This window comes from Malus sylvestris, chromosome 15, assembly GCF_916048215.2.
Source record: "Malus sylvestris chromosome 15, drMalSylv7.2, whole genome shotgun sequence".
NCBI classification, from domain to species: domain Eukaryota; kingdom Viridiplantae; phylum Streptophyta; class Magnoliopsida; order Rosales; family Rosaceae; genus Malus; species Malus sylvestris.
The window spans coordinates 20,286,160-20,357,477 of NC_062274.1; the positions used below are offsets into that span (position 1 = coordinate 20,286,160).

The 71,318-nt window shown below is 39.7% G+C and overlaps 6 protein-coding genes and 1 pseudogene across 11 annotated transcripts in view; 4 read left to right on the forward strand and 3 right to left on the reverse strand.

Annotated features, from left to right (window-relative positions):
• Positions 1-12,171: 12,171 nt before the first annotated feature.
• LOC126603590 (GDP-mannose 4,6 dehydratase 1) lies at positions 12,172-13,564 on the forward strand. Its single transcript, XM_050270497.1, has one exon. It carries the CDS (start codon positions 12,252-12,254, stop codon positions 13,368-13,370), a length of 1,119 nt encoding a protein of 372 aa, XP_050126454.1. The 5' UTR covers positions 12,172-12,251; the 3' UTR covers positions 13,371-13,564.
• Positions 13,565-13,644: 80 nt separating this feature from the next.
• Positions 13,645-15,836, reverse strand: LOC126603591 (uncharacterized). Its single transcript, XM_050270498.1, has 6 exons — positions 15,672-15,836; positions 15,490-15,573; positions 15,251-15,335; positions 14,925-15,013; positions 14,170-14,281; positions 13,645-13,981 (listed from the first exon to the last, which is right to left on the reverse strand). Exons 1-6 carry the CDS (start codon positions 15,705-15,707, stop codon positions 13,746-13,748), a joined length of 642 nt encoding a protein of 213 aa, XP_050126455.1. The 5' UTR covers positions 15,708-15,836; the 3' UTR covers positions 13,645-13,745.
• Positions 15,837-16,709: 873 nt separating this feature from the next.
• On the forward strand, positions 16,710-21,586 carry LOC126603879 (heterogeneous nuclear ribonucleoprotein Q-like). 3 transcript variants are annotated; one of them, XM_050270883.1, is made up of 10 exons: positions 16,711-17,135; positions 17,393-18,561; positions 18,633-18,722; positions 18,839-19,303; positions 19,639-19,756; positions 19,847-20,284; positions 20,382-20,475; positions 20,583-20,635; positions 20,716-20,800; positions 20,893-21,586. In XM_050270883.1, exons 1-6 carry the CDS (start codon positions 16,913-16,915, stop codon positions 19,978-19,980), a joined length of 2,199 nt encoding a protein of 732 aa, XP_050126840.1. In that variant the 5' UTR covers positions 16,711-16,912; the 3' UTR covers positions 19,981-20,284; positions 20,382-20,475; positions 20,583-20,635; positions 20,716-20,800; positions 20,893-21,586. The 3 variants fall into 3 exon arrangements, with proteins under 3 accessions (XP_050126842.1, XP_050126840.1, XP_050126841.1); XM_050270885.1 differs by lacking the exon at positions 19,639-19,756 and having other exon boundaries at positions 16,710-17,135; XM_050270884.1 differs by lacking the exons at positions 20,382-20,475; positions 20,583-20,635.
• A 2,178-nt stretch (positions 21,587-23,764) lies between these two features.
• On the forward strand, positions 23,765-24,767 carry LOC126603881 (histone H1-like). The gene is made up of 2 exons (XM_050270886.1): positions 23,765-24,040; positions 24,182-24,767. Exons 1-2 carry the CDS (start codon positions 23,852-23,854, stop codon positions 24,563-24,565), a joined length of 573 nt encoding a protein of 190 aa, XP_050126843.1. The 5' UTR covers positions 23,765-23,851; the 3' UTR covers positions 24,566-24,767.
• An 11,502-nt stretch (positions 24,768-36,269) lies between these two features.
• Positions 36,270-39,105, reverse strand: LOC126605258 (uncharacterized). Its single transcript, XM_050272629.1, has 3 exons — positions 39,070-39,105; positions 37,556-37,821; positions 36,270-37,143 (listed from the first exon to the last, which is right to left on the reverse strand). The coding sequence occupies exons 2-3, from the start codon at positions 37,658-37,660 to the stop codon at positions 36,802-36,804; spliced, it is 447 nt and encodes a 148-aa protein (XP_050128586.1). The 5' UTR covers positions 37,661-37,821; positions 39,070-39,105; the 3' UTR covers positions 36,270-36,801.
• A 12,905-nt stretch (positions 39,106-52,010) lies between these two features.
• Positions 52,011-52,332, forward strand: LOC126605840 (protein NOI4-like; annotated as a pseudogene).
• A 16,450-nt stretch (positions 52,333-68,782) lies between these two features.
• LOC126601735 (NAC domain-containing protein 37-like) overlaps positions 68,783-71,318 on the reverse strand; it is a 5,023-nt gene continuing 2,487 nt past the window's right edge. For 3 of the 4 annotated variants that reach the window (XM_050268491.1, XM_050268494.1, XM_050268492.1), the window contains exons 3-4: positions 70,810-71,081; positions 68,783-69,650 (exon numbers count right to left, since the gene is read on the reverse strand). In XM_050268491.1, the coding sequence (XP_050124448.1) occupies positions 69,051-69,650; positions 70,810-71,081 (872 nt within the window). In that variant the 3' untranslated portion in view covers positions 68,783-69,050. Of the gene's footprint in view, positions 69,651-70,805; positions 71,082-71,318 lie in introns of all 4 variants that reach the window. The other variant, XM_050268495.1, reaches the window with a different exon arrangement.

A 71,318-nucleotide genomic window follows, 5' to 3' on the forward strand; every position in this document is an offset into this window, starting at 1 on the left:
GCAAGTATACTTCGCCTCCCTTCGGCCGGCCATAGCTGAATTCTCACCAACAGAGGCGCTTGGACCTCAACTGGCCTCTCGACCGACACCTCCCCATCAAGCCGAAGAGGTATTTCGGTACCTCTTCGCTCTCGACGACTTCTCCAACGACGAGTTCCTAATATGTCGTCGTCGAGACTATCCTTCCTCCATCAGGCTGCCTACCTCCCCATGGAGCGCGGAGGAGGACGCCGATCTTCGTCAGACCTGGGGGTCGTTTGTGCTTGCTCGCGACCTCCCTCTCGGCTGTGATGGGAAACGGTCAGGTTGGGAAGTATATCATCCGAACTTCCTTGCCCGACAGCTCGGCTACCTTCAGGGCTGCCCTATCCCCCTTCTCTCCTCCCGAACGGTCCTAAGCCGTGGACGCGAACCTCGTTCCTCCGAGAAGGAGTGTAGAACCGCCGTGAGGGAATTCCAAGAGCACTGCCAAAAATTCCGGCTTCGACCAGCCACCCCAGAAACTCATTGCACCGACACCTTCGGTGAGTGGTGGGAAAATTACACCCAAGAGTTCTTTAGTGCGCCGGTCGAAGATGTGGTGAGCAGACTCTTCGGCGACCGACCTAAGAAGGCCTCGGCCCCTCATACTCAAGGTACCTGTTCCATTTTCCTCCTTTCCATCAACCTTGCATATTGATTTGCCTCACTGAATTGTCTTTTATTTTTTTTAGGTAATCGGCCTTTGAGAAAGATGGAGGCAGTTGCCGCTGCTACGGCCGGGAAAAAATCGGTCGTGGCCCAAAAGGATAAACCCGCTGGTAGGGCCGTGCTGATCAAACGGCCTCGCCAAGAGGTCGGGCCTTCCCCGCCTGCCAAGCGGGTCAAACAACTGGCGAAGAAAGGTGCACGGGAGATCCACGTTATCTCCAGCCACACGACGACTCCCAGTGCTTCCCCTTCTCCCGCCGCCGGCCATTCTGGGGTCAAGAAACAGCCGGCTTCGGCCATAGAGACGGCCTGCCTCTGTGGCCGGCGAATCAGTTGTACCTCCTTCTGTCGAGAAGGCACCTGTCTCACAACAGGCGGTTCCTACGACCGAGGGAACCTCTCCCAAGAATCCAAAGCCCACGGTCTTCGTGTTGGAAGAGAGTGAGGGGAGCGACGAGGTCCCGCTGGCGCGTCGTCCTCATACTCGTCAACAACCTCCTCCAGTATCCGAGATGGCATTCAAACCGGCCCCTCCTCGGTTAACCGTGGCAAGCGCGCGGTCGAGGAACCGACTGCGGTGGCCGAACCTCTCGTTCCTTCTCAGGACCAGGACGTCCCTGCCTCCACTGAAGCAGCTGCGCCAGTCGGCCCATCGGCAGCCGACCGTGGCAAACGGCTGCTCGAGGAACCCGAGGCCACGGCGGAATCGCCGGTCCATCCTCAAGACCAAGGCTTCCACATTCCTCCACAGGAGGTTACCTCGGCTTTTGTAAGTACCTTCAATTTTCCTCCTGATTGCTTTTCTGCTTTAGAATTCTAAACAAGGAAAAACTAAATGTCAGGTGCCTGTACATTCTTTTCACCGTCAATTCTATGCGCCGAATGGCGTTATCTATATTTCCTGGCCGCCTCAGTGGCCATCAAACGTAGATAACCTCCATCGGCCGCGTGAAGTGAGAAGCAATCTGAGACACTGGGCTCGGCCATTGAGTTCTTTAGGTTCGAGCAACGACCCTGGGGACATGGCCGAGGTCTCCTCTCGGCAGGTTAAAAACGACACCTTCTTGCTATTCTTGTCATGACTTCCTTTAAGCTTAACCTTGTTTATTCGTGCAGGCTTCATGGGAGGTTGAATTCAAAGCTCTCCTCTCTAGCACGACTGCAGAGTCCGGCCCTTCGGCCGCTCCGACTAAGGCTGCCGATCCAAGCGCCCTAGCCCAGTTGCGAGAAGTCATGTCACTCTCACCATCGCAAGTACTTGAGCGCAAAGGTCTTGATCTGCTCGGCGTGTGTCTGAACGACCTTGGAGCCGACGGTCGCCTAAGTGGATATGCCATTGTTTGGGCATCGTCTGCCTTGGAGCGCGTTCGGGAGACATTTAGCATCTTCCAGACTGCTCTGAAGGCCGAACAGGACCTGCAAGCCGCCACGGCCGTTCAAGACACTCTCCGTCCGAAGATTGACGATCTACGGGCAAAAGGAGAAGCGTTAGCCGAGCTCGACCGTCAGATGGCCGAACTAGCAAAACGCCGGTCGGTCATTGCTTCTGAGCTTGCGAGGGACTTCGAGTCAAGCGGGAAGGATCGCCTAACTGAGTATGCGGCGGCCAAAAAACGGGTCGAGCGCCTGAGGCTGGACAAAAAGAATCGGCAAGCCGAAGTCATTATGGCCGACGTGCGGTGGTTGGAGTTGAAAGCTCTGCTCAGCACTCTTCTTCCCTCGTCTCCTTGAATGTATTTGACCTACTCATTTTTGTAATACCTATCAATTTTAATGGAATGATTTTTTCTACAACAAATTTTTTATTCATGCATTTCCCATGTGACCGGATAGTATTTCTTCAAGAACTTCCCATTAATCGGTAATTTGTGAACTATTCCAGTCCTGTCTTTAAGATGATACGCCCCTTTGCCGTATACCTTATGCACAATGAACGGCCCTTCCCAATTCGGCGACCATTTGCCGAACCTAGGATCTTTTATTCCTACGGGCAACACCGTTTGCCACACCAATTCACCTTCGCCGAATGTTTTCTGTCGTACCTTTTGATTATAGGCTCGCTCGGCAATCTGTTTCTGTGCCACCAGTAAGTTATAAGCGTCAAGTCGCGCCTCTTCCAAATCTTCTAGTTCCTGTCTCATGGACTGATTATATTCGGCGCTAAACAAACTACTTTGTTCAATTAATCGCAATGAATTTATGCTCAACTCGACTGGTAACACCGCATCGTGTCCATAAGTCAATGCGTATGGGGTTGTTGCAGTCGCCGATCGGGGCGACGTTCGGTATGCCCATAACGCCTCGTTCAACTTCAAATGCCACATGCCAGGCCTTTCTTTTATTATTTTTTCGAGGATGCCAATCAACACTTTATTACTTGCCTCGGCCTGCCCATTCGCCTGTGGATAATACGGTGTGGACTGTTCCAACCGAATTTTCAAATTGGCCGTGTATTCCTTAAACCTTTCGGCTGTGAAGATTGTTCCATTGTCGGTTATGATCGTTTCTGGCACACCGAACCGGGTCACAATGTGTTCCTCCACGAAATCGCAACCTTCTTTAGATGTTAACTCGGCATATGATTTTGCTTCGACCCACTTAGTAAAGTAATCAGTTGCGACTATTATCCATGCATGCTTAGCAGCTCCAGAAGTCGGCGTGATTTTGCCGATTACGTCCATGGCCCATCCTCTAAACGGCCACGGCTTAATGACCGAATGTAGCGATTCGGCCGGGACCCTTTGTATAGGCCCATGGATTTGGCACTGCACGCATCATCGTGCAAACTCGATACAATCTTTCAGTATTCTCGGCCAAAAATAACCGTGTCGTCGGAGTAGCCATCGCATTTTCCGTCCAGACTGTTGAGCTCCGCATACCCCTTCATGAACCTCTGCGATCGCTCGAGCACTCTCTTGGGGGCCGAGGCATAGCAATAACAAACCATCTTCGCCCTTTCGGTACAACTCGTTCTGGTACGTGACATAGTTCGTGGCGTGAGTCCGTGTCCTGCGACTATGTTTTCCGTTAGGATTGTCCAGGTACTGCATAATGGGCTTTCTCCAATCATCTGGTACTACCTCGGCAGCGCAAATTTCTATAGAGTCCTGCCGATCTAACAACGAAGGCAAGGACATGACCCTGGTGCGTATCACATTGTCTCGACGGAGGATTTGCTGATCAACCAAGGCCGGGTATAATTGTTGTAATATTGGTATCTCCCGGCCTAGCTTGCCCCCCAAGAGTTGTGCACCGGAGGCGATTTGAGCCAACTCGTCTGCGTCGGTATTATGAACCCGAGAAACATGCTCGAATGTAATACCGTCAAAGGACTCGGCCAAATAGCTGGCGACCATGTGGTAAGGCGCCAGAGTACAACTCATGCAGCGAAAAGACCCATTAATTTGGTTAATCACTAGTTCAGAATCCCCGAGGACGAGGACACGAGTGGCATGTAGGTCAAGAAGTAGGCCTAGACCAATGACCAGAGCCTCGTATTCGGCCTGATTATTGGTGCAGTCGAAATCCAACTTGAGCGAAAAATACCAACGATCGCTGTGAGGAGATTGAATGACGATGCCTGCGCCGGCCGAGGACGAAGTACTGGAACCATCGAAATACATCGTCCAATAGTTGTCGCGGGTCACCACCATGCCAATCTCGACATCAGCACCCCCGAAATCGTAAGGCGAAGGGTGCTGGGCAAGGAAATCGGCCAACGCCTGTCCTTTCACAGCTTTTTGCGGCACGTACTGCAAACTAAACTCGGACAACGCCATCGTCCATTTCCCAATTCGGCCCTTCACAATTGGCCGGGTAAGCATGTACCGGATAACGTCGGTCTGGGCAATGACTTGGGTGACCGACGGGAGCATGTAATGCCGAAGCTTGGATGCAGCGAAGAACACGGCGAGACAGAGCTTCTCAACGGCGGAATAATTGATCTCCGGAGGACTCAGATTACGGCTGAGGTAGAAGATAGCCTGTTCCCGTCCGGCATCGTTGTCTTGCGCGAGGAGGCAACCGATGGACTCGTCGGCCGCCGAAATGTACAGCTTGAGAGGCTTACCGCGCTGAGGAGGGACCAGAACAGGTGGGTTTGTAAGGGAAACCTTGATCTGCGTGAACGCCGCCTGATGCTCCTCATTCCACATGAACTTATCTGAGTCCTTGAGCTTCAAAAGTGTGGAAAACGCTTTCATTTTACCTGCCGAATTAGCAATAAATCGGCGTAAAAAATTGATCTGGCCGAGTAAGGACTGTAATTGTTTCTTCGTTGTTGGGGGTGGGGCGGTGATGATTGCGCGTGCCTTATTCTCATCGACTTCAATCCCACGATGATGTACGAGGAAACCAAGAAAATTCCCGGCCGATACACCGAAGGCACACTTGGCAGGATTCATCTTGAGGTTGTGCTGACGCATACGGAGGAAAGCCTGTCGAAGATCGTCCAGATGTGTCTGTCGGCGTTTAGATTTGACGACAACATCGTCGATATAAACTTCGACGATGGTGCCAATTAAATCATGGAAGATGGTGTTCATCGCCCGTTGGTACGTGGCGCCGGCATTCTTGAGGCCGAATGGCATGACAACCCATTCGTAAGTGCCGAGTGCCCCCGGGCAACGGAAAGCAGTTTTGTGCACATCGGCTTCGGCAATAAATATATGGTTGTATCCGGCATGTCCATCCATAAAGGATAAGATCGCATGATTCGCCGCGGCATCGATTAACAGATCTGAAATCGGCATTGTATACTCATCTTTGGGCGTTGCCAGATTCAGATTTCGAAAATCGGTGCAGATGCGCAGTGCACCACTTTTCTTTAATACAGGAACAATATTCGCCAACCATTCGACATATCGAGCTGTCCGAATGAACTCGGTTTTCAAAAGCCGAACTAGTTCGTCCTTGACACTGAGTTGTACTTCAGTCGAGAATCGACGAGGTGGCTGACGGAAAGGCTTGAATCCGGGCTTAATACGTAATTCATGCTCGACTAAAGCACGATCTAAGCCGGGCATTTCATGATAACTCCAAGCAAAACAATCTTTGAATTCCGTAAGCAAGGCCCGCAACTCGTCCTTCATTTGTTGAGGAAGTAACGCACTAATAAACAAAAGTCGTGGGTCATCGGTCGTCCTAACATTAATCTCTTCCAACGGGTCCTTAACAAGGGGCCGATGATCTTCGAGCTCGGTCGGGGCGGCTCGAATTTTATCAAAAGATAATACAGGCCCATTATCTCCTTCAGCAAGGAACTCGACGAGGTTGACGCCCGAATTTGGTTGTTTAGATATCGTATACCAATGGGCCAGCAGTCGTTCCATAGTAGATGAAACCGCGGCCCTACGTGCTTCCCGATCGGCGTCAAACATCGGTTTCGGGGAGAAAGTTAGCTAATCCGAGTCTCGCCGAATCCTGCTGGACAGTCTCGGCGCCAACCTCGATAGCTTTCTGAACGGAAATCCGAGTCGGCCGTCCCTCTTCATTGAAGCCTTGCAACGTAATATAGCCGACATGATCGTCATAATACCGTGCTTGAATCATGTTGGCTTCGAAGGGCTGGCTATCGGCAGGATGAACAGTGACCGATTTGCCGTCCCAAAAGACAAGCACTTGGTACAATGAGGAAGGAATACAGCTGGTTTGATGAATCCAATCTCGGCCGAGCAGTGCATTATACTCGGTTTTGGAATCAACCACGAAAAAGGCGGTCATATGGGTGCGACCGGCAATATTCACAGTTAACGGAAGCACACCTTTGGTGTGGGACTTGTCGCCGACAAAACTGCTCATTGTGATCCCTGACGGAATAAGTTCGTCATTTGAACGGCGTAAGGCCTTCATGATGTTCAAGGGCATGATATTGACAGTAGCTCCACAATCGACAAAAACTTTAGAAACCGGATATCCCTCGATGTGTGCCGTTACATACAATGGCTTTAAATGGTGAAGCTTGGCAGATGATAAACGAGGGAACAATTCGGCCAAAGCAGCCTTTAGACTATCATCTTTTGTTGGCTCGCCTTCAGCAATTGATACAAAATCCACATGGCCGGGTTCCTCAGCAACCACATCTCCATCGAGGAAATTTGGTTGAGCCGTGCTTGATTGAAAATCAGCAGGTAACACATGAACCATACTGATTTCCATATTATCCAAGACTGACGGGCCCAACTGGTCAAGACCTTCCTCGTTCGGTTGGTCAGCGACTTCGTATTCAGTTATCGTCAGAGTCGGACAATGAGATTCTTCCGTCCCTTCTTCAATAATGTCACTCAGCGGAGCCGCTTCGGCCACTTGTTGGTTCTGCGTGACCGCCTCAGGTAAGGTCGAGATTGACAATGAACTTGGGGTCAAAACCTGAACCTGCTCCTGGTAGTGTAGTCGAGCATCCCTAGTGTCAAGATAAGCATCCAGACGGGCAATACGTGCGATTTCATCGGTCGTAAGGCCGAAGAGAGAAACCGCCGAAAATACTTCAAAGTGATACCGTAAATACTGAAGGTCCTCCAGCGAGAAAGGAAGGTCGGCTGCATTGATATCGATGTACGGGTCGACTTCAAACCCAAAAACACGAGCTTCTCGTATGTGCTGGAACCTTGCTTTCAACCCGGGGTCTGAGGTATTCTGGATGATTCACTCGGCATCTGGACAAGTCAGGATCAGATCAATGGTGTCCTGGCATGCCTTCGGCAAACCATACAGATCGTTGGCCGAATGACTCTTATGAAATTCTCGCATATACTCTAAAGACTCCCCAAGGAACGGGGGATGCAAATTCCGTCTAATTTTGACCAAAGGCGCTTGTATAACTAGCGGGGATAATTTGCTTTCGGCCTCTTGCCTGAAATGTTCAAGGCGTGCCTTCATTTCCCCTGGTCGAATAAGAAGTTTGATCCGTTTATCAGCTTCTTCAAACATGGTCTCGACGTCTTGATCGACCAGCCGTTTCCCCTGAGCCAACTCTGTCAAAATTGCTGGAGGTGGTCGCTCCTCATCATTAGCAACTGTATCCTTCGGCCGCCACTTAGGGGCCGAAGTTTCTTGGGCTGCTTGTCGGCGAGCCATGCAATCTATCCGTTGATGCCGGCGTTTCTGAGATTTGGACAACGCGGTATAGACGCCCTTCGAAGAATGGTATGTATACCAACGTTGATCTCTAGGCTCAGGAGGCTTGAAGGTCTTTTGATTCCGTGATGATCCTGAACTGCTAGAATTACGCTTATAGTAATCATCGTCATAAAATGAAGCATCAAAATCGAGGCGCCGCCTGACCGGGGGTGTCTCTTCCATCCGTACTTTAGGACCGAGCCTCCCAAAAACCCCATGATGTTGGTCTTCATTGGCTATCTTTTGCCGAGTTACGGCCACGGGTTGCGAAGAAGGTTTCTCTTCTGGTTCACTGTCGACCTTCGCTTTACATTTCCTGCACAGAACCGCCGTCCCACTATCTTCATCGGCGTTACACTCCGTCATAGTTTTGACAATAGCGGGCCCCGTTAAGGCCGCGGATGGTTTATTTGAACGCGAATCGGCCATGAACCGTGGCCGAACATTCTGATTCCGCGGGCGTTGTGTCTCAACCACTTCAGCCTTGCCTTTCCCTTTGTTCTTGGGTAGGTACGCGTCGACCATATTTACTGTTGCCGTGGGGAACGGATCAGTATCAACACTCATCCTCTTCTCGGGGAACTTCAGTTTGCCATTATCAATCCAGCTTTGGACGTTATCACGAAATACGACGCAATTGTTTGTCGTGTGTTTGCTCGAATTGTGGTATTTGCAATACACCTTTCCTTTAAGCTCTTCGGCCTTAGGAATGTTATGACCGGGCCGAAGCTTAATGATTCTTGCTGATAATAGTTGGTCAAAAATTGCGTCAGCCTTGGTAATATCAAAAGTATAAACCTTTGACGGTTTCGATGTTCCTTCAATGGCCGAGCGACTTTTGGCTTCTCTAGAATCAACCTGAGTCAATGCCTTGCAAATGTATGGTTTATCTATTACTATCTCAGCCGCATCCACACTAACACATTCGTCCTCGGTTGATGCATAATTGACAGTAGGGTTCTTGTAAATCGTTCCCCGAGTTGGAGTCTTCGAAGTCTTTTCCTCGCGGAGCAAATAGTCGTACTGCTCGACATGCTGGGCTAATTCGTACATATCCCGAAAATTTGCCCCCAAGAATTTCTTTTTGTATTCGACGTCAAGGCCATTCAAAGCAAGCCTGACAAATTCGACTTCGGGTAAGGGCACTCGGCACCAATTCCTAGCCGATTTAAACCTAGTAAGATAATCCATTGGTGACTCATCAGATGCTTGAGCCATCCGTGCTAATGAAGAAACTGACATCTCCATCCCCGGCCGATAAAATTGCTCGTGGAACTTCTCGACCAACTCCTCCCAGTTTTGGACGGAATTAGGCGGGAGATTGATGTACCAGGCAAATGCCGAGCCGGTCAATGAAAAATTGAACAGCCGTAACTTGTGGAAATCACTATTCACATCTCCACATTGCGCGGTGAAACGAGCCACGTGCTCCAACGAAGACAGGGACGATTCACCAGCAAAAAGACTAAAATCTGGGATCTTGAAGCCCTTCGGGTATCCAAACGTCTCCACGCAAGCTGGGTACGGATGAATAAACTTGGGAAACTTCGGCCCTTTCTTCATAGCCGAGTCGATCATCCGCTGAACTTCGGTCATATCAACAGATGCTGCTTCGACCCTTTGGTCGGTCCCGTCTGACCTACTGTTCGACCCTCCTCCCTTCTCCAAGTTAACTGTTTTGAGCGGGGCAGGAATAGGCTCGGCCGGTACAATCGGTATCGGGTTGTTTCCTGGTAAACAATGTTGGTGAAGCTCGAAAGGCCTGCTACCACCAACTTGACTAACCAGCATTTCAAGCAGCCTGGTTTGTCGATCATTGGAACTGAGTATCGCATCATGTAGCTTGTCAATGCCTCGACTAAACGTCTGCTCGACTGACCGAGACTGCTCGTCCAATCGCTTTCGAAGAAACGACCTTGTTGGTGGATCAGATCCTTCACCACCATCCTCGTCACACTCTTCCACTATCCCTTCAGTGAGAACACAGGTGTTCCTGTTAGGGATTTCTGGACCGCGGAGTTGACTGCCGAGATTAACTTCTCTCTCTCGGCGGGTCGCACTCGTGGACTCAGGTGTCACGGCGCTATGGGGATTCTGCGCCTGTGGCACACTTTGTCCCGTGCTTTGATTCGGCAAATCAGCTATCGACTTTCCCATAGTGGTTTTCTTTTTTACCGATCGTGTTTCAATTGGCATGAACTTCGTAGTTTAGCACTAGGTCCCACCGGGCGTGCCAAAATGTTGACCCTAGAAATTACAAAGCCTACGTGGCGCGCAGGCCGAATATATTCTAAGCTAACTACGTCATTCGGTGATTGCGGGGCGTGCCAACTCGTCGGCCGAGGCTCGGCCGATGAGTAAATTTGATGATGCTGCGTTGGGTCGCGCTACTGACTTCTGCGTCTTGCGATTGCGGCCGAGAAAGGAACGCGTCTCGGCCTCTTGGGTTCTCGAGCCTGAAGACAAGGCTGCTATTTCTTACAAAGTTCACGAACCGAATTCGGCTTGCAATGTGCCGAATGTAATAACTGTAACACCTCACCTCGCCGAGAAGGCTAATGAGATGACCTCGACCAACAAGGATTCGAAAACCCTTCTCGACCGAGACTTGGATAGGCAACCGACCGTTCTCGCCGCAGTGCTGTTGATGCCAACGGAAGATACTGCGAGACCGACCGACTCTACGGTGACAGAGCTATCTATGCCGACTTAAGATATCACCGGTTGCTTCCACAGTGCTGTTGATGCCAACGGAAGATGTGTCAGCGAAAAAAGGAAAAGAAAAAGATCTCAAGTTGTGAGAGTTTGCGCAGGGCAATTTTGTATTGATTTGTGGGGGCTTTTCCATTGCTGAATGTCTTGTATTTATAGTAGCAGAACACCGAGCCCGAGTTCCAATCCTATTCGAACTAGGTTTCCCTCTCCGGATTAACATTACCTCGATCAGTCCTATCTCTGCTAGGACTACGAATCTAGTCCTTAACTGAGCCGGATTCGCCTTCTAGTTTTACTGATCTCGTCGAGGGTCCCTATTGTATTAGGACTCGACTTGCACTCTGATTTAACCGACCTAGGCCTAGAAGCCCATGAGCTGAACGCCCCATGACCCTCTCGCCGTACGTCTTCCCGGGCCGAAAGTGATTCCTCCCTCGGCCCAAACTGTTATTTTGGGCCCAAACAAAATTATATAGAGTTCGATTTTATTATGTGAATTCAGATGTTTTAATTGGTTTATGCAGGGTTTCTTCTAATATGATCTAAGATTATTCATTTATTTCAAATATTTGATTTTTCTTTTGTCAATTTACACATATAAATATATTTAAGATGTGTAAGTCGTGTATATCATGCCGTAATTCAAAAAATGTATTATTGTGAGTGCGTACATGAAGACTAGGAGATTAATAAATGAAAATGAATTTCTTACAAATTTGGCAGATCTTAGAGCAAATCCACCCCAAAACCAACTCCCCATCACCCAGCCAAAAAAATAGGCCAGCCCACTGTTTTTTTGCTCCAGCCCGTTACATTGCCTGGCACCCAGCCCATGCCAGGCAACAGCCCAGCACATTTTGGACTGACCCAGAAGCCGGCCTGTTTCTCAAGCGCGTGCAACACAAGCGCGCAAGGCGCGAGTGGGTTTCAGGGAAACCTGAAAAGGTGTCAGCCCACTTGGGCTCAGTGACGTGGCTTTACGATAGCCGTTGGATTTCCAACGGCTAGTTTTTCTAGACCGTTGGATTTCCAACAATAAAAAAATTTTAAATTTTACTTTTAAACTGGACCGTTCGATCAAAGATCAACGGTCCAGATTAATTAACTTAATTAAAATTTATTAAAAAATACAGAAAAATTATTAAAAAATACAGAAAATTTAAAAAAAAATTATTTTTTTCTTTCTATAGTTTATTTGATGAGTTTATGTAATTTTATTTTAGTGTGTTTTTTTTTTAAGTTTATTTGATGAGTATGTAATTTTATTTCAGTGTGTTTTTTTTTTTAAGTTTATTTGAAATTTTATCCAAAATTGGTTAAAAATCATATCCGAAATAAACTTAAAAAAAAAAACATACCAAATAAATGCGCTGGGTGCCAGCGCATTTTTTTAGGGGTGGAGATGCTTTGGTCTGTTACTGTTCACTAGGGTCTATTACTATTCACTTTAGTGGATAAATGCGCTGAGTGCTGGCACAAAGTCCTTAGGGGTGGACTTGCTCTTAGCTCCCAACGTAGTGCTATGGGACCCAACCATCATCCAAGCTGGCGCCCTCTAATACGTCACCAAAGTAAGCGCTAAAAGCGCGTCCGTGTCCAACCGCGCCACCAGAGCTGGATCTGTCCTTCCTGTCCTCTTATAATTCTTCCGAAAAGTCCATCATCTCCTCACAATCTCACTCCCCCTCTCCATATCTCCTCACACCCCCCACGACTCCACCACACCCACAATGGCATCCGAAACCGACACCGCCAGATCCGGATCCTTAACCCCCAACGGCTCCGCCCCTGATTCGCCGGAGCACCGCAAGGTCGCTCTAATCACCGGCATCACCGGCCAGGACGGCTCCTACCTCACCGAATTCCTCCTCGACAAAGGCTACGACGTCCACGGCCTGATCCGACGGTCCTCCAACTTCAACACCCAGCGCATCAACCACATCTACATCGACCCCCACAACGCCCACAAGGCCCGCATGAAGCTCCACTACGCCGACCTCACCGACTCCTCCTCCCTCCGCCGCTGGCTCGACATAATCGCCCCCAACGAGGTCTACAACCTCGCCGCCCAATCGCACGTCGCCGTCTCGTTTGAGATCCCCGATTACACCGCCGACGTCGTTGCCACCGGCGCCCTCCGCCTCCTCGAGGCTGTCCGCTCCCACATCGCCGCCACCGGCCGCACCGACATTAAGTACTACCAAGCCGGGTCGTCCGAGATGTTCGGGGCCACCCCGCCTCCTCAGTCCGAAACGACGCCGTTCCACCCCCGATCCCCCTACGCAGTTTCGAAATGCGCGGCGCATTGGTACACCGTGAACTACCGCGAGGCATACGGGCTGTTCGCGTGCAACGGGATTCTGTTCAACCACGAGTCGCCGCGGCGGGGGGAGAATTTCGTGACCCGGAAGATCACCCGGGCCGTGGGTCGGATCAAGGAGGGATTGCAGAGCAAGCTGTTTTTGGGGAATCTGCAGGCGTCGAGGGACTGGGGTTTTGCCGGCGACTACGTGGAGGCGATGTGGATGATGCTGCAGCAGGAGAAGCCGGACGACTACGTGGTGGCGACGGAGGAGTCGCACACGGTGGAGGAGTTCCTGGAGGGATCGTTTGGGTACGTGGGATTGAACTGGAGAGACCACGTGGTGATCGACAAGAGGTACCTGCGGCCGTCGGAGGTGGATAATCTGAAAGGGGATGCGAGCAAGGCGAAGAAGGTGCTGGGTTGGAAGCCGAAAGTCGGGTTTCAGCAGCTGGTGAAGATGATGGTGGACGAAGACGTTGAATTGGCTAAGAGGGAGAAGGTGCTTGTGGATGCTGGGTACATGGATGCTCAGCAACAGCCTTGATATCTCCGGTGCTGGGTACACGGGTGCCAAAAGAGTTTTAAGTTATATAATGTGGCTTAGTTCTAGAGCTCAATAGAGTTTGAATTCCAGTAATTAATTGTTCAGTGCTGTTCGTTTCGAGGGTTGTTTTTGTTTTTAATTTTTCTGTAACTTTGATTCATTTTTCAGCAAATTACTTGTTTCCTACCCTGTCATTTTCATTTTCTTGTTTTTCAGAGAGATGTTATTAGCGCTCGAAAATGGTCCTCGGTTAATCCAAAAATGAATCAAGGACTATAACAATCAACTAGAATTTTTATACGCCTCAATGTTGCCGAAAAGAAATTAATCAAACGTGTTTTCGTTCATAGATTTTGTACACGAAAGAATGCAAAATCAGTCTAACTTGGATACTGCGGATGGTAGACTTTGGTCTGGATCTCTTTGCACGTCGGATGAGCTAGAGCTCGATTGGATTTCTTGGCCGGTGGTGCAGACTGCAAACGGCTTGATGGATGACCGGAGGGATTCGGGTCCTTCAACAGATATTCTCCGGCACAGTGCATCACAGTTGCTAATGACCTCTGTTAACCTTCCTTTAAGCTCCCCAATCTCCACCTGCAACGAGTGAACTGCATGCGTGTTCCAATACGAAGATAGAATAAGTGGAAAAAGATCTCAGAAAGTTATGACACACATGCGATGGATGGTAGATACTGCCGATTTCACCATATACTAGGTCCATTGAAATCCGCCGAGGGAAAAAGACCCTTACAACATACATTTTTCTTCCCTTAATGCGTATAACGTGATCACTTACCTTCGGATAAATGTTGTGAAGATGTCTTCATTGCCGACACTGAATAATTAAAACGTTGAAGAAGTTTAGCAGCCAAAGCATCCGTAACCTCTATTTTATTTTCTACCTCTCCCTGCAATAATTAGTAAGGTTTAAACGGTTCCTCTGGGGGAGAAAGGATGCCAAACAACTTAGCTAGTACAAATCTCGGCATGAGAAAAAACAGGCTTCGGACAAGGAAGAACAAACCACATACTTCATTCCAAACATATCAGTGTATGACTATGTCAGACTCCAACGAAATTTATTAACACTAGTTTATACCGCACTAAATGGAAAGTTTGCACCCGGTCAGAAACCAGCTCATTGCTTTAATAAAGGGCCATCACATGAAAAAATAACTTGAATTTCATTGCGACATCCTTAAAGTGGTCACCTCCTTGAAGTTGTTCAACTTAGTTCAGATTTAACCATGATCCACTTAATTCAGTGGTTTCATTTTACCAACCAGAGCATCAGAAGAAAAAAGTAGACGATGACACGCTCTATGGGTAAGGACACTGAAGAAGATACGCTAATCCTTGACCCACGTTCTATTTTCTACTTCGATTTTAAACTAAAAAATTGCCTCCTGAACTTCGAAATTATATGAAATAACCCTCCGACAGCAGAAAACGGACAGTCAGTGCATGTGTGAACCCTAAAAACCAGAGATTTATTTCTTCAAACAAACTCAGATATTCAACGAGGACAGTAGTAATCTTGTGAAAACAAACCTGTCTTTTGCTTATCCTTTGGACATTATCCTCCTGCCACTCACGGTACATTGAGAAGAGTTCCAATAGCACTTTCGGATCCACAACACCTACATTGTCAATTCATAACAGAGTAGCAAAATTTCCGCATCAAAACTAATAAAATACAAGCAACAATCTCGTCACGAAAAAAGACACAGCAGCTACAGAACTACAACCATTATACTAATCGCTGTGGAATTCCAAATTCAGCTAGTCCAATTCCTCTGTAAGGACTTCATTATGGTGTTTATTCACCTCAATCTTTTTCGTAATCGAAAAATATAAAATTCAGTGAAGCGGCTTACTTGGCACTGAAGAAGACGAAGGCTTCCTCACTAAAATGTCAGTCAAGCTGCCCTCAGCCGGGGGCGAAGTCAGCAGGGGCGTCGACTGCAATCAAACATTTCAAAAACGCAAATTCAAAAACTCGTTTTCAGAGAACAGCAACCAATTAACTGAATTCAAAATTTCAAACCCTAGTTTTTTTTTTCCTTCAGTTTTCTTCAATTGATGAAAAATTGGGAAAGTAGAATACAAAACTCACGATTTTGAGGGATTTGAGCTTCTCTAAGACGGGATCGGCGGTCTCTGATCGTTCCGACACGGTGGTGATTTCTTCGGCCGGCCTCTTCAAGCATAATTAAAAATTTAAAATGCTAATTTAAATAAATTTGGATAATGAGACAAATAAAATTACAATTGGAGATGATTAAGACGGAGAAGTACCTGTGAGCTTGAGAGTGTGGATTCTGAGGCGCCCATCGGTGCTGCTTCTGTACGACCGAAACGCAGCGTCCAAGTGGAGCTGAATACTGCGGAATTACAACAACGTTCGCGCGTGTACGGAAAGCGCGCCCCGACTTTGAGTTTGGCATTGGGCTTGGAGTGTCGCGTTTACTAATTTATTTGTGTTGAGCTAGACAGTGAGGAGCCAAGTCACATATTTTGGAGGTGTATGGATCCTGTCCGAGGCAACTGGTAGGGATCATTCTGACCAATGTTCGTAGACCGTTAGATTTTTATCCAACGGTTACAAATAAGGGACTTTCTAAAAGTTATAATAATTGTAGCTGTTGGATAAAAATCAAACGATCCACGAACACTGGTTAGAGGATCCCGACCAGTTGCCTCAGAGAGAATCCAAATCCGTACAAATTACTAGTTTGATACTAATAAAAGCAAGTTTACTGTGGTACAAATTACTATTTTGATACTAATACAAGCGAGTTGATCCGTTGTAAAATTGTCTTCACAAATAACATTTGCAAATCCTATCTCACGAGAATTGCACACAAAAAAGCAAGAAAAGCATTCAAGTCAAATCTTAATCTGTGAGAATGACTTATATAGAACGAGTTCACTATCATGTGGAGTTTTGCATCCAATATTATGTTGTCAATCGTAAATTTTTCTTCACATGATAATTTATTATTGAATTGAGACGCCGCGTAATGGTAAATTTGTTTCATGTAAGTTGCTCTCCAAATTTATCATCCAGAGTAATTTGAAGCATAGTAAAATTAGAGAAACAATAGTAACAATTCAGATTCAAACTATCGAACAATGCATATGATATGGCAATGTTGAATAAAAAATTATCAGCGAAAAGATTATGATAAGGAGAATTTAAATTCGACTACTAAACTAACGTTTGCAACGGAACTATTAGAAGAGCACAAATTTCAAATGCACCAATAAAACCGTTTTTCTTGAAATAAACCACTTTTCGTACACGCTAGAAACAGAGGAAGAAAAGAGAAACTATTTAGTGGACGTTTGTTTTCCAACGAAACTAGCGCGTCGCTCTCCATTTAGCAAACTCAAAAGACAAAACCTTATTCGCGTCGAAACTGAAAACTCCACCGTGCTCCGCTACTCACGGTCAGATTCACAAACTCCAACAACCAAACCCCTATCTCCACTTCCCTCTCAATTTCTTCGCGTTTTAGCCGCTGCATATCCTAAGCATGAGACCTCGCAAGGCGGACGCTTCCAAACCGCCGACCGCTAAGAAAACGCCGCCGGCGAGGAAAACCGCCGCTAAAGCACAACCGGCGGCTTCCCCGCCGGACTTAGAAGTGGCCATTCTGAAAACCGTCGAAACAAAGCGCGGTTGTGCCGGCCGACTGAAGCAGGCCAAGAAGAACGAAACGACACCGCCTGCTGATTCGAAGGCCCCCAAATCATCAGGTAGTTATTGAATTAGTTTGTCAGTTAGTAGATTCATTATTTAATTTCAAACTTCAATTATTTAGTTTGATTAAATTAGGGTTTTATCATCTGGAATTTTGGTTGCTGCTGCATGTAGAAGTTGAACTTTGTTACTCAGCTGAACTAGTTAAGTTGAAGATTTTTATGACTGATTATTTTAGTTCTGAATATAGCATTGTGATAGTTAGTTATTCACTTAATTTTTTTTCTTTGATTTAAATTATTGGTTGGATTAGTAGCTGAGGGGACTGAGGGATCAGCCGGTACTGCTAAAGTGGCACCGGCGGCTAAAGTTGCTGTGGTGAAAAAAGTACCTGCGAAAAGGTTGTCGGCGAAAGTTAAGACACTGGCATCTGCTAAATCTGTTTCACCGCAGACACCGAAATTGGGGGCATCAGTGAAGGCGAAAGCAGATGCATTGAACAAGGGGAAAACCGCAGATGTTAGTGACGTGGAAGTTACAGAAAAGAAAGCGGTTGCTGAGAATGTTGGAGAGTCTGCTAAGAAGGATGGAAGCATTGTGGAATTTGAAGTAAGCACTGTTGAGAATGTTGGAGAGCCTGCAACAGTCAAACAAACAACCGTGGAAGTAAAAGTAAACCCGAATGAAGATGAAGAGAATCCTGAAGAGGAAGAGGATCCTGTTGAGGAGGAGGATCCTATAGAGGAAGAGGATCCCTTTGAGGCAAAAGAATCTGTAGCTGGGGAGGTTTCAGAGTTTTCTGAGAATGAACTAGCTTGTGATGTAAAGGAGGGAGTGGAAGTGACAGAGGAGGAGGATCCCATTGAGGCAGAAAAATCTTTAGTTGGGGAGGTTTCAAAGTCTTCTGAGAATGAACCATCTCGTGATGTAAAAGAGGGAGTGGAAGTGCAAGAAGGTCAGAAGGAGAAGTCGGAGAGAGTAGAAGTGAAAGGAGATCAGAAGAAGGAGTTGGAGGATAATGGAGATGAAGTCGAGACCTGTAGTGAGGCTGCTAACAAGGTAGAAAATTCCAAAGAGGGGTTACAAGGAGAAGATGTTGAGCATGGTAAAGGGGTGTATGATGGTGATGAGCAGATGGAAGAGTATGGTGAGAAATTGGATCTTGGAGAACATGGAGAGGAGGAACTTCCAGAGGATGATGCAGAGGATCCCGCAGAAGAAACTGAGAGATTGGCTGATGAACATAAGGAATTTACAGCCCATGAGCACAAGATGAGGAAAGAACGTGAGATATTTCTTGGTGGGCTTGATCAGGATGCTGTGGAGGAAGATGTGAGAAGGGTCTTTGAGAGGATTGGAGGGATAGTTGAAGTTAGGTTACACAAGAATCCTTCAACTAATAAGCACAAGGGTTATGCATTTGTGGAGTTTGAAGATAAGGAGTATGCCAGGCATGCTTTGTCTGAAATGAAAAACCCTGTTGTATGGATTTTTCTTTCTGCCTTTCCTGTTTCATATTTTTGTAAACTTCATGCTAATTAACCAATTTGCAGATAAGAGGGAAGCGATGTGGGACAGCACCTAGTGAGGACAATGACATGTTGTTTGTGGGTAATATATGCAATACCTGGACAAAGGAAGCTGTAAGTGCCAATATCATATCAGTCTTGAATGCATAACCTGATAAACAAATAAGTAGCAAAAATGAATACTTGTATGGCTCGTTCACTCTTTCCCTTATCTTAATGTGGGATGACAGATTAAACAGAAACTGAAGGATTATGGTGTGGAAGGTGTTGAGAATATAAATCTTGTTCCAGATGTTCAAAGTGATGGATTGAGCCGCAGTTTTGCATTTATTGAATTCTCTTGCCGTGGTGATGCTAGGCTTGCATACAAGAGGTTTCAACAGCCCGATGCTATATTTGGCCACGCTGAAAGAACTGCCAAAGTGGCTTTTGCTGAACCTATACGTGAGCCTGACCCAGAGATCATGTCCCAAGTGAAGTCTGTATTTGTCGATGGGCTTCCACCTCATTGGGATGAGGACAGAGTTAGAGAGCAATTTAGATGCTATGGAGAAATCTTACGCGTTGTTGTGGCTCGGAATATGTCTACAGCCAAGCGGAAGGATTTTGGATTTGTTGATTTCTCTACCCATGATTCTGCAGTGGCCTTTGTTGATAGTATAAATAACATAGAACTGATGGATGGGAATTCAAAGGTATTCTTGTGTTCTGTGTGTGTGTGTGTGTGTGGGTACAAAAACAAATGATTAGGTTATCTGGCACATTGGAAAAATAAAAAAATATATGGGAATGTTCTTTAACTGATTTGCATTTGTCCGTGCAATCATGTAGGCACATAGACACCATCCTACACACATGCATACATACACATGTAAGGGATGAACTTTATTTACAATTGTTATTGCAATTACTTGTTGGCCATTATTTTCTTCATATATGATTGCATCAGTCAGAATTTGTAATTGAAGTAACGTACTCTTAATCCCTATTTTAATTTGTTACCTACCCATGTTGATTTTTGTAACTCTAGGTAAAAGTGAAAGCAAGACTTTCAAATCCTTTGCCTAAAACTCAGGCTGTGAAGGGTGGAATGTGCGGTGGATTTCGAATTGGTCATGGTGGTGGTAGTGGTATCTTTTCAAGATCTGGTAAGAGATATGTTTGAGTTTTGATTGAAAATTCATTTTGATTTGCACATTGTTTCTTGTTCTCACTCTTTAAGTCTCTATTGCTCATAGGACGGGGTTTTGGTCGCGTTGGACATCATTTCAACCGTGCAACGTTCCAACCTGACAGACATTTCTATCGTGGTGGACGTGGTCAAACTGGCAGGATGGGTTTCCCGAACGAATATGACTTCGATTACCCATAAGAGTTTCTCCCCCTAACAAAACTTACTGATTTTGTTATGTTTATCAGGGGGAAGAAGGGGCTCTTTCAGGGATGGTCGTTATGGATTTGGTGGAGGTGCTCCAGTTGCTGCCCCACCACCAAGACCCTACACAGATCGGACTTGGCATGATGCCCCTGATAGAGGCTATGGTATGCATATTCCTCCTAGGAGGCATCCATATTCTCCAGGACAGTTTGATGGACCATTCATGGGGGGTCATTTTGATGAACCTTATTTTTACAATGATAACGCACATGGAATAAAACGTCCATTTCACATGAGAGTAAGATTCCCTTGATTTTTTTTTTTTTTTTTTATGTTTTTGTTTTTTTGTTAAGCATTTTATGGCATTCCTTATCATATGAAACTGCTACTTCTAGGACTATGATCATGACTACTCGGAGCCTAGTAGTTGTCGCCCACGGTTGGATTACACTGATCCAGCAGCTTCGTTTCATGGAAACCATTATAGGGGTAAAGAGTTTATGCTCAGTTTTCTTTTAATTTTCCTCTCTTCTCCTCGTCTTGCCCGTATAGTTACTTTTATGTCAGTTTACTATCTTAATTGACTTGTCTTTTAGATACTTACGGAGCTCGCAACAGTGTCTACCCTCATGATTATTGTGGTCCTGGAGTAAGCAATTGATGTTCACTTCATCCTTACTTGACATGTTACATTAACGTAATTATGATGCATCAAATCTTGTTTTGCAGTATAATTCCGGTCCATATTCATCTTATTTCGAGGGCAATCACTCATATGCAGGTGGCCGCTACTATTAGACTCAAGAACTTTTTGGTAATACGAGTGTTTTGTGATTTTAAGTTCAAATCCGTTATTGTGAATTTGGTACGTTAATGTCGTAATGGTACTTATTTAATTGTGATCAGGTGTACTTTATCGAAGATGGGCTAGCAGCTTGCTGTTTGAAAGAAGTTGCATAGTTTTTTCTCTTCTCTGTCTTCATCTTTCTTTTCGTCCTCTATCTGTCTTCTTTACTTGTTCGTTGCCCATTAAATTAATTTTCAGTAGGATTTCCAAATCTTTTCTGTTTGTAGTTTAGGTAGTCTCCAAGGGCCTTGACTTAGAAACTAGTAATTATGTGTATAGTGGAGGTGGAAGGAGACCGACTCATTAGGCATGGACAAGTGGAGCACTGTGTTATAGTTGTTCTTTTGAAGTTAAGGTACTTGTTTCATCCCTATCTATAAATACCGACCCGGGCCAATTACTTGTTGATTGCAGTTAATTTTGTGGTTTAGAGAAGTCAAGTTTGGTGATTTTAGAGATGACAGGTTTTTAGTTTAGGGTTTATCCTTTTTCATGGAGATGCAAGGGTTAACGTCAGAAATGCAGATGAAGATGAACCGACGGCTTTTTATGGAGAGATAAATATGCATAAATTATGGAGTTCTCTTCGAAATAAATGAGAAACATGTGTGATTATATTCTCAGAGGTTTTTCTAAATTAGGGTAGGCTCTATATGACATTCTGATGTTGGTGTATATGATGTTATGTAGTGATTTTCTCCATACTGAAATGTAGCTTTGGGTATTTAGCATGGATTTAGCGGTTCATAACCAGTTTTGCCTTTTGTCATGAAACTGTTCTGCCAGAGGTATACCTTAGTTTTCGTATTTTTCCGAGGGATGATGCCATTTGGAATTACAAAAAATTCAACCACATTTGTTTTGATGTTATAACTGCGAGGAGCATAAGGGATTGATCAGGTCATATGGTGCCCAGTTATATCAATTTCATAAAAGTTTTATCCTGTGGAAGATCCCCTTGAGGAGGAATAAGGAGTTCATTGCTTTTCAGGTGATAACTAGTTGTTGGGCAAGTAGTTTTAAAGCTCCGACAAATGAATTTTTGTGGTTGTCATCAAGAAATTTAGACTTTCTATGGTAGAATTTTCTTCTCTAGTTTTGGCATATGCTGGCCATTTATGATTTTTTTTCTTCTGGAAATTCGGGGCCAGATGCTGAATGTATTTGGTTCTCAATTGAAGTTAAAGGTATATTGTCTGTTGTCTCAAACGGGTAGTGGCTCAGGCTGTAATTCATTCTGATTATCCAATTACTTTTCGTTAGGGCTTTAGATTGTATCATCATTGTGATTGAGTAGGCAAATGCTAGTCATTCATGATGTTTCTACTAATCTAAATGCACTACTTTTGGGTTCTTATTTGAAGGAATTTAGTCTTTGTTTTGTCAAATGGGTAGTAGCTTCGTCCTACCGATCCTCTCCCAGAAGAGGATCTGTATGACTCTGCTATAATTGGTTTTGACATACATAACACTGCTCACTAGAGGATTAGGTATTATACTGACCTGTCATTGATTGGTGTTATGACCCGTGCCTCTTGTCGCATATCGCATAACATTAAGATTTTCTTACTAGCAGTTGTATATAGGTTCCATTTCTCTGTTGAAAACATTGAGCATACAGAAACATGGATAACTGCTAACCGTATAGGCTTGTTTGGTGTCTAGGATTGGATTGGATTGGATTGGATTGGGTAGCTCCCTAGATCCAATGTATGTTGAAGGAAGAACTGGATCTAAACTTCCAAATTTTGGGAGGGATAATTTTTCTTCTTACGAGTCCATCTTTTACCCTCAATTGACAGAAACTGGACGTAGGCATACATTGAATTTAGTGAGTTATCTAATTCAGCCAATTTTGAACACCAAACGAGGGCATGTAGAATGTCATGATTGACGTACGTCGGTACAGTATGTGGTGTGTTTGATTTTCTGCATTATGGTGCTACTTTTCTGTTTGGCAGTCTCGAGTAATACATGGTGCCGTACAGAGAGTTGAATTACGAGCAGGATGTTACAAAGTTCCTCTGTCATGTCATTTGTTCATTCAGGTTTGCATAACAGAGAAAATTCTAGAACAAAAACCTAGTCTTTACGTTGGACAGAATTTGTAAAGACGTTGATAGTTTATATCTTGTTTATTATAATTTCCACCAAATACTACATTGTAAGCTACGGTTGATTGATGTCTTACAAAGTTTCGATCAATTACGCATGTGGAAATTTTGATTACGACAATGGTCATTGAACTCTAATTGCCCCATGTGGAGTATAGAGAGAAGATAAATTGAATTCCAACAAAAGTAAAAGAAGACGAACATAATTAGAACAAAGATATTTAAGATGAGTAGAGCTATATGTGTGAGTACGAAATTGTGTTTATATTTATGCAAATATACTAAATGTTTATTTTTGTCCGTGCTTTTTTCTCGCTTTTTTCTTTTTGTGCACACTTCTCTATGTCTGTGTCACTTGATTCGCATTTGCGGAAATTATTTTGCTAATGATAAACCTCATTCAACCTACAAAAACAAATGTTTCTTTCTTTCCCTCTAAAGAAATTGTTATTCTTTTGTTTTTCTACCACAATTCCACACTTAAATGTAAACCATTTTTGCTCCTTCAACCCACATTGCAAAAAACACACTTTCCTCTCTTCATTAACCCCAAAATTCCACATCCAAATAAAAATTAAACCCGCAGAAAATCCCCGACAAGAACAACCAGAAAAACACAGACAAACACACTTCCCACCACAATCAAACTCGATAACAAAACCAAAATTGCCACGCAGAAAATCCAGCATCCAATCTCTATCTCCACGTGTACGTCCCCGATTTCTCCTATGCACACCTGGCAATCCCCAACACATCGAATCGCCCAATCACAGCCCAGAATTCCCCAGCCGCAGATTGCTCCCTCCATTTAAATTCCAAGAGGTCCAGTGTCTAATCCCGTCAGTCGGTTATCTTTCTACTCCAGAAACGAAAAATTTAGCGTTTTCTGTTCTCCGTTTTTGCGATGTCAGTCACCGAAGAAGCTCAAGCACCCGCCGTGGATGCCCCACCGCCAGAGGAGGCTCCGGTGACGGAGGAACCCAAGCAGGAAGAAAAGCCAACTAGGCAGACGAAACCCAGGACTCCAAAAGAGAGGAAGCCTGCACAGCCAAAACCCAAAACCAAAACCGCCGCTCATCCTCCATACTTTCAGGTACTTGAATTTGCGATTTCAGATCCCGATTTCTTCATTTTCTCCATTTCTGCTTCTGGGTTTTTTATTATGGTGCTCGAATTCAAGATTTGTGATCATTTTCTTCAGTTTTTGAATTTTGGTTGCGAATTTTGTTTGCAGATGATAATGGAAGCACTTATGGCGCTGAACGAGAAGAGCGGGTCGAGTCCGTACGCCATAGCAAAGCACATGGAGGAGAAGCACAAGGCGGTGCTCCCGGCGAACTTCAGGAAGACTCTGGCACTGCAGCTGAAGAACTCGGCGGCGAGAGGAAAGTTGATCAAGATCAGGGCCTCGTACAAGCTGTCCGAGGCGGGCAAGAAGGAGAAATCGACAGCCAAAACAAGCGCCGTTTCGAAACCAAAAGCGGAGAAGAAGACCAAAACGACCTCCTCTGCTAAGAAGCCCGGGAAAAAGAACAAGATGTCAACCGCCGCGAAGCCCAAGCAGCCCAAGTCGATCAAGAGCTCTGCTGCTAAGAAATCGAAGAAATCTGCTGCTTGAAATATGTGAAGACGAAGAAAGATGTATAAAAAGTAGGGCAGAATAATAAGTTGGAGAAAGTTGTGTTTGTCGGTGCTCTGTTTTTGTATGTGAATATATGGAATCTTTTGGTGTATGGAGGAGATGGCCGTAAACTTTGGAAAAATGGGGTCTTTTTGTAATCTGCAAGTTTTCTTGGAATGAAAGAACTAACTTGTGCTAATTGCTGAGTTTTGCTTTGCATCCCTCTCTTTCATTGGGGGAGCCAGAAATTATTTCAATGGTAATAACTATGAAGAAAGGGTGTATGATAATACAAACCCCTTTAAAAAAACAATCTCACCCTAATAAGTAACATATGAACAAACAAAAAAAACAAGAAATAAGAATCTTATACCTCCTAAGTCCCTACAGTCTTTCCAAATTAATCTCAATTTTAAAAAAAAATTCTAAACAAGTATTTAAGTTATTGAAAATATTATATATGTTATAAACTTCTTATTTAAGCGTAATTATGTAAATCTTAGGAGGTGTAGTCAAATTTGGATTTGAGAGGATTTTAAAAGGTTTTAAAATTCTAGTGTAGTCAATTAAAAGATTTTAAAGGATTTTAAAATCCATTCAAATCTTAAGTGTATTAAAAAAAATTAAGATTTTGGAGGATTTCAATAAGTTGTGGATTTTGTAGGATTTGAGAGCCAAAAGTATAACTAAACTAGACTAAAAAGAATCCAACCTCACCTCCTAGGATTTCAAATCCTTCCACCACAGTCCACCACAATCCATTCAAATTCTTTAAAAATCCATATGAGTTTTGTAGGAGTCTTTAATCCTCTTTAATCCTCTTTAATCTTATCAAATCTATCACTATTAAAATCCTTTTAAATCTTAGTTTGATTATATCGCCTTTAGATTTGATTTGATTTTAGTTATTCTTCCATATTAGAACTCGTATTCTTTGGAGGAGAAGAATTTCTTCATTTCCTTATTACTATAAATAAAGGCAATGTGTAGGGAGAATAACACATCCTCTACACAACCTTACAAACACATCTCTCTCTATAGTTTCTCTGTGCCGCTAGCCCCCCTCTCGCTATTAGTTAAACATAGGCCATAACACATTATCAGCATGCTCCTACCGCTACACTTAGAAATCTAACGTGGAAGTTTTATGCATCAAACCAGTTCAATAATATCATCATGCAATCAGGTTCTTTCAAAACAACGGTTTTTATCTTGATATTTTTGCAGCTCTGATAGCATGAACATTCACCATGATGCATGACTCAATTTTATGCTTTTCGAATTTTAGATTCTACATAAATTATGTATGCATTATATTCATAATTATTAAATTATGTGAATTTAATATTACCATGAATTGCATCAAATATATGTACATGCATTAAATTATTTATATGAATATGCATTGAATTAATCTGGAAATTGATTTTTTTTTTAATTAAAATATGGATTAAGGTTTCTTTCCAAACCCTTCTACTGTGAAAGCCACGGCTGGTAAGCCACCAAGTTGTCGAGCCATCAACCCTTAGGCCTGCAGCCTGAGTGGCTGAGCTGAGTCGCAAGACCATAGAACTGGAGTCGAAGGCTTCTGGTTTTGAAACCCAGAAAAACCTGACGCCTTTAATGGCGTCTCCACCATCACAGGTGGGCCTGCAACCCAACCTTGACCTTGGGTCACCGTCATGACGGCCTGAAGCTTGTCCACCGATGAAGATTGACCAAAATTCCTTTGAATCTCGTTGGATTTTTTGAAATTCCTATTTGAATTTCTAGGGTTTTTTGGTTGAAATGTTGAGATTTCAAAATCTCCGTTTGTAATCATGGTCGAAAACACCCAAAAAGGGTACCCCTGAGTCTTCCCGTCCAAGATTTGGCCACCTGCAGTGGCGGCGCCGGTCATCTTCTCTGGCGAAAACCCCTAGTTCTACTAGGACTTCTTGGCCCAAGCTCGATACCAATTTTTGGGCCTGGCATTGACTTAAGCTGAAAGAAAAAAAAAGGTTTTTTTTTTCTTTTGGGCTCATTACTGCAAGCCCAAACCCTTATCTTGGCCCACTCGTGACACCAACCCAATTGGTCATCGGTGTCCCCATGTCCCCGTTGCAGTGGAACCAAGTCCATGTGGTTGTTGTGGATTTCCTACGCTGCGACACACCAAATCCCAACCTCGCTGGTGCATCCATGCTCCCTACCGTACATGGTCAGCACCCTTGCCTGGGCATATTTTGAGCCCGGTTTTCCTTGGTAGCCCTTTTGCTGCCTTGGGCCTACATCCTTTTGGCCTGATCAGCCCATTCCAGCTCAAATTTGGGCCTGGATCTCACAATATTAATTTGTTCAGCCCACCCTTGGGCTTTTGGCCCATATTTTTTGGCCTTGAACTTAATTGTTATTTTTCACCCACACTTTACTTTTGGTCCAAAGTCCAAAAAATTAATTCAATTATTATAATTCTAAGACCTGAAATTCTATTTGCATATTTTCTTGCATATTTCTGTATATATATGCATTTGTTTGCAAGTAATATGAACCTGAAGTTTATAAACTTTTCTCGAAATAATTAATTGAATGAATTTAAGTTTTCAAACTTTTATGCATGTGACCGCTTCAATTAATTTTTATTTCTAGGTATGACTAGTGGGAAAGTTAGTTGTCTGGCAGATAGTGCAACCACACACACCGTTTTGTGTGAACACATCTATTTCACTAACTTTATACCTAAGGATGCACATCTGACAACCCTTTCAGGACCATCCAACCAGATCGAAGGATGCGGTAAGACACGTATAATGTTGTACAATGATACAATAATGACCATTAATGAGGCACTCTATTCTCCACGTTCCGGAAAAACGTTGTTGAGTTTCAAGGGCATTAAAGATAATAATTACCATGTTGAAACCTATGTAGAAAACAAAGTTGAATTTTTTTGCATTATTTCCTACGAATATGGCCAGAAGCGTATTTTAGAGAAGATGGAACGTATCCCGAGTGGTTTGTATAATACAACCATACGCCTTATAGAGAGCCACTATGTGGCCGGCCTTACCTCTGGGACTGCGCATAAAATTACACTTTGGCATGATCGTTGGGGACATCCTGGACGAACAGTGATGCACCGTATCCTCAAATTATCACATGGGCATCCACTAACCTGAAGTTTAGGTTCGATTCAAGGAATCACATAGCAAACCTGTTATATGGGAAAACTTATTATTAAGCCTTCTTATGACAAGATTTGCTCGAATCCTCCTATTTTTCTACAAAGGATTCAAGGGGACATTTGTGGATTGATTCACCCTCTCTGCGGACCATTTAGATATTTTATGGTTTTGGTTGACGCTTCCACATGTTGGTCATAAGTGTGCTTGTTGTCCACAAGGAACCCTGCATTCTCCAAACTATTGGCTCAGGTTATCAAGCTCAGAGCAAGTATTAAAATATCCAGTTTCTATTAATTTCTCTGATCATAGAGGGGCCTCTTTAACATTATGTATAAATGGGCTATCCTATTTGTACATATATGGTAGATGGACGCATTCAATCCTTGTTTGTCCATTAATTCCCAATTCTTTTATGCATCGCGGGGTAGAGCAACATGGTAGCTCGCAAGGCTCATAACCTTGAGGTCATGGATTCAAATCCCGTCTCCGCAACATTTTTTTTTTTGACAACAAAATATAATAATGAATTACCCTTTTCATTTTGGTGGGAGGAAAAGAGAGTGGACAGTAGAACCCCTATACTATTGTGGTTAGCTATACTTAATGCTTTATCTATTAAAAAAAAAAATTTAATATATTTATCTATTATCCTGAGCAAATAGTGGGAATCGAACTACTTCTTCTCCTTGGCAAATAGAAATTTTACCATTCGACTATATCCGCATTATATATGATTTATTTAGTATTTATAATATTTTATAAATTATAAATTATATTTTATTTTGTTATATATCATAAAATAAATAAATAAAATTTCATTTTTTTAACTTATTATAATTATAGAATAATAATACAATAATACATATTTAATATACAATATATGCTCACCATCCTGATTTTCCGATCAAATCTATTCGATTGGATAACTTTTGATGACTATTGCATGTCTGTTAAGGTTGAAGTAACAACTAGCACCCCATGTTCACACCCAGAACTGCCTGGTAGAGGCATTCATTAAGCGGTTACAAATGAATGCTCATTTGTTGGTCATACGTACCAAGTTCCCGATCATTGCTTGAGGTCATGCAATATTGCATGTAGCCATGTTAATCCGCCTGAGGCCTGTTGCGACCCAACCATATAGCGCCATTCAGTTGGTTACCGAATACGAATTCGACATATCGCATATGCGTGCTTTTGGTTGTGCGGTCTATGTGCTGATTTCGCCGCCTTTACATATAAAAATAAGGCCTTAGTGGAGGATGATAATCTATGTCGGATATGATTCTCCTTCAATCATTCGTTACTTAGAACCTTTGACAGTTGATTTGTTTACCGTTCGTTTAACGCATTGTCACTTCTATGAGACAATCTTCTTGTCGTTAAAGGGAGATAAGAACGTTACCATTCATGAAGAACAACGTGAATTATCGTGGAGGACTCCCACTTTGTCTCAAACCCCGAAACACGCTCTCAATTCGGCTAAGGTGTTAACTCTATGGTTTGAAGCAATCCGAAAGAATATGGTATAACTGCCTAAGTGAGTATTTAACTAGTCAAGGATATGTGAACAACGAACTATGCCCTTTGTGTTTTCATTAAGAAGTCACATTCTGATTTTGCGATTGTTGCAATTTATGTCGATGACATGAACCTCATCGAAACTTCTAAAGAGCTCCAGAGAACTGCTGCACACCTGAAGTTAGAATTTGAGATGAAAGATCTAGGAAAGACTTATACTATCTCAGTCTCGAGATAGAGCACCGTTTAGATGAAATTTTAGTATATTAATCGAACTACACTCATAAGGTGTTGTGCTGCTTTAACGAGAATAAAACGAAGCCTTCGAGTATTCCTATGGTCGTTGGCTAGATGTAAAACGAGATCCCTTCTATCCGAATGAGGGATGAATAGATTTTGGAGCATGAAGTTCTTTATCTAAGTGCTACATGCGCTTTATTGTACTTAGCTCAATGTACTAGACTCGACATCTCCTTCGCTGTTGATCTTTTAGTAAGATATAATAATGCACTAACACGTAGACATTGGGCCTGTGTTAAAGACATATTCCGCTACCTTAAGGGTACCACAGATATGGGCTTGTTCTATCTCTATGGATCTTAGAGTGATGTCACACCCTCTTATCTCAAGTCGATTCTCGCCTTGTTGGTTATGCCAATGCATGATACTTATCTGATCTGCACAATGAGTGTTCTCAAACGAGTTATGTCTTTATCGTTTGAGGCACCATAATCTCTTGGAAGTCAACTAAGCAAACCTTAGTTGCCATTTTGTCTAACCATGCTGAAATTCTCGCCCTACATGAAGCAACTTGGGAATACTTCTGGCTGAGAGCAGTTGTGGGCCATATCCGAAGCTTCTACAATCTTTACCTCGTCGTTGACGTCTCGACGATGATCTATGAAGACAACGGAGCATGCATCGAACAACTCAAGAAGGGTTACATCAAAGGAGACAACACCAAACACATTGTCCCAAAGTTCTTCTTTCACATCAACAACAAGAGCATCGGAAGATTAAAGTCACACAAATCCGTTAACAAGACAATTTGGCTGACCTCTTCACCAAATCACCACCGAAGGCAACGTTTTAGAAGCTTGTTCAAGGAATTGGTATTTGTAAACTTTATGAGTTGTAACATTGTTAGTCTCTTTGGAATTATGTCAAACTCAGGGGGAGTATCCTGAAGTATACTTGCTTGATCTTAATGTACTTTTTTTCCCTACGATTAGGAGCATTTTTCCCACTGGGTGTTTGCAAACTAATGAGGTTTTGACGAGGCACCCACCTTAGGTTGATCATATCCCTGATGACGTCCTGTAGACGTTTCATTTGGCTTTGCATTACTCACGCATATTTCCTTAGCCTATGGGTTTTGTCCCTACTCGGTTTTACCATAGTCATTGGTTTTTTGTGAGACTTGCTTCCTTATGCAAGTTCCTACCTTATTTGAGACTAGTGTGTTCCCAGAATTAGTGTCGACGAGTCGACTTCCTCAACTCTACATGATGCTGAATCTACTTGAGTATTTACACACTCAAAGGGGAGTGTTATAAACTTCTTATTTAGGTGTGATTGTGCAAATCCTAAATTAGATTTGATTCTAGTTATTCTTCCATATTATGACTTGTATTCCTTGGACGAGAAGGAATTCTTCCCTCCTTTATTACTATAAATAAAAGGCACTGCGTAGGGGGAATAACACATCCTCTACATAACCCTACAAACACATCTTTCTCTCTATATTATCTTTGTGCCTCCGGCCCCTCTTTCCCTGTCAATTAAATATAGGCCACAAGAATATCCATTATATTAAGTATCTAACCTATTGAAAATATCATGTCCATTATATCCCAATTGATTTTTCAAATATAAATTTCGAAAACTCATCAATTGGGTATATCATGGTCAATATTACTATTAGTTGCCTCAAAATCTAAATTCCAAACATAGATTGCACAATCTGGAACTTAATGATCAAATGGGTATGAATTGAAGAAAATAGATCCAAATTGAACTTATATTAGGAGGGCAATATTTTAACAAATGAGAGGGTTAAGAACTCAGATAGAATTTCAAGGAGCTTATTTTTGCTAATGTGTTTTCCTCATACGCCGATTGTCAACTCGTAAAACTTCTAGTTTTTCTTTGTGAGCGGTGAAGATAATGATGGCCACATCATGATAGTTCATATCATTTCAGCAACCTTCATAACCTTTTTCTTGATGTTAGTGGCTTGAGTTATAGTTGTACAGTGGAGTTGGTGGTTTTGTATTAGGTTTGATGGTGATGGCATGATGAGAGTGGTGACAATTGATGGAGGCTATCCTTTCATGACTTTCTATTGATTCCGGAGAGAAAGTAATCTCTAGTTAGTTTAACAAAATTTAATTGAGGCTTAACGGATTTGACATTTTCAATAGGTTAGGTACTTATTTGGAATGATAAAAAAGGTTGAGACCAATTTGGAATGACACTTAAAGATTGGGGGTTTTGGGTATTTAATTCATAGTATTTTGTTCAAAGAAAATTGCAAACTTATAGTTGAGTGATTACTTAATTACATCATCCATTTAAAATTCATAGAAAGATTTAAAAGAGGGAATCTTTTTGTCATGGAGACGCCACAAGCAATACGTAAAGAAGAGGACATTCTAAATAGAAGGTACAGTTGAAGAGTTGGATTGTTAATTGATTTGTTTAGATATAATATTTGGTAATTCTAAATGTGTTAAAAAATTTAATGGTCTGCTTGATATTTAACTTGAATCGATTTTTTTTTAACTCAAAAATAGTTTTTGAATTTCAAGCCAAGAATTCTTGTTTGGTATGACTATTTTCAAAAATTGAATTCAAAACCAACTTAAAAAATAGCTATATATTAAAAACGCAAAAAAGTCATTGTTTAGAGTTTTTAAATCAACTCACCGATCTTCTCCCCACTAACATTTAAAGCCACTTAGTACTACAGTCTAGTGGTATACCTCTTCACTTGTAAGTGAAATGTCTTATGTTCGATTTTCGCCGAAAGCGAATTTAAACCACATTATTGCTAGCCCATTGTGATGCACCCCCTCATCTTTATTACATATAATATTGTTTGTTCAAAATCAATCACTCTCAACTCTCTCTTTGCATCCTATCTTTCTCCTCAATCTATCTTCTCTCTCTTCCTCTTCTCCTCTCTCCTCTCTAATCATTCCTCTCTCCTCTATTTTCCTCTTCTCTCTCCTTTTTCACTCTTCCATCCACTCTTATTTCTCTCAACCCAAGAGTTGATTATTGCATTTTTTTAATTTTAATTGTGAATACTTAAAAAACAATTAAATGCACAGTGCCATGAGCAAACACCATAGAATTCATCAATCATCTATTCTCTCTTACTGCGGGCCTCCCTCTCCCTCTCTATGATTCCGAGCACAATAGGCCTAAAACGATAATGAGATTATAAGCGTATTGTACATAATTAATGTTCAGAGTTAGTGACATGACGAAAGTTATGGTTTAGTGATCACAAACGATTACTCTTGGATAGAATTCTGGAAAACTAGAGGTTGTGAGAAAAACTCTCGTTTTCTAAGTTTTATTGAATGAAAGATGCTCAATACAAGACTTAAAGAACATATTATAAAGGCTTGCTGACCTAAACTGCACAAGAAAACTCAAAGACAAGCAATAAAACCCGTGAAACCCCAAAAGACAAACAATAAAAAAAAACCCTATTTATTAGTAGGTTGCAGTTTTGACCCTTGGGATAGGAATTGCTTTAACATCTTTCTGCAAAAGATGGCTCAAGCCATTTTTGAGAAAGAAAAGACAAGATTTTCTGCGAATGACGGCTTAAGCCAGTTTTGATACCTTTTCTACAACCACAACATATAATCTTATAACCTTAAATTACCAATTATCCAATCACTTTTCTTAATCACATGACGCTTTCTTCTTTTTACTCTTTCGCGTCTAAAATAACACTAATTCCATCCTTCGTCAGTTAAGAATTTTTAGTGGTCAGAAGGGTCAAATTATAAGCATATTGTATATATTAATAATTTTTTAAATTTACTGTTATTAAGGGGAGGGTGAAGAATTCAAAACCATTAAATAATTTAGAAGAGGGGAATTTCGAACAAGAGCCCTGTGAGTGAAAACCCAATACCTTATCCATTAAGATATTAGACAATATGCGATAATTAATAAATTTTTATGAAATATAATATAACTTGATGAAAAAGCATAAGAATGATAAAGGATAATACTTGCATTCTTTCTAAGAAGATGAACTCATTTTCCTCACTTGCAAATAACGTATTTTCACCACAAAATTTCATAATCAAAATCGTTTAGTCTCCTAATCTTCATTTATAGATCATCCCTATATTCGAATTAGATATCATTAGTCGTCCAAATGTATCAAATAAATCAAATGTGTATGTACCCAACATGATTTTCACAATGAGCCGCTTATTTTTACTATACATTTACCAAGTACCATATTCACGATAAACAATATTTGATTTGAATGATTTTTTTTGTACGAATGATCTTCAAATGAAGATTAGAAGATTGAATAGTTCCAATTATAAAATTTTTATGGTGAAGATACATTATAAATAAGTGGGAATGAGTCCATTCCCTGGGAGGAATGCAAGCATTATTCAATGATAAATACATACATTTTTAAGCCCTTCAGACATCCTGTTTAGAGCAACTCCACCCATGGAGCCCTCCCCCTGGCAATCCACTATTGAATCCACCATTTTGAATAGTAACTGCCTTTAATGAATAGTAACTGCCATTAATAAACAGTAATTGCCATTTGCATTTCCACCCTTGGAGCCCTCCCCCCTGGCAATAGGCAATAAAATATTAGTTTTTTTGTTTGTTTAAATAATACAAAATAAAATTATTTGTAATTTCAGATAAGATTTTTTAAATCATTCTCGTTGCGCCACGTGTCATTTTATAAAAAAAACAATTATTTAGCGATGGATTTCGATAAGATTTTTATCCAATGTCATCGTGCCACGTGTCGTTATCTTTTGAGAATCTTTGACGATAGATTTCGATCAGATTTTAACTCGTTCAAAATTGCGCCACGTGTCATTATCCGAAAAGATAATTATTGGAGATCTATTTCGATAAGATTTTTATCCAATACGATCGCGCCACGTGTCATTATCTTTTCAAAATCTTTGAGGATAGATTTTGATTAGATTTTTAACGAATGACGGCATGCCACGTGGCCTTATCTACAATCCAATCCTTTCTGAATGGTCCATATAATCCACCATCCATCCTCACAAATCTCACACCAATTTTCTCAACATCTCTATCTCATTATTCATAGTTTCTGCTTCTTCTTCACCATCCATTATTACAATGTCTTCTTCTTCATCAAGGATGATGTGGGAAATCGATCAGCAAGAGGAAGAATTGTTTAACCAATCTGAAGGAATGTTCAACCTTCAGATAGCCAAAAATGAGATGGAAGAGGATGAGGAGCGTAGAATGAGAGATGACGAAACAAGAATGGCTAGAGCCTCACATTCTCGTCGAGTCATCCAGACTGTTGCTCAGATATGCAGGCCCAACCATTCAAGAAACCTTGATAAAAGCAGGCAACGACGGGGTGAAGAGCTGTTGGACGATTACTTTGTCCATAACAGTGCATTTCTTGATACGTACTTCAGACGCCGTTTTAGAATGGAACGACATTTATTCAACAGAATCATGACTGATGTTTGCAACCATGATTCTTACATTGTGCAAAAGAATGATGCTTGTGGTGTTATGGGTCTTCTGCCTGAGCAAAAAATCACTGCTGCGTTGCGGATGCTTGCGTATAGAGCATCTGCAGACCAAGTGGATGAGATAACGAGGATGGGGAAATCAACCATTCTTGAGGCCCTGATGAGGTTTTGTGGAGCAGTTGAATCTTTGTACACCACAGAGTACCTCCAAAAACCTACTCGCATGGACTTGCAAAGGCTTCTGAAGAAAGGCGAGATACGAGGTTTTCCTAGGATGATAGGAAGTATCGATTGTATGCACTGGATGCGGAAAAACTATCCAAGTGCATGGCAAGGCGCATATGGGGACATAAAATGAGCAAAATCTATCATTTTGGAGGCAGTGGCATCTTTTGATACATGGATATGGCACGCCTTTTTCGGGGTTCCGGGGGCTCAAAATGATCTCAACGTCCTTGCCCAATCCCCAGTGTTCAACGACGTCCTGCAAGGAAAGGCACCAAAAGTCACGTACGTCGTCAACGGACGTAGGTACGACGGGTCATACTACCTAGCTGATGGCATTTACCCACAGTGGGAAACATTTGTCAAAACAGTGCCACGTCCGCGAAGTGCAAAGGAAAAACACTTTGCAAGCTGTCAAGAGGGGTGCAGGAAGGATGTGGAGCGTTGTTTTAGTATCCTTCAAGCTCGTTGGGCGATCGTCAGGGGTGCTGCCAGAATGTTCGATGTAGAGTCACTTCGATCCATTATGATGACGTGCGTCATTCTTCACAATATGATTGTGGAAGATGAGTTCGATTATGATGCGGTTGATGAATATGAGCCAGAGCCAAACACGATGAACAATTCAATAACACAGATATATTGTGCGCATGATGCCACCGAAGAACCCGTGCAACACGAGCCATTAGAAAGGGATGGACGTTACAATGAAAGGGTCATTCAACGATATACTACACTTCAAAGGTCATCTATGCACAATGATTGACAAATTAACTTGATAGAGCACCAGTGGGCATTGAAACAAGCTGAAGATACTTAAGTTTATTTAGTATGTTTGTTTGTATTTGGTGTGTTTATGTAATTTTATTTGGTGTGTTTTTTGTAGTGAGTTTTTTATTATTTCGTATGTTTATGTAATTTTATTTGGTGTGAATTATTTGGTATGTTTATGTAATTTTATTTGGTGTGTTTATGTAATTCCAATTGGTGAGTTTTTTAGTTTTATTTGGTGTGTTTTATAATTTCATTATACGTGAATAATTTGATGAATAAAGATTCTATTATTAGGATAAATATATTACGAAATTAAATACATGTACTCTCACTTTAAATAAAGTACTAACTTCAATAAAATGGAAACAACATAAATAATAAATTACAACCCAAAGTGATTGGAAAACTATGGGCTCCGATTACAAAAGTACCCTATTCATCACCACTTAAACCAATCTGTGGTGCTAGGATCATCTTGTCTTGTTGTGCTAGGACCATCTTGTCTTGATCTCGCTTCTCTTGCACGCCTCCTTTGCACCACATTCGTTTTCTCCGACTGCAAAAAATATTTAAAATTTGGAGACATCCCTTCTAAACGCGTGTTCATAATGTCACGATCTCGTTGTGCAATTCTTTCTTCTCTAAGCAACTCCCTTTCTTGCCTAAGTAGCTCTCTTTCCCTCTATTCAGCTTGAAATGCTTGTTGAATAGCTGCAGCTTTTGCCTCATCTCTAGCCTTTTCAGCCTCATATTTCGCCAATTCCCGTGCCAACGTCAATTCACCTTGACGAGCAAGTTTTTACATGTACTTTCCATAATCATTCTTGGAAGCACTCCATTTCCTCTTTGAAGCCTTCTTACCTAGAGGCCTAATTGGATAACGGGTCGACCCCGACGCTTGTTCAGGAATGGGCGTTTCAGACACTTCTTCTCCATCTTCTTCATCAACATGGAAGCCATGATCGGGTCTAGAATGTGGAGGGGTGCTGTGTAGAGGGGTTCTGTTCATGCATACTTCTGGACCAACAAGCACAACTTTGAATTTAGGACAATCTTTAACAATATTCCAACATTCCCACCAGTGGAATGATTTGTTTCTTGATTTGATTTTGGCAGCATACCATGCTTGTGCTTGAAGTTGCTACAAATGAATAATAATGAAATTATTAGGTAACAAATAAATAATACAAACAAATGAATAATAATGAAATTATTAGGTAACAAATAAATAATACAAACAAATAATAATAATGAAATTATTATTAGGTAACAAATAAATAATACAAACAAATAATAATAATGAAATTATTAATAATAATGAAATTATTATTAGGTAACAAATAAATAATACAAACAAATAATAATAATGAAATTATTAGGTAACAAATAAATAATACAAACAAATAATAATAATGAAATTAGGTCACAAATAAATAATACAAACAAATAATAATAATGAAATTAGGTAACAAATAAATAATACAAACAAATAATTATAATCAAATTAGGTAACAAAATAATAATACAAACAAATAATTATAATATATTCTTACCTCATCTGCATAATTTGCCCCACTTCGAACATTACTACTAGCTTGTGTCAAGGCATCTCTCCACGTACTAAAGGAATGGCAAAGTATTTTCCAACGACTAGACATCGATTATTTGGTTCTTTTCCCACCTATTTGCTCAAGAAATTTGGTATGAATTAAACTCCACATTTCTCACAACTGCATCTCATTACCCGTAAGGGAATTATGAGTAACTTCAACCCAGCTAGTGCATAACGCAACATCTTCAAGAAGCGACCAATTCGTACCTGCATCAGTAGTCATTTTGTGGAAAAAAGTTGGATTGAAACTTTGAGAGAAAGATAGGAATTTGATTGAAAGTAGTTGAGAAAATATGAAATTGTGGTGTAAGGTAGATGGAGAAGAAGTGGTATTTATAGAAAAGTAAAAACAATTTTTTACAATTTTTTTTTCAGATTTTTTGACAATTTGTTTCGGATTTTTTACAATTTTTTTAAATTTTTTATTCAAATAATTAATCTCTGCCGTTGGATTTTAAAAAATTTGAATTCCAACACTCCAGATTGTGCCACGTGTCATAACGGTAACTTTTCTTAATTTTAAAACTATTTTCTCTTTTTTTTTAAATTTATAAAGCAGATTAATATCAACCGTTGATCTTAGATCGAATGGTTGATATAAAATCAGTTTTTTTTTATTACCGTTGCAAATCGGACGACTCGTATTAAAGAGCCGTTGGGATCGAACGGACAGTGGGAAGCCACGTGGCTTCCCAACGATAACTGGCGTGCGGGCCACTTGCCTGAAATCCTGTCGGGTGACGCGCCCCCACTCGCGAGTGAGGGGCACGCGCCTGACACAAAAAAAATAAAAAAAAAAAGCCCGGACCCAGGCCTGACGTCACGGGCCTCGGGCCACAGGCCTGTCAATTGCCCACCCCCTGGCCCTCGGGCTCTCCATGGCTGGAGAAGAACCAACCGGCCCTCGGGCCCTTTCCTGCAGCCCGTCCCCCCAGCAAAGAGCATGGCTGGAGTTGCTCTTAATCCTAATCATTGATTTTTTATTTTACTTTTTTTTTTTTGTTTATTGAATTTGATGGGTTAACGTATAAGGAATGTGAGAGAAGCTAAACATGGTGAGTGAAAATTACTTTCTTAAAGTTTAATTTTTTGGGTTGTTTTATGAGTTATTTTTGTTTATGTATTTGCAGATAGGATAAAGAATCAAGTAGTGCACTAATAACAAAGCATGGTTTCGATTTGGTAACCAAACTGAAAAGTGGCTTCCGAAAATCGAATGGAAAATATCAAATAAGAGAAACAAAAACCGATTCCGAACTGAAAAGATTGATTTACCGAAAATTGGTGATCCCGAATTTTCGGTTTTTTTGGGTTTGGAAAATTAAAATCCCTTAAGCCAGAATCAAAAATCATTTTCCAATTCTGAAATAAAAAATCCTAAATTTTTCCTCCAATTCTAAATTCAGAAGCCCCAAATCTTGAAAGAGTGAAGGAGTGATGAGCGAGACGGCTGACCTTTTACGCCGTAGTGATGTGGTTGCTCCTTCAAATGATTCTCAGTGCTGTGTAGCAGCAATGTGGACGAAGACTTAGATTGGAGTTCTTAGAGTTAAATGGCGATGTTACCATTGGGGCTTTGGATCTTCACATAATGGGTCGTGGAGGGTCGAGAGGATGAGTAAGTCGGAAGTGGAAGATGAGAAAGAAGGCTTACCTTCTGCATTGCAACGGTCGGAGGCGAAAGAGATAGAAGGCTTTGCATCTGAGTTGTCGAAGGAGATAGAGAGAGAAATGGTGTCGCGTTGGTGGTGTGGTCGGTGTGTGGTGTAGTGTGAGTCTGGTGCGGTTGAAGAATGAGATAGAGAGACAACGTCGGAGAGGAGTCGAAGACGAAGAGAGAGAGAGTGTGTGAGACAAAGCATAAAAGAGAACTGAGGTGTAGAGAGAGAAAGTTGAGTTTAATCGAACGGTTGAGATTAAATCTCAATCAAACCGACAACTGTAATAATTTATAATCGTATATATTATATATTTTGAAATTAAAAAAAAATATATTTAATCAGTTCAGTTCAGTTTTATCGAACGAGTGTGATACCAATGCCCGTACCAAGTTTTTTGGTTCCTGTTATTCAAAATTTCGGAATTACCAATTCAATGTTTTCAAATCGATTTCAATAAGGATTGAGTTGCTTTCGATTTTTTCGGTATTCTTTTTCACCCCTACTAAAAGCACAAGATAGAAAAAAGGAGCTTTACTTATAGTGACACAAATATATACCATATTTCACATAACTCCACACCTTTTAAAGCATTACAAAAAGGGACAAAAAACCCAATAACACAAAACCAAGCCCAACCCGAAAAGAAACGGACCGACTAAAATTACGGCGCATGCCACTCGACTATAAACATTAATAAACGGCCATGTTCACTGTTGATGCACAAAATCAGTGAGGATTTTGGTACAACAGAAAATGTTAAGTTTGTGACCTTCGCTAGATTGCTCCGGTCACTGGTGTGGATAAGTATGTAAATGGATAGAGATAGGGAAGCAAACACAAGATGTACGTGGTTCACCCAGATTGGCTACGTCCACGGAGTAGAGGAGTTCTCATTAATTGTGAAGGGTTTACACAAGTACATAGGTTCAAGCTCTCATTTAGTAAGTAGTAGTGAATGATTTAATACAAATGACATTAGGAATTATTGTGGGAGAATGATCTCCTTTTATAGAAGAGAGTTTCTAGCTTTGTTATGGCCTTGACACGTGTCATGCTGTGATTGGTCTTTGATGTTGACACGTGTCGCCATGTGATTGGCATCTTGGTGTTGACACGTGTTACGCTGTGATTGGCCTCCTTGTTGGAGGGAAACTCTTCTAGGTCCTTGACGGTATAACGTTGACCTGTGCTTGGTAGTTTCGGGATTGGTAAAGTATGGTATAAATAGTGCTCCTCTAAGTTCCCGAGTGAGGGAAGCTCTTCGGTTGGGGACTTGCAAGATCCAAACAGTTAAGTAATCACGAAACTTCTAAGTATTGAAGTGTGGTATCATTTTCACTTGCCTTATCTATCTCATAGGTAGATGTGGCATCTTCTCTAGAAGTACTTTTCCTCCATCCAGGGGTGGTATCTTTAACCGATGAAGATGCACAAGGTAATGTATCAATTTCACTTGAAGCTTACTTGTAGTTTCGGGCTTGGATAAGCGCGATACAAACCATATAGTAGGAGTCCCCCAAGTCTTTGAGCGATGAGATCTGCTGAAAGAGGTGACAGACAAGGTAAGCAATCTGAGTTCCAAGCAATCAGTCTCAGATCAACAGTTTGATTTTGAGTTCCAGTTGATTGTTCTCATTCTCCCTATCTTGCAGCTAGCAAGAAGGATAAAGAGAAGAAAAAGGAGAAGAGATGATATGAGATACTTTTTCTTTTGAAGAAGTAACTTTCCACAGGCTTATTTTTGAACTGGGCTGGAGGGTTTTCTGGTTTCCTACAGAGTATAAGGCCGACTCAAGAATTTGAGGGTCAAAACAAGTCTATCGAATAAAGAGTGTGTTCGACCTTGATGATATGAGATACTTTTGCTGAGATGAATCAACACGTGTTATGTTGCTTATCTCCACATGCTTCCTTGTAGCCTTCTCACTTGCCCTATCTGTTCCTCAGGCAGATGTGGTATCTTTTCTAGAAGCATAAGATGTTGAGGATGAGTACTCGAGAGCAATGCCAAGTAAGTAATCAGGCAATGAGTTCCAAGCAAGAACAAGGGTAAAGGAAAAGACAGGGAAAAAGCATGATATGAGATACTCTTGCTTTTAACCCTGATGATATGAGATACTCTTGCTCTGGTGTGGCTTGTTTGCAGAGGTATTATCGGGGGGAAAAGAAGCTGAGTTGTATGCCCCGATCCTGACGTACGTCCAAGATTGACACTTGATGTCATCAAATAACCATATATCTAACATACTCGTGTCCGAGATATATACCAAGCACATGCCATGCCTCGAATTGCGTAGTAAAATTTGTACACTTTATGGCTGCATCTAACCTTCTCGTTTGACTGCCTACGTACCCTACCCAGGGATCAAGCCATTCGTAGTTCATCATGCACTATAATTGACATATAACACAGTCCGTTTAAGCTGAAAGGCATAACATTTCTCAATCAATCAATAGAACTTGACAAGCATGAAATTACTAGACTCATGGTTACATTACAAACCCACCTGAAAATCATGATTTCCTTTCAATCTTCTATATAAGTCATTATGTCGCAACATGATACCGCAATTCACAACATATATCATATCAAAGAACCGACGAAGCACAATACAATTCTCTATCCATTCTAATTAACTAATTTGACCAGAATAATAACAACTATAACCATATCTTCTAAATTCATACTTTAAGAAATCATAAAAAATCCTGAAGGAGTCACCCAAACGTCCAACAGCTTTTCTAATTCAATCCACAAGATTCTCAAAACCATTGCTCGCAAATATACTAAAACTAAGACTAGAGTGACACAGTTAAGCCATCCTACATCTCTGAAGCTGATATCAAATCTAAGAAACCAATAAATAAAGTGATGCGACTTTGGACCATTCAACGGAATCCAAACAAGGATATGATTCTGAACCATCACTCAACGGAATCACTTGCACTATCAACTTCTCATGACCACTAACTATCTTATCATACAAGCATAAAAGTTATACATAGTTATACGCATACATGCTATCGATTCCACATATCAACCAGAATCTAGTCATATGGAGCACAACACAAGGAATACCCTCAATTACTATTTCTACTAAAAATCTAATAAAGTAACTAACTCATCTCCTAACTTTCATCTCCATCTCATGCTAGGTAATAATGCCAAGTTCGAATAGGTATTCATTTGGCAATCATACCCAATTAATTATCAAACAATATTTAGATCCCATAATTGTCATTCACATTATTAAAAAGTTAATTAAACACATAGATACCACAAACATCATCAATACACAAGCCTAAACATATTTAATTAGCATAGGTCTATGGCTAAATATATAAAGTTCACATTTCAATAGAAATCATATTTATAAGACCAATTCATATTCACAAATGATACTAATATAAGAAATTAAGATAATAATCATATCTCATGCATTCAAGTTACAATCTCACCAATATAGGCCACACTAGACTTCAATTAGTTATGAAGTACTAATTTTGTTATTTAAAATGTTTCGAGACGTGTTGACCACAAATCAACTCTCGGTCAACGATAGCGTCCACAACTCTACATAATTTGATCCTCAAGATCCACACTTTGGATTTCTAATCCATAACTTCCCAAAGTCCACATTATGCTTCTAGAACAACATACTAAATTCCCATCGCGATCCAATGGTCGGATCTCCACCAATTACTAGAATTAAGTGGCGGTCAACAATTTATTTTGCCAACTTAGAAATCCAATTAGGGAAGATCCATACGTCGAATTCCCAATTCGTAAGTTTCTATGATGCACAAATATTATGTTCTATCACACATTAAGGTTTGGTGACGATCCAACGGTCGGATCGTTGATTCATATTTTGACCAAGTAAGGTACGTAATGAAACTAAGTCCAAACAATCAAATTATGTCATACGGATATCAATTATGAAACCAAGGCATTTATTTGAACTTAAAATGATGTCTTCGACCCACTGGCCAGGCCGTCGTCGCAGGTGGCAGTCGGCCGCCCCGACTTGCTGGAAAAATTCAACTATTTTTAAAAATTACCAAAATTTACAAAAATGAAGCTCTCAATGAGTAGAGCAAGTTTTATACCTATGGCCAAGTCCAATTTGGCCAGGAAAAGCCTCCAATTACCATAAACCCGCCAGAACCCTAAAATTGGGTGTTCTCCAATTCGTCAAAATTGTAGCTCCACCGCCCCCAAACTAGTTTGGGCTTTGATCCAGGCTTTAAGAGGAGTTGGAAAAGGGTGGTGGTCATCGGCGATATCTACAAAAATGGTGGAATTGCTGCCAACACCCATAAATCTCGTCGGGTTGTTTTCTACCAAAACAAAACCAAATTCTTTCTAATTTCGGGTGGAAATGGAAAAGGGAGGGCTAGGGAGTTGTTTGGTAGGGGTGGAAGGTTGTCAATCGTAGGAAAAATGGACGGGAAACCTGTCGGAATTTGTTGCAGCCACGGGTCGTGTCGAGGAAAATCGGGTCAAGGGGAAAGGGGGTCCGGGTTGTGTGTTTCCTCCCCTCCTTCTTTTCCCTCCTTATGCTTCCCCCATTGGTCACTCTTTTTCTTCCCTTTCCTCTCCCCTCCTCCCGTTGGTCTCTCCCGCTTTTCTCTTTTCTTCCCCTGTCTCTCCCGCAACTCACTTCTTTCTTTTTTTCTTTTTTTTTTCTTTTCCCTGATTGGTTCCCTTAAACTCCCTCATGAATTGGGTTGGTCCTTCCTTTTTTTTTTCCTTGGTCACCATTTCCACGGGGAGTTTTAAAGAAATTAAAATCTATAGTCTAGAAACACAACTTCAGATGTCCGCAACTGTACCGTTATAATCCGGACTTGTAAATGGCTTTTGCCTATGCATTCATGGTTCGAGATCTATCCAAAAATATAAATTGTGACCTCGAAAGGTTTACGAATTTTAGATGATTAATTTCCAAACTTTAGCTTTGTAACTAGTTTAATTTAAATCTAAATTCAAATAAATTAATATAATTTCTCGTAAAATAATATAAAGTCTCAATAATACAAATATGTAGATTATAACAGTGAAATCCAGGTACGGGATTTCACATGAGTATTTCGAGAGACTCTGCTGAGAGTGCCCTCTCGGATGTGAAGAAAAGTTGAGCATTTTGTTTTATTTGCAGGTCTGCCTGGGTGTGGAGGATGAAGGTCGACATATATAGGAATTGTTCCAACAATGAGTAGTAACGCTGTTCTTTTACCCTTTTCGGTCATAGCAATGTAATGGGAGCTGCAAAATTCATGTGTTTTAACTTTGTCAGAGCACTTTGAAAAAGTGGTCTGTGGTATCTGGAAAGCTGATGTTGCGTGTGAAGATTGTAGACAAGCTTTATCCAAGGAAATTTGGCTCTCGAAGTTCGAAGAGCAGTGCCTTTTCGGTTTTCGAACAAGCAATCCTGTTAGGGATATGGCTCTCGAGATTTGGAGAACGGTGCCTCTTCGATTTTTGAGCAATCAATCATGTTGGGAGTCTGGCTTTCGAGATTCGGAGAGCGATACCTCTTCAATTTTTGAGAAAGCAATCATGGTGGGATTCTGGCTCTCGAGATTGGGAGAGCAGTGCCTTTTTGATTTTTGGGAAAACAATCCTAGTGGGAGTCTGGCTTTCGAGATTCGAATAGCGGTGCCTCTTCAATTTTTGAGCAAGCAATCCCGGTGGGAGTTTGGCTCTAGAGATTCGGATAGCAGTGCCTTTTTGATTTTTGAGAAAGCCATCCTAGTAGGAGTTTGGCTCTCAAGATTCGGAGAGCGATGCCTCTTCAATTTTTGAGCAAGTAATCTTGTTGGGAGTGTTTTCTTGATGTGAATAAAGGTTGGGCATTTTTGCCAGTCTGGCTTACGACGAAGCACGAAGGTTGACTCACATAGGGACTTTCCAATTATCAAGCAGTGGTGCTGTTTCTTTACCCTTGTGGGTAATGGTAGGGTAGCTGGACCTTCAAAATTTATGTGTCTAAATTTTGTCAGAGATCTTTGGCAAAGTTATATGTGGTACCTGATGAGCTGATGTTGTGTGTGGGGATTGTCAACATATTTTACTCAGGAAAATCTGTTTCTCGAAATCCGGAGAGTGGTACCTCTTCTATTTTTGAACAAATGGCCCTGCTGCCCTTTCTTTTATAGGGGCACCAATTGTGTGCAAAAAGTACGTTCAGAGAGTTATTGCTTGTAGGAATTTTCCCCTTGTTTTTGTGCTTCAGGGATTTATTGGACCTCATTTCTCCTTCATCATTTCTGAAAATGTCTGGCCCATCCGACCGTCGTTTTGACTTGAACTTTGGTGAAGAGGCAGCCATACCTCTTCAAGACAACATATGACGCCCATCCTTCTTATCCCCTCCTGGTCCTCTTACCATTGGGAACTCTGTGATGAAGAATGATATGACTGATGTGATGGTGACTATGAACCTTCTCACTCTCAAAGATAACAGACTACTTTCCAAACAGTCTGATGAGTTGGTTGTTAAGGATTTCTGGCTCTCAGTGTTTAATGTGCAGGTTCTGTGTGTAATATGGCCCAACTCCTATTTGCTCGAACTCGCCAAGTTGAATAATTGGCTGTTGAAGTGATAAGTCTCAAATAGGAGATTAGAGGGCTCAAGCATGAGAATAAACAGTTGCACAGGCTCGCACATGACTATGCTACAAACATGAAGAGGAAGCTTGACCAACTGCAGGAATCTGATGGTCAGATTTTACTTGATCATCAGAGGTTTGTGGGTTTGTTCCAAAGGCATTTATTGACTTCGTCTTCTGGGACTGTACCGCTTAATAAAGCTCCAAATGATTATCCTTTGGTGCCTCCTCCTTCTGGGGTTCTACCCAGTACTGAGGCTCCGAATGATCACCCTCTGGTGTCTTCTCTTTCTGGGGCTCTGCCGACTGCTGAGACTTCTCCTGAGCAACCTTTGTGAAGGCTCCCTTTTGTTTGTTTATTTTGATTCATGTATATGCACATATTTGTAACTTATCGGAGATATCAATAAATAAACTTTGCTTCATTTCAACGTATTGTGTTAAATACACCAAAGCCTTTTTCACTAAGTTCTTTGAATTTTTTCTTTTGTTGAAGCTTGTATGTTGAAACTTTATGAGTGAAGCATGTAGGTCAGTTTCTAGCTCCGCCAGAAAGAGTGGAAAGGAAGATAAGACATCACTATTCGTCGGTGTACATCTAATATGCCATGGTGGACTCAAAGAGGTTAAGGTGTTCAATCGGGTCCTCCATTCCAGTATAGAGTTGTAAACTAAGCTTTTGTTTTGTCTTCCCTTGAAGGGGTGTCGAAGATCCTTCTTGTGAGAAGGCCAGGCCTGGGTTGGTTCCAGTCAGGTATCTCGGCCTGACATTTGGCCTTCAACTTGTTTACTTCCTTAAGGAGCTGTAGGACAAGGGGGTCCTTAGTGGAATCATGTACCATTGGAGCTTTCTTTCGTAAATCTCCATCTCCTCTTATAAGTAGGAAGGTTTGATCAAAAGCATTGATTTTTTCCTGGACTCACCGTACTGACTTAAAGGTATGTCTGTCGGAACATCTATGAGTCCTCTATACCTTCGTGTTTCTCTAGGACTTGTTGCCCCTTCCTCAAATTGGTAGCCGGCCTGGGACAATGAAGGGGACTGAGTTTTTCAGAGACCCTTGGGTTATTGATCTTCGAGCTTACATGGATGAGATTGTCTCGACGTTACTTTAGGAAGTCTCGACAGTCGCGAAAGACGGCTTTCGATCCTTCTACTCCTTCTGTAAGGAGGTGTCTTCCTCTACTCCTCCTGCTTCGGGTCAAAGCAACTGGGTTGAGAGAAGTCTCATATTGGTCGCCATTTCGATGAGTAGCTCGCTCCTCAACAGGAATACCCATGTCGAGGACAAATGACCCTCCGTGTTAGGGGGCACCCAGTTGATGGTTGACTTCCACAGGGGTGATGAGCTCGTGTGTTTTAGTATATCTAGCCTTGTGGAGCATCTCAAAGACCTTCTCATACTGGTCTTGGAGGATCTCATTCTTCATCGTTATCTTGTTGTTCTGAACTCTTAGCTCATTGACTTTAGCTTGAAGAACAACCCTCTTTCCTTCCTTCTTTCGTTGCTTCGCACTAGGTGCAAGAGGGGTGTCATTTTGTGTGTTGTGGCTTCCTTCACTCCTCATATTGGAGAAAGATGCCTAGTCAAAAGAGAGTGTACGAATGGTGGAAACCAGCTTGACAAAGCTGAAGAGAATAGGAATAAGTGTCGTTCCCATAGACGGCGCCAAATGTTGATGCACAAAATCAGTGGGGACTTTAGTACAACAGAAAGTGTTAAGTTTGTGACCTTCGCTAGATTGCTACGGTCACTAGTGTGGATAAGTATGTAAATGGATAGAGACAGAAAAGCAAACACAAGATATACGTGGTTCACCCAGATTGGCTACGTCTACGGAGTAGAGGAGTTCTCATTGATTGTGTCCTTTAGTGAGTACTAGTGAATGATTTAGTACAAATGACATTAGGGATTATTGTGAGAGAATGATCTCCTTTCATAGAAGAGGGTTTCTAGCTTTGTTCTGGCTTTGACACGTGTCATGCTATGATTGGTCTTTGATGTTGACACATGTCGCCCTATGCTTGGCCTCTTGGTGTTGACACGTGTTACGCTGTAATTGGCCTCCTGGTTGGAGGGAAACTCTTCTGGGTCCTTGACGGTATAATGTTGACCAGTACTTTGTAGTTTCGGGATTGGTCAAATATGGTACAAGCATTCACTACACGACAAAAATCATAAAAACTAATCGGTTTCTTCCCATTTGCCATTCAATACCAGTGTTCCTCTTCCCCAAATCTATCACTTCAAATTCACTCTCACGCAAAAGATACTTCACCGGACAAAAAACCTTAAAATCTCCATAATTTTTTACACTTTCAAGCTGGAATTTCAGTAAGTGATTCACAAAGTTCAGCCGGATTTCCAGAAAGATCAGTGTTTCAAAGGTTTTCCTATTACTTAAAATTGTCATTTTGCATGATTATAATTCAAACTCTGTAACAAATGAATGCATTACCAAACTTTTGGATGCATGTTTTTGCACTTGATTTTGCAAAAGAAAACTGTAAAAAACACATGCATTATCAAGTGTTTTTTGCACTTGATTTTACCAAAAAATTCAATGTTCCAGTTTATGAAAAACCAATTTCAGTGTTTTAGATGTTTCAGTTTCGCTATTTTAGTTTATATGTATACTGATTCTTAAACATCTGAAGAAAAAAAATGAATATGCGTCTAAATTTTGTGAGTAAAAATATTAACCGTATATCTTTAATGCTGTACTTTGAACTGATGTTGCACTTTGTACTAATGCTACACTTTGTAAATTAATTCTGGTTCTACTTTCTATTTGTAAATTGATTCTTAATCATCTGAAAAAGAAAATGAATATGTCTAAATTTTGGTAGAAAAAGCATTAACCGATTAGCTTTGATTCTGCACTTTGAACTGATGTTGCACTTTGTATTGATGTTGCACTTTGTAAATTAATTTTGGTTCTACTTTATGTTTACAAATTGGTTTACGCACAATTATGCATCTACATTATGCGTTAACAACCAATTCTGCATCTACCTTGTTTGCTAAGTGATGCTGCATTTGTTTGTGCGCTAAGTGATGCTGTATCTACTTGCTTGCTAAGTGATGTTGCATAAAGCTTGCGCACTAAGTGATGCTGCATATAGCTTGTGTGCTTAGTGATGCTACATCTAGCTTGTCATTTATATGACTTCTTATTATTGTTTCATTTTTTTATGACGATGACGACAATAGTAAAACATCTTGCAATAAAAAAGAAATCAACTTCTCATGCCGTAAAGCGTCGAGCAACAGATGAGAACTATGTTCAAATAAGACTGAATTTCTTGGACTTTGCAGAACTAATACAATAGGTCAAGCCAAAACTTAAAGAAAAACCAGAAGTCTTGAGATTCATATATAAGTCACATTTTGGCAGACTAGTGAAAGCTTACATAAAAGGTGAATTACAAATGAAGAAATCAAATTGGGATGTCATACATATAGAGATATGGTATCACATTGAAAAGGGAATGTTCAAATTCAAAAATGGATATTGCAAAGTAAATGTTGATGATGGCCAACGTATATTTGGGATCCCAAACCAAAGCAGAGAAGCCCCTCAGTCAACAAGAGACTCAAGAATCCCAAAGTCGAAAGAAAACAGATTTGTTGATAAATACTTCTCGAAAATGACAAGAATTGGTAGAAGAGAAATTGCACAAGCAATTCAAGTTGCATTAGACACTAGGACAACAGAAAGGGATCAAGATGCAGCCTGCCTTATAATTCTATATTTGCTAAACACAAATTTGCTTGGGAGTTCAGCAGAGAAACTCCCTTGGAGTTTGGCCAAGAATTGCAACTCCATTGATAACATAAATCAATACAACTGGGTCAAGGAAACAACAAGATACTTGATGGAATCAATCAATAGAACACATAAAAGAAAAATACACAAACAAACAACCGTTAGTGGCATTGTTTTACTTTTACGGGTAAGCAAACAAAAACTAATAAATAAAAAATCAGTTTTTGTCTTATTTTACAAAAATATACAAATCTCTAACTTTTATTTTGTCTATAGTATTGGATTTGTGGTCACACCACAATCATCAACCCAATAGAAAGAAAGGAGAAACGCTCGCCAACAGCAATGAAGTGGGATTTGGAAATTCTACATGAAAAAATCTATAAAGAAGCAAATGAAGATTTGGAGGTAAAACTAATACTACATATACTTTTATGTAAAACATGATTCTACATGTACTTTGTGTGAAAAGATATTCTACATGTACCTGTTGTGTGTTGTTTTCAAACAAAGTATAAAAAAACATAGCTCTTTAAACTTTCACAGATGGAGAATGCAAAACAAATTCAGGAGTCAATAGAACAGGGCCCAGAAGATGATGATGACAACGTTGTCGATCCTCCGCCTGCATCAAAAAAGAGGAAAATGGAAAAGAAAGTAGCTAAGAAGGGACCAAAAGCAAAGAAGGCTTAACCGTAAAAATAAATAATTAGTGCCTCAACATGAAGATCCAGAAGAAGTTGAAATGGTAGTGGGACATAAACAAATAGCCAATAAGGATGAAACCATAGTGGCACTTAAACTTTTAAAAGGTGATGTTGATGATGCTGATGATGAAAGAATTGTTTCAGATGTGCCGAAAAAAAGCAATGATCAAACAGATGATGAAGAATTTCAAATGGCACTATCTGCGTGGATAATAAAAACACGAAACCAAGATAAGCTAAAAAGTCAAGACGATGACCTAACAGACAAAATGGTAAATCCAAAAACAAGCTAATTCTGCTTAAAATTTGTATTTATATTTTACATAAAATCATGAGTTTGCCATAAAAAAAAATTTAAATGTCACAAACTGAATGATTATGGTATAACTGATGCTGCATACTAAGCCTTGTACAAGTAATAATGCATGCTAAAAACTTATATAAGTCTGGTATAATTGATGTTGCATACTAATTATGTTATAACTCATGTTGCATACTAATTCTTGTACAAGTAATAATGCATGCTAAAAACCTAGTCAGGTATAACTGATACTGCATACTAATTGATATAACTAATAATGCATACTAATTCTTGTATAAGTAATAATGAATGCTAAAAACTTATATAAGTCTGGTATAACTGATTATGCATACTAATTCTTGTATAAGTAATAATGCATGCTAAAAACTTGGTCTGGTATAACTGATGTTTATTACTAATTCTGATATAACTGATGCTGCATACTAATTCCTGTAGAAGTAATAATGCATGGTAAAAACTTAGTCTGGTATAACTGATGTTGCATACTAATTCTGGTATAACTGATGTTGGATACTAAGTGTGGTATAACTGATGTTGTATACTAATTCTGGTATAACTAATGATGTATTAATTTTGTTTTAATTGATGCTGCATACTAAGTTTGGTATAATTGATGCTACATACTAAATCTGGTATAAGTAATAATGCATGCTAAAAACTTATACTAAGTATGGTATAACTGATATGCATACTAAGTTTTTATCTTTGTGATTATAATATGTTGGTACCATATATTGGGCCTCGTCTTTGGGCCTTATTACTGAGCCCATAACCCATGTAAGAGGGGAAAACAACCCTTATTCTATAAAAGGGACTGTCCCTCACCCTCATTGAGGGGACAATGTCTCACATCCATATAGCCTCACAACAATATAAAGGGCAATACCCTCTCAGCCAAACAAAGAGTAAAATGGCAAGGGCCGCATCCACAGAAAGCTCCCTTGCCGATCTATTGTAATCCATACATTCATACAGTGAAATGGAATCAACATAAGTGTGGACGTAGCCCACACATTGGGGTGAACCACGATACATCTTTGTGTTCTTGTGCGTTTGTGTGATTCATGGCCGGATTTACGTTGGTCTAAGATCCTCCGGATTTTGTGCATCAACATTTGGCACCGTCTGTGGGAAACGACACGAAAAGCTATGTCGGTTCTCTTTCATTTTTTTCATCTATCCACCGTGAATCTGCACAACCTAAGAACCTAAAAACCTCACTCTTTGGGCTTTTCCAGAATACCTTCGCAAACCTCCAACCACCTCTCTCTCTTCCATTGAACCTTACCTGAAAAAAGCAGACTCGTCAATCCATCACCATCTCAAATCCCTTCAGTACTCGGACCACCTCAAATCCCTACAACCAAAGAAAATCAATCGCCGTCTTTTTTCGTTACTCTCACAAATCTCAGCAGAAAGTCATGGGGGAAAAGGGTGTACCGTTGCCAAAATTGGGATGTCAATGATCCAGCATCAGTTGAGGGATTCACTGTAATCTTCAACAAGGCTAGGATTGAGAAGAAGACGAGTGGTAGACCTGACTCACCACCAAAGGAGGACCACACATATAAGCAAGAAGCAGTTCTTGGAAAGCCTCCATCTAAAAAATGGTTTTGCTGCATGCGTACGGAGTCATGAGGAAGCACCACCACCACCACCCACTTCGAGAACTTCCCGGTATTCCCTCAAACAATTCTCATGACCAATTACCGAATGCAGTCAGTTCGTTTAGGCATCACGATCTTCTCTGAAATGGTCAACAAAGTCGACTTCTAGGCCACCCCTTTCAAGATATCCACCGACGAAAAGATATCCACCGATTTCTTTCTTGCGGTCGGGCATGATCCGGCAAAGCAATTTTTTGGCGGGCAATTGAAGCTGGATGTGGATGGGTATGTTGTGACGGAGCAGGGGACAATGGAGACCACCGTGAGAAGAGTTGTTACGGTGGGAGATGTTCAGGACAAGAAGCACTGGCAGGCTATCACTGCTGCTTGAACAATTTTCGAGCTTCAGTTCAACATAAAGGTCAGCGGTAGGTGGCAAATCTCTGGCTTTCATAATCCTGACATAGAGATACTGGGAGAGAAGGAGCGGCGGTCCTAGATCTTTAAAGACAACCTCAAGTACATCGACGCCTACTCCTGCGACCACTTCAGGATGTTCGAGTTCAAGGTCAGGAGGTGCACACCTGGCCGTTCATCCAGTCTACCTCGCCGCTGTCCTTGAATACCTTGCCACTGAGGTCAACGAATGGTTTCGACCGGAGAGGCTCAGAGGATTCCAACCCAAGTCTTCGACAAAAATCTAATTGGAGAAGATAAGGATTCCCTTTTTCTCCAACTTATCATTTGTTTATTTAATAGTTTATTATTTATTTTTGATCATTTCTGACCATCACATGCATTCTGTGATAGTTTATTACTTGTCTGTAATCATTCCTGATCATTATATGCGCACTATACAAAATAACTTGTTTACTTAATCTAGCATTATTATTATTAGTCACATGCGCACTATCCCAAAACAGCCCCACGAAGGAAAATATTTTATATATATAAGGGGCTAAGCAGAGCTTGGCATCTAAGCATGGCTTTTGTCGACAACCCCCATGCAAAAGATAAAAACTTTATCTTTTTTATTTAATATGTTATTAATATATGTTATGATGAAAGTAACCTTTATTATTTAAACGTTATGATGAAACCTTCATCATGAAGGGACAAATATAACCCACTATCCCAGAACAGCCCCACGAAGGAAAAAATATATATATATATATATATATATATATATATATATATTATTCATCACCTAGTGACATATATTTAACCCAAGTACATGTGCAATATTTATTCATGGCCTAGAGTATTGTGACTGTCATTAAACTATGTCACTTATACAACATGTGATTTACCACACGACTAAATAAATTATTTATTTGTAGTAGGCACATGGTACAATATTTTGCATTACCAAACTATGTCAATTTGATTTATTCATTATACGGTCATACTTATACTGTCATTTATTGTCAGGAATTATTGAGCAACTAGATCTACTGATCAACATTGTTGTTGATTAAAGAAGTCTACCAACTTATAGACTGATGGGCCACATGCTTATGGTGATAAATATTTAGTCCGAACAGTGATCTCTTGTCTGACCGGACACCCACTTGCTTGGACACTTGCTTATTTGGACACCTATATGCCTGGACCCAACTCAAATACCCTACAGATAGCCCCGACTTGATGACCCTACGTATGGCCCCGACTTAAAGACCCAACTTGCGGACCTTATCCACGGATCCGACATATAGACCCAATATGCAAACTCGACAAGCGGACCTGAATCATGTCGAGAATCAACTCATACTGAGTGCATATTGACATAAAGTACATACTTGCAATGAGGAATGCCATGAGCCGAGCCGCCTCGCAGCAAGCATAGCCTCTAGCTGAGCAGCTTCGCAACGAGTATCACCTTCGGTCGAGCAACCGCCTCGTCGCGAGCATAGCCTCTAGCCGAGCAGCCTCGCAACGAACATTGCCTCCAGCCAAGCAGTCTCGCAACGTGTAATACCTCTAGGCAAGTATTGCTTTATGTTGAGCATTACCTTGTGTTAAGTATTGGTTTAGGACAATATCTAGTCACTTCGACCTACACATGGATTGAATTTGAAGTCTCCAACCAAAAGACTATCTTAACTGAAGACTTGGGGGACTCTTGTTGGTACCATATATTGGACCTCATCTTTGGGCCTCATTACTGAGCCCATAACCCATGTAAGAGGGGAAAATAGCCCTTATTCTATAAAAGGGACTGTCCCTCACCCTCATTGAGGGGACAAGGTCTCATATCCAGAGAGCCTTACAACAATTTAGAGGGCAATACCCTCTCAGCCAAACAGAGAGTAAAATGTCAATGGCTGCATCCACAAAGAGCACCCTTACAGATCTATTGTAATCCATACATTCATAAAGTGAAATGGAATCAACATCAATGTGAACGTAGCCCAAACATTGGGGTGAACCACGATACATCTTTGTGTTCTTGTGCGTTTGTGTGATTCATGGCCAGATTTACGTTGGTCCAAGATCCTCCGGATTTTGTGCATCAACATAATCCATAACTGATGTTGTATAATTATTCAGGTATAAAACTGAAGCTTTGTCTTTATAATCAATAGCTGATGTTGCATACTAAATCTTTGTATAAGTAATAATCCATTGAAGCTTTGTCATTATAATCCATAACTGATGCTGCATACTAAATCTTTGTCATTTAATTCTTGATTTTGAATACATTCAAGATGAAAAGGGTGGAGAACAAAATGAAAATGAAGATAACTTTGACACACTAGTTGATAGTTAGAGTATCTTTGGCACCCAAATTCCAAATGAGCAAGTCCAAGATGACAAAAATATTGCACATAATTCTGCCTATCAAAGTGTTGAAAATAAAGAAAGAAATGTGGACATCACAGACATTGACGAGACTGAAATTGATAGGGTCATCAATGATGTGGTTAAATTCCAACCAGAAGAGGTAATACCAAAAGAGGCACCAGGTACATCAATTGAACAATCAATTTCTCCAGTGCAAATCCAAGAATCAGTTTCTATAGTGCAAGAAGAGGTAGTGATAATAGTGGGTCAAAGCATCTCAGTCCCTTTACTAACAGTTCAAGATAAGGAACACGAAGGAAATGCACCATCTGTTCCTCAATTGCCAGTTCTCCCCGAAGATTTGACAATCAAGACAAGGAAGCAACAAACATTCTATGAATGGCTTTTTGCTCTTCTTACGGGTAAAGACAAATGGGAATGTGAAAACTCAGAAAAGGAGTTAACACAAGAAGAGTTTTCTCAAAGCCAAACAGATGTTGTAAAGTACTAGAAAATGAAGGCAAAACTTCAGTTTCAAATATTGAATAATGCTATCAACATATGCCACTTCAAGAATTCTGTTATTGCAAAAATAGTTGAAGAGAAGGATGTTTTGCAAAGTGATAATAAGGACTTGCAAAAAGAAAACAAGAAGTTGCAAAAAGAGAAGAAAAAATTGGAAAACCAAAAAAGTGAACTCGAGAAGATGAGCACTACATTCGAGCAACAAAAGAAAAAATGGGAAGAAGAAAAGAATGAGTTGCTGGAAAAGAACAATGGACTGGTCAAGGAGAAGAATGAACTTGAATGGTAGCAAGAAAAGTCCTACAAGAAGCAGTCTGAACTCAATGCATTAAACAAGGAAAAATGGAAAAAAAAATAAGAGAGAAATTTCAAATTCTAAAAGCTGAGTAGATTTCTCTTGTAGAATTGGTGAAGAAGTACGAATAAAAAATTTCTGAGCTAAACAAGACCTTGGGTTTCATCAATGAGGTTAAACCAGAAAAAATAAGAGAAAACGGATAAACCAGTTCATCAAGATTCTGCAACTGAAAGCGAATATGTTAAAATTGGGGGAAAAATCGTAATCTCTTTTGATCAAGAGGTAGATATCCAGTCAAAATAGGTTCTGCAAACTCTAGAAAAAGGACCAATAGAACCTCAAACACCTATTAAGCCACAAACTCGAACAATGGTCAAGCGCATCAAGCAAAAAACAAAAAAAAGAAGAAGAGAGATTTGGAATTCTATTACACTGCCATGAAGAAAACAAGAGAATCAAATGTAACATCCCACATTTACTAACGAAGAGAGGGCGATGTGCTTTATATGTACATGCCCACCTCCTATAGCATGAGGCATTACGTAGTATGTTTTAAGAAAACTATACTTGTTTTACGACGAGGGGTTAGTATATTCGAAAATAAAGGTTTTTACAAAACGTTGTTTTGCTGACCCACTCAACTTTGTTTTTCGTTCGTCCAGGTTTAGTAGCTATGCTTACGTGTAAACGAGGATTCTGGCAAATCTCAGGAGATGGTTATCTTTAGTGGTATAACCCTTATCCTAATTACTGTACTGTTCTTATACTTTACCATCACATGTGAAATGAGTTCAATCCCGCTCACCCCGCACATTCTTTTGATTAGGCACTTTTAGGTTTAAATTTATTCACATTATTTTTCCACTACACTATATTTTATGACTTCGTCACCCTCCAGGTGTCGGCCAGCACAACTCGATTTCGGAGTCCAAGTGGACTTTTTGGGTAGGGGTGTGCCATTGAATGAGTGGAAAGGTCATTCAACATACTTTCACCTACCCACAATGGATAAAAAAGCCATCAACATTTTCTAGGAAAAAGCACCAGTGTAAGAAAAAATTACAACTAAATCTATATTTTATGTTATACTTCAAAATACTGATTATGCATTAACATGTTTCTATGTATATTGTATTTCAGAGACATATATTGGTCATCAACTACAAATGAGTTCAGCTTCTATGACAATTTTGTGATGAAAGAATATATGGATGGATTCCTTGCAGATGAGAGAGTTACAAATATTGTCATTGATGCATACAACTACATTCTAATGGACCAAGAAAGCAGTTTGGATCATCAAAGCTTCTACTTCTTGGTCAATCTCTTTGTAAGTTATAAATATTAAATTTAGACAAAATCAATTCAATGTCAATGAAACTACATATTGATGTTTCATATACATGTCCACACTGATGATTCATACTGATGCTGCATACTGATTGTCCATATACTAATTATGTTCTGGATAAACAAATGAACTTCACAACTATGAAAACGGCAAAGCCAAAATGAAACAATTAAAGCACAGTTTAGGGGAGCAATTAAACAAGCAAATGGGAGTTATGCAAAAAATCTTTATACCTCTTATAAATCACCAATACTTCACATTGCTTGTGTTCGACACAGAGGAGAGGCATTTCAATTTTTACAACTCTAATAGAAAAAACCTCTAAGAAGGTGAAACAAACATCCACAATGACAATGCATATAAAGTGGTAAGTGTAAATTCATTATTGCTTATATTTTTAGTGATTTCCTAGTACATTTTTCAAACATATGCTTAATTTGTATATAGGTCAATTTAGTTGAAGAATAGTACAACAATAGAGACAGATTATTCTATTTGCCATTGAATGAAAGGGAAAGTTCAACAACTGACTACATCCGAAGAAGCCCTACAAAGGCAACTTTAATAAATTGATGCTGCACATTATTAAACTAATGATGCACTGCAATAAACAGATGCTGCATATTATTAAACAGATGATCCACATTATTAAACTAATGTTGCACTTTAATATACATAATGCTGCACATTATTAAACTGATGTTGCACTTCAATAAATATATACTGCATATTATTAAACAGATAATACACATTATTAAATTGATGATGCACTTTAATACACAGAACGCTGCACATTATTAAACTGATGCTGCACTTTAATAAATTTAAAAAAAAAAAACTTACCATTATTTTCATTTTTAGAACAACAACAAAAAATAGTACCAGTATATATTCCCTTCAAAAGTGTACCATCAAGGAACAACAGTGGTCTGCACCATATGAATCCTTTAACACAAGCTCCAAAAGATACGAATAACCTTTCAAACCGATTACTATCATTATCAAGGTACCAAGGCAAAAATCCAAATGAGAGAGCCTGATCACCATTAATCTCATTATATGCAACCTCTTTGTCATGCCAAGTTGCATGGTATTAACATCAAGACCATAATTCTTCTTAATTTCTCTCATAACATCATTTGCCTTAATAGACGGATTCGAACGAAACTTGGCAGCCAACAAAGAGGACAAAACAGAAGGGTTAAACCTTTTATTCTCCTTTTGACGAATACATCCAATGCAAGTATGAATATTATTTAATTTTTTAATGATAAAACAACCAATAGGTTGTTGCACAACAGCATGAACATGCCATTGACATCCTTCCGACATTTTCTTTGAGCAAACAACAGTAACACGCTTCCAATAATTCCTAGTGAATTGGAAAACAAAACCAACCTCAATAGAGTATTGTGTAAGTTTTCTACGAAACTCAATTGCACCATCTTTATAACTTTGATCCTCATAAGAAATATAACTCTGCCACTCATTTGTTGCATAACGATGAGGTTTATAAGAGCCATACTTACCCAAAAATTGGTTATCATCTCCAATACTGGTAGCTTCACTTATGCAAGACAACACACTACTAGTAGAAACAATAGACATCTTCTTCTTAGCTTGAACATAAACATCAACAACTGGATTTGAAATCAAGTTATTCACCAGTAGAAGGGTTTGAATATCTTCATTGCACTCTAATAAACAGTTTGGTTCACCTCCATATAATGAGTATTTCAAGTGAAAACCTCCTAATGACAAACTTGGAAACCTCAAAGTTAATTGCCCACACAAATCCTCATAATTAATTAGCGGATAAAGCGGCACAACTACCGCACAATTTTCATATGCACACTTCAACACTTTAACAATGGACATGATCTACACCAAAAAAAAAACATAAAGTTAAACTGATACTGCACAGAAATAATTATATATATATATATATATATATATATATATACATTTTAAAATGTAAATCTATAATCAACAGAAACTGATCTTGCACAAATATCTGTAACACAGTGCAACGCAAAACTAATGTTGCACAAGTATTACGTTGAAATTACCGTTTATGTAAAGCTGATGTTGCACATTCATGTTACATTAGTATTACGTTGAAAATTATTAAATGTTTATGGGGAAGAGTGTTCCCCCCCAACACCCCCCAACAAAAAAAAAAGAAAAAAAAAACTTATGCCAACTAATTCTGTATGATTTTATGAAATGATGCTACATAAATGTTAATAACCTTCGCCAACCCCCACCCCAAAACTTATGACAATTGATTTTGCAAGATTCTATGAGCTGATATTGCACAAATATTACTTTGAAAATGAATGTTTATATAAAACTAATGCTACACAAGTATTACGTTGAAAATTATTAAATATCTATTAGGGGGTCCCCTAACCCCCCCCCCCCCAATCAAAAAACTTATGCCTACTGATTCTGCACGATTCTATGATTTGATGCTGCATAAATATTAATAGTCTTCGCTAAATACTAAACTAACTCACAATACATTCCAATTCTAACAAATATATATATATATATATATGATAACTATATTGCAAAAACACAAAAGGAACTTCAATGAAAAACAAAAGTAGCACAACAAAAAAATCACATTCACCAAACACTCAATCAAATGAGGTCAAATCGAATCAAAATCTTCAAAACTGAAAAACCGTGACTGCAAAAAAAAAAAACAATCCAAAAAAACTCAATGCAACCAATAAAAAACTGAAAAATCATAAACTCTTTCAAAATTTAAACCAAAATAAATTAAAAAACACACAGCACTTCAAAAATCTAAATCAGAACACATAAAATTAAGAGAGTTAAACGTGAGAAAAACACTTACCTTCGAAAAAAACTTGAATGATTCAAATAGAAACTATGGCGAGAGATAATTGAGGGAGATGACGAAATATAAATCGGAACAAATAAATTTCATAAAAAAGGAAAAACATCAGAGAAATGAAAATATAATTTGAATGATTCGAATCATCACCGATCGCTATTTAACAGAATACGGGAACTCCATTTCTAACGGAAAAACCGGACATGATGTCATCTTATGTGGGTTTTAAAAATGTCATTTCTTGAAATGTTTAAAAAGTGGTGTCTCAAAATATAATTAAGTATTGAAAGTATACTCTAAGTGTAATTTTTTTCATTAAAAAAAACCTAAAAATGAAGCAGCACTGGATTTTATAAAATTCGATAACTCTAGTGTTTTCCATCCTCTTCTTTCTTTTGGAAATGGATATGATCAGGATATGACCATGCAGCATAAATCATTGTTGCAAACGTGTCTCCATCCTGAGCCAGAGGTTTTGCTTTAATTTGCATCGAGTCCATATTGGATGCTGGGCTGAGTTGAAAAGACCAGTCCAGATTCATTGTTATCTTTTAGGACAAGAAATTTGAATCGAATCTATATATGATTCAAGGCTTCAGGCATTCCCAGTCCAGCCCTTTTAACATTGTTTGGGGTTTTACCCAAATCACAATGCTTTGACTTGGATTACATTTTTTTGTCTTTGACAGAGTGATCATTCTAAATTATTTTAATTTATGAGAAGGGGATTAAACTCAGTTCACAAGTCGGACGCATTGTAATGACCAACTGACCTATGCGAATTGAAATCATATTAAAGCTTAAATACTGCTTCAAATTCAATTCCCATATAATGCCCTATGTAGGCATCCTCCTAAAAACACTTTTTGTTGGCATAGACGATGGATAAGCCACAAAGGATATAAAATATGGAACTTTAACGAAAAGCTCCCGATACTGTTCACTTTAACGAAAAACCAAATTTTTACACTAAAAAGTTAATCCTAGTACTATTCACTTTACCCTTTATTTTGTCTTTATCGTTAAAACTCAAAGTTTTCAAGCCATCATAACAAGCCATATTAGAGATGAAGCTTGGGCTGGCCAATTAAAGGGCCGTCATAACGAGCCAACCATTGTGCTCGAGGCTGTGGCGTCTTACGACATATGGATTTGGCCTGCATTCTTTGGCGCTCCTAGATCAAACAACGATATCAACGTTATTTGGTCTTCTCCTATGTTCAATGATGTTGTCAATGGATGGGCACCAGAATTTCAGAACAAGGTAAATGGCAATAGGTATGAGCTAGGTTACTACTTAACTGAGGGTATTTATCCTAGTTGGTCTACCTTTGTCAAAAGTTTTTCTCATCCCGATAGTGCAAAGAAGAAATTATTATTGTAGAGGCAAAAGTCTTACAAGAAGCATGTGGAGAAAGCGTTCGAGATCCTGCAAGCTCGATGGGCCATTATTAGAAGGCCTGCACTACTTTGGCATACCGAAGACATCCATTCAATCATGATGACGTGCATAATTTTGCACAACTGATAGGATTAAAAGCACACCACAAAGTAGCACACAAATGTCCTATTGATTTTCCTTATTAAAACTAAGATTTGTCAATTGTAGCATATGAAAATAAAGGTCTTTCCTGCAGAAGATTGTTTTATCTAACTACTTAAAATGTCACAAAAACTGGGATGCTGTCCCTAGTGACCAGCCACCGAAAAATAATTATTAGACTTACTCACACTTATTTAAAGTCTACGAAATTTTATATGAAGATACTAGACACACAGAGCTACACTCACACAAAGTTTTGGGATTTTTAGAGTTGATTTGCTATTTAAATTAAATCGAATAAAAATAGAACAGAAACAAATTTTAAATAGTTCACAAATTAAGGAAAACGAGTTAAGGGAATTGCTATCCACCACCAAATAATCATGCAAACATGTTATGTTCCATTCAAATTCCTTTTATTTCCGGATGACGATGCTCAAGTTGGCTCAATGTTAGAACTCAACCTATTACTCTTTCTTATATAGTATGTTAAGAGAATGACGTTTTCAACTTAACTTAGTCCCTAGCATGCAATCTAGAATGGCGTGTTCATAGATTTAACAGGTAGAAATCATTAAGAATGAAAAGAGTTTGAGTCAACACAAGGCATCGTGAGTACTAGCATTGTCTTACTTATCCTAGAAATTGGTTGACATGTTAAACACAATTAACAAGAACTACTTTAGAACATATGTAGGTCCTCATTCGACAAGGGTAGGCACATACATATTCATAGCTTTAGAATCCTAGATATGCTTACTAAGTATGCATCCGTAGAAAACACATAAAGAATTCATCAATGAGACAAGTAGTGAACCAATTTTCATCCATTCATAAAAGTAATTCAAACGAAATGTCATAAAAAACTTGCAATCATATTCGGGGCTTCAAAACAGCCCTTAACTTCTAAAAATTAGTTACACATAATTCTTAAATAAAACCAAAATAAAGACATGAGCTTGAAAAGATAAAACCGAAAGAAGAGAATGCCAAGATTTCCTCCTTCCTTTCCAACGTTGATGCCTTGTCTTTTTTTCCTTCTTTTCCGCTGCAACCTGCAGCCTTTTTTTTTTTTTCTTTTTACAAAATTTTTTGTCCATAAAAACTGCCCTTTATTTCCTGCCCCAACACTCCTTTAAACCAATTCTTACTGCATCATTTCCATAACTCCCCCCACTTATAGCAATTTAGTGATGACAATAAGTGAGAGAAAATGGTAAAACAATTGTAACTCTTTAGGCAGCCTTTATGCCAATTACTCCCTCTTAATCCTCATCTTTAATTCCATTTCCTCTGATATTTGAATAGGTGTCAGCTGGCTTGTACTTGACTGCATCAGTTTTAGCTACTAGATTTATTGAGTTTATTGCTTTCATTGCAGTTACAAACTGCTCAGTCTCTTGTGAACCTTTCAATGTTAAAACATCCATAACTTATTCTAGAAAAAATGATATTAACAATCCGTGAAATTATCCAGAAAATAGACATCTGTAGCTTTCTAACCATATAAAGATCATTCTCTAATTCATTCTGAATTGTTCGCAACTTGCTTCCAAAGTCAACTGACCTGCACAGGCAGTTTTGACGAATTTGTTACTTAAAATCCCACTTGTGCTATTTTTCTTTTCTTTGCTTGACAAATCCTACAAAACAAAAAAACAAAGTAAATAGCTCAAAAATATAAGGAACTAACTAAGAAAGGACAAGCGAATTTGATGTAATATATATATATATATATATATATATGAGCTTATCAATAACATGATTGTAAAAGATGAGTACATCGAAATTGAAGAAGATTCAGACGAAGATGTGGATGATGACCAACCAACACATGCAAAAGCTATGGCAAGAGATGTTGAATATCTCGCTGCAACCACATATGAGATCCGACGGGATAGGGTCGCATTGAGTGAGTATATGAGACATTTAAATAGAATTCAAGCTCCTCAAGGTCATGACACACTCCACAAGGATTTGGTTGAGCATGTATGGCGCCGAGAAGGTGAACATTGATGATGTTGGTGTATTAATGTGTTCTGTGTTAAATTGAAGTTTTAAGTGTACTATGCTAGTATTTTCTAGTAACAAATTTAAGTGTCTTCTTGTGCAAAGTCTTTTGTCTAGTATGTTGGATAAATTATTGAATGGAGGTTGAACTATTGAAGGCATCTATTCTACATTAAAGTGTGGAATAATAAGTAAAATAATTATTGAAGGCATCTAGATTAATAGAAACAATAATTAATAAGCTATAAATTTAATACACATGACAATTAATAAAGTACATAAACTTAATACAAAAATCGATAATTCATACACAACATAAACTTAATAATGATATCCACCATCTTGACTTGGTGGTGGACTTGGAATATAGGGTTGAGATGATTCATCAACCTGAAATATACTCCTTGTGGCATACTTTTGCAAAATTTCCTTTTGCTTACCACGTAAAAACTTCTTCCTCTCTGGAGTGTATTTGTTGAGGTCCTCCATCATGAAATTAATTTCAAACCTATCTTGCTCCCTATTCCCTTCTTCCCTTCATTTGCAAACGCATTCGAGCCGCTTCTTCTTGGTGAGTGCTATGGGTTTCACTCAATCTTGCAATTCTGGTAGCAATGTGTCCACTCATCGGATCTTAGGACTTCCCTTTTCTCTTTGCTTCCTTTTGCTTATCTCTTCCCGAGGGCCTTGCAAAAGAAGGAGTTGGGGTCATTTCATCGACACCTTCATTGACACATTCATCTCCGGCATTTGTCGATGTAGCTTCACGTTGAAATAATCTTCCCCATTGTTGGTCTGCATCAGTTCCCCACCTCGAACAATCCTCGAGGACGTCCCAAGTATGTTGCAACTTAAAAACTTGATTTTTTTGGTGTTACTCTTGTCTTGTAAATTTCCATTGCTTTAAAAATACATCAAAATAATTAGTGCCAAAATAATATTATGTACATGACAAATAAAATATCAACAAAAAAAAAATCACAATTTTTGCGGCGCTCCTTCCACTAGCCATGTCAATCACAGCTCTCTCCAAGCTTCCCTTCCATAAAGTGCATGCTTTGTTGATAGTGTTCCACCGATCGTAAACACCACCACCGTTCCTCCTACCATCATTGCAATTTCCATGAAACTTTTCAATGATTTTATCCCACAAAACCTTTTTATTTTGATTCGTGCCATCTGCACCATCTTCGCTAACAGAAACTCATGCCAAGCATAAAGCAACATCTTCCTTACAGATCCAATTACGACCTCTAATATGCTCTCTTGCCATCTTGAAAAATTTGGAAATGAGAAGAAATGGTAGTAAGAAAAATTGGAAGAATTGTAGGAGAAAAGTGAGTTTTGTGTGGATGCTTGAACAAATACATAGGTATTTATAGTTTTTTTTTTTTTTGTGAATTTTGAGTTAAATAATTTTTTTAAATTATTTTAGCCGTTGGTTTAAATTTGGGCCGTTAGAACTTTGTTTTTACCGTTAGATTTGATTATATTTGACCTCAGTCGTTGGATTCGATGTATTTTAAAGTAACATTTAAAAAAAAAAAATTTGAATTTGGACCGTTGGATCAACCAACTGCCAACGGTCCAAAAATGTCAGCCGTCAAATGAACAAAAGAGCTGTTAGGTTCATGATGGTGGCCAACAGCGGCCCTGACAGTGGGTCCCACACTGTAGGGTGCTGAAAGCATCAGCCCGGTTAGGGCGAGTTGAGCGCGTGACCGGGCCGAGATTGGTCTGGGCTTGGACGAGTCCACACATATGTCTTGGGGGGAATTTGGCTTGGGTTTAGCTTTTAGCATTTAGCCTAAAGATTTGGCTTGGATTGGATTGGGTGGGGGGGGGGGGGGAATAAATGGGGTAATTTGACCTTTAGCCCAGGGTTGGGTTTGGTCTCATAATATTCCTATGGTATAATTGTTGTCCAAAAGGAAGCTTATTTTGGTCAACCAATACTAATTGCTATCCATCTTCACCCATCAATATTTTCCACTCTCTTCCTTCAAAAGCTAGCTAGATTGCTAGCTAAAGATCATTTTCTTTGCCTATAGAAGCTCTTGGTTAGTCACAAGTTCAAATAGTAAAATTTAAAATTAGTTCTTAAATTTCACCATAGTTTAGATTTGGTCACTGAAGTAAAAATCTGTTAATTGAGGTCACTGAATTTAAAACAACGTGTGCAATTGGTCTATCCGTAAGCTTTTCTATCATTAATTTCATTACGTGGCATGACATAAAATTCGCAATTAGTCTCTGAACTTTTACCTTAATTTAGATTTTGGTTCCTAAATTTTTACCATAGTATAGACTTTGTCTTGGAACACATATTTTACAATTTGATATGTGAGACTCACGTGTATGCCATATTATTAGACTAACAAAAACGTTGGCAAAAGTCAATGACGTGAACCAATGGTGCACAATTTGTTAAATTAAGGGACCTCAAGTAACAAATATTTAGTTCATGGACCAATTGTAAACTAGTGTAAAAAATAAGCTCAAATACAGAACCGATTACCAAGATTGAAACTTTCTAGTTCCTTTTGAAAACCACTTCAACCCTTCCGAGTTTAAAATTTGATTGAAGTTTTCATTTTTTGAGAATAATAAGCATATATTAATATATATACCCTTTTGGCTTTTGGGACCGGCTTGGCAATGGTGATTATGTATTCAATTAAAGAATCAACTTGGTTTTCAATGCACTCGTTTGATGGAACGTGAATGTTCTAACAGCTCATGCTTATGTTATGGGGCGGCTCAATGTGACATTTTCTGAAACGGGGTGGGCAAATGGCAATAATTGTTTTTGCTATGTATACTAATGACTATATAGTAAATAAAATATAGTAAAGCTCATCATAAGGGTCCAATACTATATACTATGAACAACTCATCTGTGTTCGTGATATACTGGCTCAACGGTTGCAGACAAAAAGTTACGAGCACCATATATAAAATTTATTTGGATAAGTTAATTAATTTGGTAATTTTCTATTGGTCGTAAGTATTTTGTGCTTTCATCAACATGGTTAAGATTCCAATTCTATATAAATTAATCTGGCAAATTAACTGTTGGAGTTAAAAAATTAGTTGCTTTCTTAGTTAGGGTTTCGAATCTGGTTCCTCCTCTGTTGTCAATTAGAATGAAATCTAGGTATTGATGTCAGTCTAAGTAGTAAAAGAGAATGGCGCAATAAGTCAGAATATCTTAGTCGATTAGTTAAGGATTCAGGAGTTACAAGAATGTTGCTTACTAGTACTATATATTGGGTATTATGCGTCTGTTTATGTTAATTATCCAATTCACCGGAAGCCACTCTGCACTTTAGAATTTTCATCATAAGAGTAGCTTGATGGTAATCATTCCCAACAGGATAGTGTAATAATCAACTTTTACATGCTGAAATTTGGCATGTTTCTATTGGCAATTGCACCAAATGTTGTGGAAATGTGCTTTTTATGGCTAAGGTGCATTTGGATCCCACGTAAAATAACATGTTAATATATCTCAAGTGCAATTAATTGTCAAGGGTTCCGGTTAATGCCTTCTAGAAATACATGTGGATCATGCTAATTGCAAAGCTTTCCGTTTAGTGCCTTTTACACTTTACACTGATTGATGATTAATTAGTTAAAAGTGAAACACATTTTTTTTGCTATTGTCCCATTCTAATTAGGTCCTACCAATTATGCATTGTACTAAGGTCAATTAAGAAGTTAATTAGAGTAGATCCATCAAGCTAAATTAATGAGAAAATTTACAATATTCCAAAAAAATGAATACTCCGCTCACTCAGTATATTTAGATCAAATATGATGCTGCTCATAACTAAAGAGTTAAATATGCATAACATATGCTAGGTATCATCTAAAATGGTCCACGTCATGCAAAAGCCAGATCACAATTTTATTTGATTATTTCATCCAACACAAGAACTCCAACATTTAAAATTCATCGGATTGTAGTGCATGCTGGAGTTTCTCATGCCTAAAATTGGAAGTGTGGCAATACATAGAGGGCATGTGCATATGAAACTAAAAATACAAAAGAGGGGCCAAAAAATGTCAATGAGGAACAAAGCATGCCCAACAGGTACCACGTTGCACAGCGCATGCTGGACAGTGAACAACCCTTGGGCCCACCATACCGACAACCAAGATACCACCATTCTTAATCTAATTACGCTACTTGTTTACAAGGAACGCATGTAAGGAACTGCAAGTTAATCAGATTTTTGACAAAAGAACGTACAATAGAATGGAATGTGTGAACTATCTTAGCTAATTAGGGTTTCTGAGTTTTGAAACATTTATTCAGTGGTACAGTTACAAACATGCATTGCAACGTAGGTCACTAAAAGTGTGTGTGATGTGGCTTTCTCATGCAATATGTAGCTGGTCTATTTCATGCAGGTTATGGATACTCAGCGCAAGCATGGAGGTCTTGTTCAAAATTAAATAAGATCATCTAATTTTACTATAAGCTGAAATGTTATTCCATAATTTATTGTTCAAAATCAAAGATGATAAATAAATTAGAAAATGATTTTCGCACACTCATTTTACTTTCTACACATTCTTGTTAATTTCTATCTCTTTGATTCTCTTTTTCTTTACTTAGGCCAAAAACGAAGAGAGTTGTAGGGTGAGAAAATGTGCAAATCATTTCCTCAGTATTTTTTTAATACAACGATATATTTACAGTAAGGGGCTAAGAAAATAAATTGGAATCGAATTCTACATTGATAAGATTCAATCATTAAATCTCACTAACATATAAAATGGAATACCACTTGGTTGTATTGCTAAGTAAAATAATTTTTCTAAAAATTTATCCTATACGTAGAGATGATGGTGTTCACTATCCATCAACACCATGGCCGGTATGTATATTACCTTAATCGGTATTGTTTAACCCTTTCCTTTTGGGCTTATCCTCAATTAATTGAGTTGTTGACCAATTAGAAACATTTTTTGTTTTTGTGATGCGGGGAGGAATTGTAAGACAGCTGAAATTGTTGTGTAGTATCGGAATTGTTACTTCATATAATAATGCGACCATGTTATTGCACGTAATCATAAATCTGTCCTCTCTCTCCATATAATAATAGGTAATAAGTTGATTTTATTATGTAAATGTGTTTCAATACCATACAATAATTTTTCGCGAGATGTACTCATAGTTACATATATAAAACCTTGTGTGTGTGAATGTGTGTTAGGGGTGTGCAAAAGAGAGAGAAATCCACTCACAAGCATATTTTTACAAAAATATGTCTTAGGATCGACATTCATCAACCCTTATACCATTTATAATACCTACGTGCGTAACAATAAAATTACCTTCCCCCAAGTGTTGTCCCTCTTGCTTCATTATTTTTCAAATATGCATATCCCAATATCACAGTCAGGACTCGAATTCAGGAACCCGTTTAACTTGTTCTCCACTTGATCATCATCATCTCTAGCACTACTACTCTGCAACAACAACAATGACATATCTGATTCATCATGTGCACCAAAGCTTGCCTCTCCATCACCTTCATACCTCTCCTCTTGACTCAGCTGTGAAGCCACAAACTTGTCCAGAGCCCTCCAGTCAGTAACCTTCTCCGCATTGTTACACCCTCGAATACTTTGCTCGTCTTCTAACTCAGTATTGTTCTCAGAGATAAGAGACATTGAGGTCGGCCGCTTTATTAAGGGAAGAGACGGGCTCTCAAGCTGAGGAAGCTGGACAAACGGATCAGAGTGCAGGAAGTTCAAACTATCAGCTTCCGTCTCTTGCTTGCACATGAAATTCTGGCTTAAAAAGCTCTGGGGCTGCCTCGAGATCATAAAATCCGTTGGATCAGCGACGGAAGTGAGACCGTTAAGTTCTTCGTAGAAGTAGCTTGAGTCCCAGCCTTCAATGCTTTTGTTTTGGCTACTGATTCTCTTCTTGAATGCTCTGCATACCACCCATCCTTCTTCCTGCGAAAACTTAACCAAATTACTTATTTGTAAGTGAAATGAGACAAAAATAATTAATTATCCGATTTCGATTATTTAATTATTAATCATTTTGTTGGTGGAAACTGGAAATAGGTTGAGAGGGTCAATGTTTCTGGAGGAGAAAAGTGAAAATTTTCCCTTTTTACCTTTATACATATACATGCATTTTCTTTAATTAGCTTTTGCAGTTTTCTTTCTGTTTGGTAGAGAGAGGTAGTAACTTGATGTCAATCTAAAGGTAATGGCCATGCATGAGAAATGGATGTTTGCTTTTTGACAAACTGAAAGCCAAGGTTGGAAGATGAATTGGCAGAAAGAAAATTAAAACATGCTTTTGAAGGCTTTAACTTTTGACTTTGATGTGTTGGTGGAAGTGAGAGTGCATACATAAGTGGTCTACGAGTTACGCATGCAAATTTGGTCTACGAGTTACGCATGCAAATTAAGTGAGATTGTTCTACTATTCCCTTTAGAAAATCTGTTAGTTTCTGCTTTTTTAGAATTGCATTACACAAAAATCTACACATCCATATTGCACTTGTTTCTCCTTAAACTTCTGTACAAAAGTGCACTTATCTTAATATAGAAGGTCAGTGCCACTAAGTAGAGTGATGGGTAAAAGTAGACCAGAGAACAACATTCAAAACTCGCCTTCGTAACAAAACAAAAAACAAAAGGGTCAACAGTTCGAACATCGATCCTTCCTCCATTGACCTTCTTTGTAACACAAAGGGGCCGGTAATAAAAGAAATTTGTAAAATATTTTACAGGTGTACGTTAGCTGGAAAAACTATAGGTCTCATACGAAGAAGTCATGAGAGGCCACTATCACATCTTCTACGATCGAGCATGGAAAGACAAAGTGTTGTCATTGACATTTTAGTCCATAAAGTGATGGTATGCCAAACTTGATACATTGTACAATTTTATGCTCAAATATTTAAGAACCAAATAATCAACCTAAGTATTAGCTAGGTCAACAAGTGCTGTTCAAATTCCTTGACATGGTGACCTTGAAAACAGGTTCAAAGTTTAGGTTTTACTCTGTGTGTGTGTGAGAGAGCGAGAGAGAGAGAGAGAGAGAGAGAGAGAGAGAGAGATGGTGATGATGATGATGATGATGGGTTTGATCACTTGCCTGCGGAGGTCCATTTTCGTCGGATTCGAGTCTGTATTCGTGCATGATCCAATCAGTTTTCTGTCCATTTGGAGCCCTTCCTTTGTAGAAGACAAGGGTTTTCCTCATCCCGATCAGTTTTGCCTTATCGTATACTGATTTGTCTCGACCCGTTGCCTTCCAGAACCCAGCCATGGTTGCTCTGTTGGTCCTTGTCCCAGTTGGATACTTCTTGTCTTTGTGGCTAAAGAAGTACCACTCGTTCTGCTCTTCATACCCGATCCGACATCTCTCTGTCCATTAATGCCAATAAGATCATCAAGATCCATGTTATGTAAACCAAACGTTAATGCAGCAGGTAATGTGGATTAGTATGTATTCGGCACCAACCCATCAATCCGCAAAATAGTACACAAGGTTAGAGCTAGTATAAGGTTATATATACAAAGAAGAAGAAAAAAAAAAAAAGAAACATCCACTTGATGAGAACCCAAAAACCCTAATTAGCATGATCCGGTAAATGATCAAGG

Excerpts from the sequence above, each read along its gene's own strand:
- LOC126603590 (XM_050270497.1), top strand. The coding sequence starts at position 12,252 with ATGGCATCCGAAACCGACACCGCCAGATCCGGATCCTTAACCCCCAAC.
- LOC126603591 (XM_050270498.1), bottom strand. The coding sequence starts at position 15,707 with ATGGGCGCCTCAGAATCCACACTCTCAAGCTCACAG. Across the intron at positions 15,574-15,671 it reads CCACACTCTCAAGCTCACAG|AGGCCGGCCGAAGAAATCAC; the intron begins GTACTTCTCCGT and ends TTATGCTTGAAG. Across the intron at positions 15,014-15,250 it reads TTCGTCTTCTTCAGTGCCAA|GTGTTGTGGATCCGAAAGTG; the intron begins GTAAGCCGCTTC and ends TTGACAATGTAG.
- LOC126603879 (XM_050270883.1), top strand. The coding sequence starts at position 16,913 with ATGAGACCTCGCAAGGCGGACGCTTCCAAACCGCCGACCGCTAAGAAA. Across the intron at positions 18,723-18,838 it reads ATACCTGGACAAAGGAAGCT|ATTAAACAGAAACTGAAGGA; the intron begins GTAAGTGCCAAT and ends GTGGGATGACAG. Across the intron at positions 19,304-19,638 it reads TGATGGATGGGAATTCAAAG|GTAAAAGTGAAAGCAAGACT; the intron begins GTATTCTTGTGT and ends TTGTAACTCTAG.
- LOC126603881 (XM_050270886.1), top strand. The coding sequence starts at position 23,852 with ATGTCAGTCACCGAAGAAGCTCAAGCACCCGCCGTGGATGCCCCACCG. Across the intron at positions 24,041-24,181 it reads CTCATCCTCCATACTTTCAG|ATGATAATGGAAGCACTTAT; the intron begins GTACTTGAATTT and ends TTTTGTTTGCAG.
- LOC126605258 (XM_050272629.1), bottom strand. The coding sequence starts at position 37,660 with ATGTCTAGTCGTTGGAAAATACTTTGCCATTCCTTTAGTACGTGGAGA. Across the intron at positions 37,144-37,555 it reads GGGCAAATTATGCAGATGAG|CAACTTCAAGCACAAGCATG; the intron begins GTAAGAATATAT and ends ATTCATTTGTAG.